Source organism: Bos mutus, chromosome 23 (genome assembly GCF_027580195.1).
Source record: "Bos mutus isolate GX-2022 chromosome 23, NWIPB_WYAK_1.1, whole genome shotgun sequence".
In the NCBI taxonomy this organism is placed as follows: Eukaryota; Metazoa; Chordata; class Mammalia; order Artiodactyla; family Bovidae; genus Bos; species Bos mutus.
In genome coordinates, this window is record NC_091639.1 from 22404060 (window position 1) to 22476148 (window position 72089).

A 72089-nucleotide genomic window follows, 5' to 3' on the forward strand; every position below is an offset into this window, starting at 1 on the left:
TGGACAGCTGGCAGCTGCTGTGCAAAGGCCTGTCCTGCTCCACAGGGAGAAAGTTCATGAGGTCCAAAGGCTGGGCACTGGCAGGGGCTGGAAGAATCTCATTGCCAGAGACTCTGGGGAGGTTGGCTACAGATGCCCAACGTTCTGTGAGGCCCAAACAGGACAGGGAGACCAATGGCAGGACTATTTTTAAAACACATATTTATTTATTTGGCTACCCTGGGTCTTAGAAGCAGAACACAGGATCTTCGATCTTTATTGTAGCACACAGGATCTTTAGTAACAGCATAAGGGATCTATAGTTCCCAGACCAGGGATCAAACCTGGGCCCTCTGCACTGGGAGTGCAGAGTCTTAGCCACTGGACCGCCAGGGAAGTTCCAGCACTTCTTTATTGTTGCTTTTGCAACTTCTTGTTATTAATACCAGAGTCCCCTTCAAATTTTGTTATTTATCTGGGAATTTGGTAGAAATGTGCTGCCCCCTGTATCCAAACAGATTAATCAGATACTGGCAGGAGGGTGAGGGCACTGTTTTTTTTAGTTGGAGGCTGTAGGGCTAACAGTTTATCCTCTGGGTTGTGGAATGTCTCTTCGGGCTCTACCTAAATGACTCCTAAGGAAGACACAGAACCCCGGGTTTTATCTTCACTCAAGGCCCACCCAGCCTTAACCAGAGGCTCTAGGAGAGAGTCTGTTCCTTGTCTATTCCAGCTTCTATTGATTCTAGTGTTTCTTGAATAGTGACTGTGTCACTTGAAGCTCTGCCTCTGTCTTCACATTGCCTCTTCCTTTTCTCCATGTTTCTCTTATAAGGACATTTGGATTGGATTTAGGGTCTACCCTGGTAGTCCAGGATGGCCTCATCTCAAGATGTTTTTTCCAAATAAGTTAAACTTCACAGGTTCTGGGGATTCAAATGTAGGCATGTCTTTTTTTGGGGTGGTGGCCACCATTCAACCCACCACTGGGGAGGACAGCCCATAACAGGAAAGAGTGGGCCATTTCTCTAATCCAAGAAAATGCAGAGGAATCTGAGTAGTCAAGTCTTTATCTGGCTTTGGTGGCAGGATAATGCTGGCTTCACTGATTAGGCTGTCTGGTCTAGAAGTAGTAGAGATGTAAGTTTCATGCAAAAATGTTTTTTCATGACTACTCTGATCTTTTTTATCTTTTGTGCCCCTTTTTGGTTTTGGGATATATATTTGTCCTCACAAATCTGAATTCAATTAGGGAGGTTATATGTGACAAGACAGGATTAGCTGGTTATACGTGACACTGCACTTTGCCAACATGTATGCTTCAGATCAGATCAGATCAGTCACTCAGTCGTGTCTGACTCTTTGTGACCCCATGAATCGCAGCACACCAGGCCTCCCTGTCCATCACCAACTTCCGGAGTTCACTGAGACTCACGTCCATCCAGTCAGTGATGCCATCCAGCCATCTCATCCTCTGTCGTCCCCTTCTCCTCCTGCCCCAATCCCTCCCAGCATCAGAGTCTTTTCCAATGAGTCAACTCTTCGCATGAGGTGGCCAAAGTACTGGAGTTTCAGCTTTAGCATCATTCCTTCCAAAGAAATCCCAGGGCTGATCTCCTTCAGAATGGACTGGTTGGATCTCCTTGAAGTCCAAAGGACTCTCAAGAGTCTTCTCCAACACCACAATTCAAAAGCATCAATTCTTCGGTGCTCAGCCTTCTTCACAGTCCAACTCTCACATCCATATATGACCACAGGAAAAACCATAGCCTTGACTAGACAAACCTTTGTTGGCAAAGTAATGTCTCTGCTTTTAAATATGCTATCTAGGTTGGTCATAACTTTTCTTCCAAGGAGTAAGCGTCTTTTAATTTCATGGCTGCAGTCACCATCTGTAGTGATTTTGGAGCCCAGAAAAATAAAGTCTGACACTGTTTCCACTGTTTCCCCATCTATTCCCCATGAAGTGGTGGGACCGGATGCCATGATCTTCGTTTTCTGAATGTTGAGCTTTAAGCCAACTTTTTCACTCTCCACTTTCACTTTCATCAAGAGGCTTTTGAGTTCCTCTTCACTTTCTGCCATAAGGGTGGTGTCATCTGCATATCTGAGGTTATTGATATTTCTCCCGGAAATCTTGATTCCAGCTTGTGTTTCTTCCATCCAGCGTTTCTCACGATGTACTCTGCATAGAAGTTAAATAAACAAGGTGACAATATACAGCCTTGACGAACTCCTTTTCCTATTTGGAACCAGTCTGTTGTTCCATGTCCAGTTCTAACTGTTGCTTCCTGACCTGCATACAAATTTCTCAAGAGGCAGATCAGGTGGTCTGGTATTCCCATCTCTTTCAGAATTTTCCACAGTTTATTGTGATCCACACAGTCAAAGGCTTTGGCATAGTCAATAAAGCAGAAATAGATGTTTTTCTGGAACTCTCTTGCTTTTTCCATGATCCAGTGGATGTTGGCAATTTGATCTCTGGTTCCTCTGCTTTTTCTAAAACCAGCTTGAACAAATGGAAGTTCATGGTTCACATATTGCTGAAGCCTGGCTTGGAGAATTTTGAGCATTACTTTACTAGCGTATGAGATGAGTGCAATTGTGTGGTAGTTTGAGCATTGCCTTTGGCATTGCCTTTCTTTGGGATTGGAATGAAAACTGACCTTTTCCAGTCCTGTGGCCACTGCTGAGTTTTCCACATTTGCTGGCATATTGAGTGCAGCACTTTCACAGCATCATCTTTCAGGATTTGGAATAGCTCCACTAGAATTCCATCACCTCCACTAGCTTTGTTCGTAGTGATGCTTTCTAAGGCCCCCTTGACTTCACATTCCAGGATGTCTAGCTCTAGGTCAGTGATCACACCATCCTGATTATCTGGGTCATGAAGATCTTTTTTGTACAGTTCTTCTGTGTATTCTTGCCATCTCTTCTTAATATCTTCTGCTTCTGTTAGGTCCATACCATTTCTGTCCTTTATCGAGCTCATCTTTGCATGAAATGTTCCTTTGGTATCTCTGGGGTTCCTATATGAAGGCACTAAGACTTCAGGGGAAAATATCAAAGAATTCTGAGATATCAATGGGTATGGCTGTCCAGATTGGTGGGACTCCAGTGCTCCATGAGCTCTCCAAAATGCTGGGATTTTGAGGGGGGTGGAGCACTCGGGATTTTCAAAGGGGCAAAGGCAAATGAATGGTGAAAACCAAGAAGCACCTGCCTCTGGATGGATGAACCCCGCCTCGGGCTGCCCCCGGCACCTACCGCCGCAGTACAAAGGGTAAGATCTTCACTTTTAGGTCCAGGAAACCAGAGGCCTGCCTGGGAGCAAGAGGGTCCCACGTTGCCAGGCGACCATAGGGTTCACCTGAGGTAGCCCACAGGGACTTGGTAGACGTGAGGGCCGCCATCTTGGCCAGTTGTTCTGCACTGCATTATTTTCATTCTTCTGACTGATTTGTAAAATAGGCCTATCAGTGTCTTTGAGCCCTGCCTCACAAGACTGTTGAGGATCACAACACGGTACAAACAACACTTATTTTAAAAGCATTCGTAGCCCCTGGTGAATCCCCTGGTGTCTCTGGGTTTTCCTTGCCCCAGCTGACCTGGGCGCGAGGGGCAAGTCTGCGGACACAGGGGTCCCTGAGGAACCCTTACACCTTGTGGTCTGCCCGGTGGAGGCCTTTCTGGACGGTCCGAGAGGCGAGACTGAGGGGCTGGGGTCCCGGAGGCGCTGGCAGGGATGGGGTTGCCCGGAAGGGCCTGGCAATGGTCGCAGAGGCTCCAGCAGAGCCCAGTTACTGAGGTCTTGTCCGCGATTGCCGAGTGGCAGGCGGCCCAAGTGAGCGCGGGGTGGGCCAGGTGCTGTGCCGGTGGGTGCACTGCAGAGGAGAAAGAACCAGCATTCTGTAGGGTATTTTGCTTTCCAGAGTGATTTTCATTTATTTACCTGCCCTTGTTGAATCCTTTCTGCAGTCCTCTGGGATGTACGGGTTATTATTATTCCCCTTGTATGGGAATGATGGTGGTGCTGGTGGAGAGCTTCATGGCTGGGTTAAGGCCAACTGATGCCCTAAGAACAGCTTTACAGTGGTGCCCCCTTGGCTTTTCCATGGTTTAACATGGCATCTTAAGAATACTGAGCCTTTCTATCCTATTAATATAGTGTATTTCACCATTTACCTAGATTTCTTTCATGTTTTTTGTAATTTATTAGCTTATGCCATAAAGATCTTACACATATTTTGTAAGATTTGTATTTATTTCATGTTTTACGGTATTGTTGTAAATGTACTTTTAAAAAATTGTCAATCTTCACTAGTCCATTTATTTGTATATGTTAACAATTTTTAAAATAGTGACTTTGTAAAACTCATTTATTCTGCTTCATTTTTGTAGAATCTTTGGCATTTTCTTCCCCCCGCCCCAGACTTTATTGAGCTATAATTGATATATAAATTTAAAGTGGTTTCCCGGGCAGCACAGTGGTAAAGAATCTGCCTGCCAATGCAAGAGACACAGGTTAGATCCCTGGGTTGGGAAGATCCCTTGGAGTAGGAAAAGGCAACCCACTCCAGTATCATTGCCTGGAAAATTCTATAGACAGAGGAGCCTGGTGGGCTACAGTCCATGGGGTCACAAAGATTTGCACACAATTGAGGGACTGAGCACAAGTTTAAAGTGTGCAGTGTGCTGATTTGAAACAAATATATTACAGTATGATTACTGTCATTGTGTTAGCTAGCACCACCACTGCATCACATAATTACCGTTTATTTTTTCTGGTGAGATTTAAGATCTACTCTCTTAGCAGTTTTCAATTATACAGTACAGTACTGTTACCTGTGATCACAATGCAGTGCATTAGGCTCCCAGAATTTGTTCATCTTCTAACTGGAAGTTTGTACCCTTTGACCAACATCTTCCTGATTCCCCCACTCTCCTGGCCCCTAGTAACCTCAATTCTATACTCTATTTCTGTGAGTTGTGTTTTTTAGATTCCACATAAGTGATATAATATAGTATTTGCCATTCTATGTCTGATTTATTTCACTTAACATAGTGCCCTCAAGGTCTATCCAAGTTGTCACAAATGGCAGGATTTCCTTCTTTCTCATGGCTGAATAATATCCCATTAGATATATTATACTGCATATTCGGGCTTCGCTGGTGACTCAGTGATAAACAAACTCACCTGTAATGCAAGGGATGCAGGTTTGATTCCTGGATGGGAAAGATTCCCTGGAGAAGGGAGAGGCAACCCACTGCAGTATTCTTGCCTGGGAAAATCCCATGGACAGAGGAGCCTGGTGGGCTATAGTCCATGGGGGTCACAATAGTGTCAGACATGACTTAGCTACTAAACAACAACAAAATTTTATATTTTATTAATATATGGAGGGCTTCTCAGATGGCTCAGTGGTAAAGAATCTGCCTGCCCATGCAGGAGACACAGAGTGGGTTTGATCCCTGGGTTGGGAAGATCCTGTAAAGGAGGAAATGACAACCCACTCCAGTATTCTTGCCTAGGAAATTCCATGGACAGAGGAGCCTGGCGGGTTACAGTCCATGGGTCACCAAGAGTCGGATATGACTGAGCAACTGAGCACACATGCCCATTAATATATATATCACACCTCCTCTATCCATTCATTCATAGATGGACGCTTAGGTTGTTTCCATCTCTTGCCTGTCGTGAATAATACTGCAAAAACATGGGAATGCAGATAGCTCTTCAATATCCTCTTTTTATTTCCCTTGAATATGTACCCAGAAGTTGGAGTGCTGGATCTATTGGTAGTTCTATTTTTGCTTGTTTGAGAAATCTAATAAACCAAACTCATAGACACAGAGAACAGATTGGTGGTTGTCAGAGGTGGGAGTAGGGTGGGCAAAATGCATGAAGGTAGTCAAAAGGTGCAAACTTCTGGTTATAAGATATGTAAGTTCTTGGGATGTATTATACAGCATGGCAACAACAACAAAAAAAGTATATTCTGCTGCTGTTGCATGTCTATTAGGTCCGTTTAGACTAAAGTATGGTTGAAGTCCAATGTTTCTGATTTTCTGTCTGGATGATCTGTTCATTGCTTGGAATATTGAAGTCCCTTGCTACTATTTTATTGTTGTCTATTTCTCCCTTCAGACCTGTTAGTATTTGCTTAACACATTTAGGTGCTCTGATGTTGGGTGCATATATATTTGTGATTGCTGTATTCTCTTGATGAATTGGGCTTCCCTGATAGCTCATTTTGTAAAGAATCTACCTGCAATGCAGGAGACCCTGGTTTGATTCCTGCATTGGGAAGATCCTCTGGAGAAGGGATAGGCTACTCACTCCAGTATTCTTGGGCTTCCCTTGTGGCTCAGCTGGTAAAGAATCTGCCTGCAATAGGGGAGACCCAGGTTTGATCCCTGGGTTGGGAAGATCCCCTGGAGAAGGGAAAAGCTACCCACTCCAGAATTCTGGCCTGGAGAATTCCTTGGACTGTATAATCCATGGGGTTGCAAAGAGTTGGACACGACTGAGCAACTTTCACTCACTTGATGAATTGACCCCTTTATTATTATATAATAACCTTTTTATCTATTACTGTTTTCAGCTTAAAGTCTATTTTCTCAGATACAAGTAAAGCTACCTTCACTCTCTTGTTTTCTACCTGCATGGACTATTTTTTCTCCACCCCTTTACTTTAAGCCTATGAGTGAACTTATAGCTGAAAGTGAGTATCTTGCAGGCAGCTTATAGTTGAATTTTTAAAATCCATCCAGTATGTTCTGACTGAAGAATTCTATATGTTTACCTTTAAGATAATTATTGATATGTAAGGACTTACTGATACTATCTTATTGATTGCTTTCTGGCTGTTTTGCAGTTCCTTTTTTTCTCGCTGCCTCCCTTTGTGAATTGGTTATTTTCTGTGGTGCTATGCTCTGATTTTCTTCTCTTTATCTTTTGTGAATCTACAAATCATTTTGTAAAAGTTTGTGCTTTATGGTTACCTCAAGGCTTACATAAAACCTCTTGTAGATGTTATCAGTCTATTTTATACTGAGAACAACTTAATTTCACTGACATGCAAAAACTCTACCCTTTTACTTCTCACCCATTTACACTTTTAATGTCAAATTTTACCTCTTTTGATATTGTGTATTTATTAAGAAATTATAGTAACTGTGTAGCTATTTTTAATGTTCTTGTCATTTAACGTTTCTACTATAGTTAAGAGGCCAACACACTCTCATATTACAGTATGAGAGTTTTCTGAATTTGACTATTTATTCACTCTTTACCTGTATGGTCTATGTATTTGTATGTTTTCATATTACTAACTAGCATCTTTTCATTTCAGCTTGAAGAACTTCTAGCATTTCTCGTAAGGAAGGTCTATCGGTGATAAACTCCCTCATTTTTGTCTGGTGAAGTCTTTCTTTTGTAAATGGTGTTTTGTAAACATTTTGTGTGTTTATATTATTTATTTATTGGGCTGCACTGGGTCTTTGTTGCTGTGTGTGGGCTTTCTCTAGTTGCAGCCACTTCTGTTGAAGCGTGCAGGCTTCTCATTGCAGTGGTTTCTCTTGCTGTGGCACTCGGGCTCAGCAGTTGTGGCACACGGGCTTAGTTGCTCCACAGCATGAGGGATCTTCCTGGACCAGGGATTGAACCCATGTTCCCTGCATTGGCAGGTGGATTCTTCACCACTGGACCACCAGAGAAATCCCATCTGGTAAAGTCTTTTTTTTTTTTTTACCTTTTTGTTGTAAATTATGTTTTTACTTATTTTTTTAATTTATATTTTTTATTGACAGATAATTGCTTTACAGAATTTTTGTTGTTTTCTGTCAAACTATCTGGTAAAGTTTTTGTTGTTGTTTAGTTGCTAAGTCATGTCCAACTCTTTGCGGCCCCATGGACTGTAGCCTGCCAGGCTCTTCTGTCCGTGGGATTTTCTGGGCAAGAATATTGGAATGGAGTACCATTTTCTTCTCCAGAGGATCTTTCTGACCCAGGTATCAAACCCACATCTCCTGCATTGCAGACAGATTCTTTACTGCTACACTACCAGGGAAGCCCAAAGTCTTTGTTTCTCCTTAGTAAAGGACAACTTTGTCAGACAGAGAATTCTCAATACGTAATTGACATCTAATTCTTGACTATATCATCCAACTCTTTCCTGGCTACCGGGGTCCAGCCCTGGTTGGATCCAGGGATTCCCTCAGGAGGATGGCATTGGCGATTAGAATAGCAAAGGCTGAGAGATATTAGAGGCTCATTATAACTGGTTTACGCGGAAAATCAATATAACCTGTGACACCAGGTTAGCTCTGACTATGGAGGCTGCAGGCGCCCTCTCGAATAGGGGAAGGTGCCCCACCTTGGGTGCCTTCTCAAGTGGGTCTTAGAAGCCCAGGCAAATAAGTAGTCCCAGAGGACCCCCACGCTCCAATTAAATGTCCTGAAGGAAGAACAGAAAAGAAAAGGAGGAAAAGGAAACAAGAAAGAACAACACGACATGGGGAGATCAAGCTTTGAGCAAGGCCCGTAGCTTTATTTTCAAAGGGAGCTTATATACCTTAAGTTGTGCATAGAGGATAATAGGGGTGTGAAATCATGCAAAGTCAGCAGTCTTTGATCCTTATCTAGACCAGGCTTTCTTTTCTGCAAACTTATCATCATATACAGATGGTTTAGGTGATTTACATCATCTTCTGGCCAGAAGGCCTGTTAACATTTTATGATTCTGATAAAGGTTTGTCAACCATAAGACTTATTTTCTCTAAGAGTAATTATTTTAAAGTTTGGCGCCATCCTCCAAAGGTGTTAGATAAAGTTGCATTCCTATAGGGCAGAGGTGCAGTGGGTTTACAACAAGGAAAGAATTTATTACCTTAAGGGTCTAAAGTTGTTAACACCAAGGCCACTACTTATTTTTTCTATATACCAACTATATTAATTAATACACTTCCAAGGATACAATACAGGGGATGTGGAAACTTGGCAGCAAGCATTGGCTCAACAATGAAATCTTCTACTAGTTCTAACAAATTCTAACTCTCCAAGAGGCTCTATACTATTTGAATATCTTAAGCTTCCCGGGCCTCTTCCTCCGGACTCCTACAGCTACGCATACAATGAGTCCGGGTAAACCTGTCAGGCAAGTTAGAGAGCCGTCTGAGGGGTTTGGATTGAAACACTTTTATTATGCCCAGGAGGCTAATTAGCTAGAACTCTAAGTTGATTTCCTTCAGAGAAAAGTGGTCGGGGATAGCACCCCCCCCCCCCCCCCCCGTTAATGTCAGAGGAGTTGGTGAAAGTCGTAAAATAGTAAAACAGATTCTGATTTGGGGGTAGATGCTCAGGCAGAACCAGGGGGGCCCCTCGAGCCCTGACTCACCTTTGCGTATCAGGCCTCTCCACAAGACCTTTGTCATGGGTGGGAACTCCCGTGCTGGCTCCCGGCACCTGGCCTATAGGATTTCTGCTAAGAAATCCATTGCTAGCCTAATAGGAGCAGCTTTGTAGTTTACAGTCTTCTTTTTTCTTGCTGATTTTAGGATTCTGTCCTTGTCTTATATTTTTGGCAGTTTTATTATAATGTGTCTTGGAGAAGATCATTTCAGACTGAAGTAATAGGGTGATCTAATAGCTTTGTGAACTTGAATGCATAAATTTTTTCTCCCAGGTTTAGGAAAGTTTTAGCCATTGTTTCTTCAAATAGTTTTTCTGTCTCTGTCTCCCTCTCTTCTCCTTCTGGAACTCCAATGATTCAGATTTTGTTTCTTTTGATGGTGCTCTGTTGTTGCACACACATTTGTGATTAGCATATTTTCTTGGAAAAATAACTCCTTTATCATTATGTAATAGCCCTATTTATCCCTTGTAACATAGCTTGTTCTGAAGTCTACTTTATCTAATATTAACATAGCTACTCCAGCTTTATTTTGATTAGAGTTTGCTAGATGGTACACTTTTTTCAATTCTTTTACTTCTAGAGATCTATATTATTATATTTAATATCTAACAATAATATAGATATTTAGAGATCTATATTACTACATTTAACATTCTATTTGGAGATAGAACATAGTTTTGTCTTTCTTATAAACCAATTTGACAAATCTTTTAGTAGGTGTGTCTAAACTATTCACATTTAATGTAACTATTAACATTATTGAACTTGGGTCCACTATTTTATTATTTCTATTTGTACCTTATTTTTTTTTTTTTCTTCTATTTCATTTTTATTGCCTTCTCTTATTTCTAATATTTTTAAATATTCCAAGTTAATTACCTGTTAGCTTTTGCCTATATCTCTTCATAGTATTTTTGGGTGTTGGTCTCTGGGTTACAATATACAGACCTTAGAGTTAAAAAGATAAGCAGAGTTGAAAGTTTGCAACTTCAAGTAAAATGTAGAAGCCTTACAACCATATAGATCACTTTCCCTGTAATTGTCTAATGTATTACATCTACATAATCTCTCTAACGATGTTATAATTTTTGCTTCCAACTGTCCTACATATCTTAAAGAACTTGTGAGGTGTAAAATAAGCTACTGTATTTATCCAAATGTTTACCATTTCTGTTGCCATTTCTTCTGTTCTCTTGTTATTCCTGAAGTTCCAAATGTCCCTGTGGAATTTCACATTAGCCTGAAGAACTTCCATTAGCAGTTCTTTTAGGGCAGGTTTACTGGTGATAACATTTTCTCAGTTTTCTTTCATCTGAAAATATTTATATTTTGCTTTCATTTCTGAAGGATATTTTACTGCTGTAGAACCCTGGATTGACAGGACTTTTCACAGCACTTTCCAGATGTTTCTCCCACTGTCTGTTGACCTTTATGGCTTCTAACAAGAAATGTGCCAACATCTGAATCATCATCCTTCCCCTCATTGTGATGTTATTTTTTTCTGATTGCTTTCAAGATTTTTTTCTTCATCTTTGCTTTACAGCAGTTTGGTGATGGTGTATTTGGGGTGGTTTTTCTTTAAGTTATTCTCTTTGGCATTTGCTGAGCTTCTTGAATCTGTAAATCTGTGTCTTTTGCCATACATACTTGAGAAGTTTTCAGCTATTTTTTTTTTCTGTTTTTTCCTTTACCAATTTCTTTTCCTTCTCTGGTACACTAATGACATGAATATTAGACCTTTTGATATTTCATAAGTTACTGAGTTTCTGCTTTTTAGAAAAAATTCTACTATTAAGATTCAGTAATTTTTATTGCACCTTCTTCAAGTTCATTGACTTTTTTTTCTGTCATCTGCATGCTGCTGTTAATTTCATGCAGTGAAATTTTTATTTCAGATATTCTATTATTTAATTCAGTGACCAGATATGGGAGGTGGTAATGAGGTGTGATTTTTCACACCTAGGTTTTAGCTTGGGTAATGGGGTAGTTGTTGGTAGCTCTTACCAAGGAATAAGAACAATGAGGAAAATAATGCAATTGGAGATGTGAATTTAAGCTGAAAGCTGCTGCTGCTGCTGCTAAGTCGCTTCAGTCGTGTCCGACTCTGTGCGACCCCATAGATGGCAGCCCACCAGGCTCCCCCATCCCTGGGATTCTCCAGGCAAGAACACTGGAGTGGGTTGCCATTTCCTTCTCCAGTGCATGAAAGTGAAAAGTGAAAGTGAAGTCGCTCAGTTGTGTCTGACTCTTCTCGACCCCGTGGACTGCAGGCTACCAGGCTCCCCCATCCATGGGATTTTCCAGGCAAGAGTACTGGAGTGGGGTGCCATCGCCTTCTCCAAGTGATAAAGTTAATGTGGTTTAAATCAGTGATTTTCAAATTATCAATTGCAATAGCTTATATCATGGCATCAATTTTGTGGGTTATAACCAGCATTTTAAAAATGGACTGCAGTTTTAAAAGTCAGTAAATGATATTGAACAAAACTTGTGTTTTAGTATGTGTGTGCATATGCATGTGCATGTGTTAATTTATTAGACGTGAATACGTTTCTAACTGTGATGTTTCCAAAAATGTTTGAAAACCATTAGTTTAAATCCATTAGTTTAAACATAATGATGTTTACAAGGCAGCATATGAATAAAAGACCTATGATTGAACCTAATGATTTCTAATAATCTAACTCTCATGTTCTCAGATGAGTTTTAAAATATAGACCTAAAGTTTTTATAATTATAATTTTTTTGGCCACACCGTGTAGGATGTGGGACCTTAGTTCCCCAATCAGGGAACAAACCCATGCCCTCTGCAGTTGGAGTGAAAATTCTTAACCACTGGACCTAAGCCCTAAATTTTTGTAATTCCTATTCTTTACTATTGAATCATTTACAGCAAATATTTTCACTAAAGCTGATCTACTTAGAGTGAGGGAAATTCCTTAGACTTTATTGGGTATTTACTTTCCCAATATTATAATCTTCTAGAATACTCACCACTTAATTACACGTATTAGTACCCTTTAAAATGTTTACAGAAAAGCTGACTACCTGAAACTAACACCAGGTTAGCTTTGCAGGCTGGAATCTGTTCTGAATAGTGGTCTGAAAGGAACTTTGGATTTGGAGGGAAATGGTTGGGAACAGTTTGAACATAAAAACTATTTTCTCATGAGTTCCATTTTAATGTTGAATAAATTCACAATTTCTGTTTTTACTTCGTGTCCTCTTAGAAAGTCATTCTTCATTTTGAGAAGGAATGCTCTGCAGGGTTTCAGCATTGCTGTCATGGCCACTGCCTCTCCTCTGAGGAAACTGGAGGACAAGGTGATGTGCTCTATCTGTCTTGACTACTTGAAAGACCCTGTTACCATCGACTGTAGTCACATCTTCTGCTATCACTGCATCATTAAGGTCTGTGAATCTGCTCAGCAGCCATTATATTGTTCTCTCTGCAAGACAGCCTTTAAGAAAGAGAATATCCGCCATGTGTGGCAGATGGCCAGCATAGTGAAGAATATCTGGAGGATGAAAGTAGATGAGGAGAGACAACCCAGAGAGGACCGACCACTCGCACAGAGAGCAGAGCAGCTGTGCGGGCAGCATTTGGAGAAGCTGCATTACTACTGCAAGGATGACCAGCAGATACTGTGTGTCGTGTGTCAGGAGTCCCGGGAGCACAGGCACCACGCTGCTGTTCTGCTGGAGAAGGCTGCGCAGCCTTATCAGGTAAGAAGCTTGCTGGACCCCAGCTCTGTTCTTGGAGCCAGAAAAGTTCTATTGTACCTTCAGGATAAGGTCCAAAATTTTTTTAATAAACACTTTATTGAGGTATAATTGACACATAAAAAGCTGTCCATATATTTACTGTATGCAATTTAAGTTTGGGGATAAGTATGTCACTAACATCAAGGCAAGAGACATATTTATCACCTCCCAAAGTTTCCTCCCACCCGATTTATTATTATTATTGTCTTACTGTGTGTGTGAGAGAGAGAACACTTAGCAAGATCTATCCTGTTAGCAAATTTTAACTGTACAACACAGCATTGTTATCTGTAAGCACTGTGGTATAGAGTAGATCTTCAGAACTTACTTATCTTGCATAACTGAAACTTTTACCCTTTGACCCTCACCTCCCCTTTACACTTCCCTCCAGCTGCTGGCCACCACCATCCTACTCTGCTTCTGTCCGAGTTTTAGATTCCTCATACAAGTGAGATGATTTGGTGTTTGTCTTTTGTGCCTGGCTTATTTCACTTTACATAATATCCTCCAGGTTCATCTGTGTTGTTGCAAATGGCAGGATTTTCTTCTTTTTTTAAGGCTGAGTAAGATGCCATTGTATGTATATACCACACTGTCTTTATCCATTCATCCATTGGACATTAGGTTGTTTCCATAGCTTGGCTGTTGAGGATAATGCTGCAATAAACATGGGAGTGGAGATGTCTCTTCGAGATCCTGATCTCAATTTCTTTAGATAAATACCTAGAAACAGGATTGCTGGGTCATATGGTAGTTCTATTTTTAGTTTTTTGAGAAGCATCTATCGTGTTTTCCATGACTGTGCCAGTTTCCATTCTCGTTAGTAGTGTACCAGGGTTTCCTTTTCTTCACATCTTCACCAATACTTGTTATCTTTCATTTTTTAAAATAATAGCCATTCTAATAATTGTTAAGGGGAAGGTTCAAATTCTGTAGCATGGTAAGTTCTTGGCAACATGTATTCTTCTAATTTGAATAATAAACTGGTTTGTTTTCATATCTTTTATAATAGCAAGTCTGTCCCACTGCCTTGATGTTTTAGTTTCTGAAGCATCTGATCAAGCCTCAACCAGCAGTATGGAATACCAGCGCTCTTGATAGCCGTCTTGATACTTAGCTTCAAAGTGTGTGCTTCATCTGTATTATAAAAATATTTTTGAGAATATTGCATCTTGTATGAATTTCCTTTCTGAATTTAATCTCAGGGAAAATATTATTTTTTTCTGATGTACCAGTAGTTTTCCTCCTGTCTGCTAAAGGATTACATGAATCACTATTTCCCTTTTGTCCTTGGTTAACAGGACTCTTAAAATCAATTTAATCATTCACTCAGTGATTTGGAGTTAGTATATATATTTTCCTTCATTATTTTGTGTTGATTTTCTTTTTTATTTCTATGTTATCAATTAATTTTAATATAAATTATCTATATTTTTGGTGGAAAGAAACAGTGTAAATATAAAAACTACACTATAAGTCTTAGTAGTTGTGATAATAAATTTTATTTTATCTCACTTATTTTTCTCCCAGTTTTATTGAGATGTAATTGACATACAGTACAGTATAAGTTTAACATGCATTTTATCTCACTTCTGAGAAGCTACTCTAAGCTAACATAGCACTCACTTTGTTTCTTCTTCATTAACTAGGATGAAAACTATTCCAACCTAGTTATCTTATAGTACTACATAAGATCAAAGACTATCTGATTTCACTCTAAAATCATTTTGCAGGTGTCTTTTCTTATTGAGGGCATTTTCATCTTCATCTTGAGATTATTCATGTCCCCCCCACCCCCGCATAGGGTAAAATTCTAAACCATCTGAAGATTCTGAAGGGAGACAGGGACAGGATTCAGAATTTTCAGTCTACAGGAGAAGATGAGATTCAGGCCCTGCTGGTACGAGAAGTTTTGAGTGAATGTTCTTTGTACCTGTGTTGGGTGGGAGAGAGAGAGAGAGAAGTGTGTGTGTGTGTGTGTGTGTGTGTATATATGTTGAGGGGAGGGGGGATAATGAGGGATGAGGAGAAAGTGGGTGTGATAGAAGGGATTCTAGTTCTGAACTTATCCTCAGACAAACATTCTGGTGTTTTCCAGCCTCTCAGGAGAAATCCTCTTTGTCTTTCTGCCTTTACTGTAGGCAAAATTCCAGAACCACAAACAAGACATAGCATCAGTGTTTGAGCAGGGCCATCAGTTCCTGAGAGAAAGGGAGCAGTACCTGTTGGAGTGGCTGGAGGGAACGGAGCAACAGCTCACAGAAGGGAGGAACAGCCATGTTGCCAAGGGCCCTGAGGAGGTCATCCGGCTGGAGACCCTGATTTCTGAGTTAGAGAAGAAGGCTCAGCAGCCAGCAGTGAACTTTTGCAGGTGAGGGACCAGTTAAATTGGACCTCTTGCTCCAGGCTGCAGTCTGGCCCCTCCATTAACATAAGATTTGGACCAGGAGTCAGGAGAGACAAGGTTTTGTTCTCATTTGTTGAGTTCTTGACAGGTTAATTAGCAAACCAATAGGTTGTAAGTCCCAAATCACAGTGGGTGGGAGACTGCAAAATGCACAGATGTTACACTGAGATAGTAAGATCTGTCAGTCAATTCAGTTCAGTCTCTTAGTCGTGTCCGACTCTTTGCAACCCCATGGACTGCAGCACACCAGGCTTCCCTGTCCATCACCAACTCCTGGAGCTTGTTCAAACTCATATCCATTGAGTTGGTCATGCCATCCAATCATCTCCTCTTCTGTCATCCCCTTCTCCTCCTGCCCTCATTCTTTCCCAGCTTCAGGGTTTTTTCCAATGAGTTGGTTCTTTGCATCAGGTGCCCAGAGTATTAGAGCTTCAGCTTCAGCATCAGTCCTTCCAATGAATATTCAGGACTGATTTCCTTTAGGATTAACTGGTTTAATCTCCTTGCAGTCCAAGGGACTCTCAAGAGTCTTCTCTAACATCACAGTTCAAAGCATCAATTCTTCGATGCTCTGCTTTCTTTATGGTCCAACTCTCACATCCATACATGCACATTTATAATTATAAGAAATAATTGAGTGTTAAATCTTATGATCAGACTGGAAGCCACAGGAATTCTGGAAAAGGCTAGTCAGGGAAGGCTTCATGGATGAAGCAGCTCTTAATGGTAGCCTTGAGGAAAATGTAAAGATTTGTGTTAGCAGAAAAGAGGAGTTGAACATTCCATTTGTGGAGGTGCATTGGTTAAAATGAAACACATGAATGTGATGATAAACTTAATGAGTGTGATAATAAAAAGGTGGATGTAGGTGCAGCGTGCATGTCAGTCCTGTCCGACTCTTTGCAACCCCATGGACTGTAGCCCACAGGCTCCTCTGTCCATGGGATTTTCCAGGCAGAATACTGGAGTGGGTTAGCCATTTCCTCCTCCGGGGGATCTTCTTGACCCAGGGGTTGAACCTGAGTCTCCTGTGGCTCTTGAACTGACAGGAGGATTCTTTACCACTGAGCCACTTGGGAAGCCCACGGGTGCTGAGGAAGAGCATTTGGAAGATAGGAAGGATACATAGAGTGAAAGGGGCTACCTTTCTGGAGAAGTCAGCTTAAGTGAGGAAGAAGTTAAAGGGAAGATGGGCTAGGTAAGATGGAGCCAGCTGAGTAGAGGCCTTCGAAGGCATTCTGAGATTTCAGTCTTAATCTGATAGACAGTAAGAATCTTAACAGATTAAGGGAGTTTTCCTGGAGACGATATTCTAGACTCAAATGGAGGAAAGGAAGGGGAAACATGTGTCCCCATAAACCACAGTGGAGAATAGCACAGGTCGAAGCCCACCAGAAAATTCTCTGTACAGTCCTATCCTGTACCCATTCCCAGCGAGCTCATCGTAAGGAACGGAGGCAGCTCCTGGGAACCTTATTTCCATGACAGTCTGTCTTCTCTCCCTTTCTAGGACCCAAGTGACATAACAAGCAGGTAAGTGCTGCTTGCTTAATATTTTTAACCACTTAGGTGTTCCTTTTTTTTTTCTTTCTGTCACCATAACTTATTGAAATTTGGCAAGGGCTGAAAGGGGTTATTTGGAAGAAGAGAGGTTCTTCTAGAAAGTTTAATATGAAAAGTATTCCATAGAACATCCTAGAAAAATTATTGTCTTGGAACTTAGGATGGTAAGAGGATAGGGAGAGTTGAAATGGGAGGAGATTGTGGCAGAGTATTTGAAAAAGTTTAAAATACACATTTGTTTCTAAGACCCAGTGTCCTTTTGTTCTTTTTATTCCTATTTGGTTCCCAGCTGCCTCTCCTGGCTGTACTCCCTCACATTTTGTAGAGCACATTTCTTCATCAGATTGCCCTCCATGCTTGTTAGTGATGGTTTCCTGCTCTCTGCTGGATCATAAGAAGAAGACACTTATATGAGTCACAGGGATAATGGTTTCTTTGGCAGTGGTTCTCAGCCAGTGTGTTAGGCATTAAACACTGACAGTTTTCAAAAACCATACCCATAATGATATGCAGAAGCTTTGAACAGAGATAAAAGCCAAGTATTTTGAGAATACACAGTTCATCCCAGAGACACCAGGACTGTTGGCATAATCTGAGCATTTACCATGGACCAGTTACCAGGTGGGGAAAGGAGACAGGATGCCAGATTCTGGCTGGGGAGACCAGACAGAGACTGTCGGAGATGAGTGATTATATAAGAAATGAGGGTGATACAGAATGTGTAAGACTTCTTGCCCTAGAGTATTTTGTCTGATATCAGTAGTTATTCTAGTTTTCTTTTGATTAGTGTTTTCATACTATTAAACTTTTTATTCTTTAACTCTCAACCTATCTGGGCTGTTATTTTTATGTATCTCTTATAAGCAACATAAAATTTTGTTTTCTTTTAAAATAAATTCATCTGACACATTTTAATTGGAATATTTAGTATTTATAGCTCCTGGAAAACCACCACTTTCATTTATAATTTAAAAAGTATTTGCAGTGTTTGACAAATAATATCCTTACATTTTATTGTTTATATCTGAATATGTTTTGTTTATATCTATTTTTGCCTTCTCTACTTGCCTTTCTCTTTTTTCTATTTTTAATATTTTATATTTTTGTGTATATATATTTATAGAGCCTTGTTTTTGTCATATGCTATAATTTCTAGTCCATAGTATTTTTTATTGTTTTCTAGATATTTTAAAATTTTAAATTTCATTTGCTATTTAATATAAGATTTGTTTTAAAAAGAGGACATCTGTCAATGGTGCTGTTTTTTTTTCTAACAGCTTTATGTTTCATGTTTTTTTTACATTTTGTGATCAGACATTTTGTGATCAGCCATTTCTACTATTTTGGACTTTATCGAGGCTTTCTGTATTGTGTGTTTTAAATTTTTGGACAGTTCTATGCACTTGAAAATAAGGCACATTCTTTGTGTTCTTGGAATAGGATTGATATATCTCCATGAGGTTTTCCTTAGTAATTTTGTTATTTAAGTATTTTGTTTTGATACTTAAGAGGGCCCGGATAGCTCAGTCGGTAGGTCAAACATCAGACTTTTAATCTGTTTAAGTCCCTGTTCAGGCATAGCTCTAGGTTTTGGGGCTTCCCCGGTAGCTTGGTGGTAAAAAAAAAAAAAAAAAAATCTCCTGCAGGTTGATCCCTGGGTTGGGAAGATGCCCTGGAAAAGGGAATGGCAACCCACTCCAGTATTCTTGCCTGGAGAATCCCATGGACAGAGGAGCCTGGCAGGTTGCAGTCCATGGGGTCTCAATAGTCAGACACGACTTAGCAACTAAACCACCATAAATGACATGTTGGTGGATAGAGAATCCTTGGATCATGGCCCTTTCTTCAGATCTCTATATTCTTCTCTCTGACTCTGATGTTGAAACCAGCCACTTGGAAAAGCAGCTTTTACTATCTGCCTCTTTGGTCCATTATTGGTATTTGTTCTCATGCATATACTCTGACGGTGGGAAACCATGCCTTTCTCTCAGGAGTAATTACTGTGACTTCATTATCTCTAGATACCCCCGGAAGAAGTTCTGGATTGAAAAGCCTATCAGTCCTGCAATCAGAAAACGGATGGAAGAATTTTCAGATAAACTTCTTTGTTTAGAGAAAGGACTCAGAGGATTCCATGGTAAAGGAAGAAATTCTGAGCCTAGAAAACCTTCTTTCTTTCTCTGTAATGTTTCTTTAAGTTTTGATCATGGCTGCACCTTCTCAGAGTTCCTGCATGTCATTCACACCAGACAGGGACACTGGGGAGGAAATCTAAGTCCAAACCATGGAGGCTTCCAACGTGATAGTCTAAGACTGTTCCATAATGTAGAATCATAGTTAATAGTTCTCAGAGTTGGTAGAAATATATTTCATATCTAACAGTGAGATAAAAGAAGATTGGGAGGCTATGGAAAACAGTATGGCATTTCCACAAAATTTAAACACATAATTACCATATGATCTAGCATTCCCACTTCCCAAAGAATTAAAAGCAGGCCCTCAAAGAGATATTTGCACTCTCATGTTCATAGCAACATTATTCACAATGGACAGGAAGCAGAAGCAACCCAAATGTTCATCACTGGATGAATGGAGAAATGGAATGTGGCATATGCAGACAATTGAATACTATCCAGCCTAAAAAAGGAAGGAAACTGTGACACATACTCTAACATGGATGAACCTCGAGGACAAAATGCTAAGTGAAATGAGCCAGTCACAAAGAGACAAGTACTGTGTGATTCCATGTATATGAGGTCTCTAAAGTAGTCAAATCCATAGGAACAGAAAGTGGATTAGTGGTTGCCAGGTTAGAGAGGAGGGGGAAATGAGGAGCTGTTGTTTAACTAGTATAGAGTTTAAATTTTAAAAAATGCAAAAGTTCTGGAAACTGGTTGCACAACAATTTAGATATACTTAATGTTAGGTACTTAGAAAAAAAGGGTAAAAAAGTAACTGTTATGGTTTTAAAGACAAGAAGGTCCAAGGACCAGAGTGAAAACTTCAAGAATAAACAGAAAAACAGCACTCTAAAGACATGTCTTTGAGAGGTGGAGAGAAAAAGTGTATAAAAGGAGGACCAAGAAGTTTAGGACTCAGTTTAAAAATGTTTGCCCAAAGGTGCTCTTTCTCTCTCACACCAGCTGGGTTCTAAACTGAGTTGTAACACTGATTTTCCTATGCTGTAACACTTTGTTTAGACTGGACAGCTGTGAACAAATCTTTGTTTCAACATTAACATTAATGAACTATACACTTAAAAATGGTAAAGACAGTAAATGTTATGTGTTTTAACCACAATTGAAAATAAAATTAAAGAATAGTGAGAGAATGACTCTAAAGAGGTGTCTTTGAGAGTGGAGAGAAATAATGTGGTTTAGGACTAGAAGTTTAGGACTCAGTTTAAAAACAGGTAGTATGCCCAAAGGTGCTCTTTAATGAAGCACCAGGTGGGTTCAGCATGTGTTGCCATGGATATTCACATGAACCTGTTTAGACTGGACAGCTGTGGGTGTCTCCTGAATTAATTCCTCTGTTTCACTTGAACTTTCATGATCCGCTGTTAACTGTTGAAGTTATATGAGATACCATAAGAGAATTTGACAGAGAAGCTGTGGTGCCAGAGCTGCTTCCTGTCAAGAATTCCCTGGTGGTCCAGTGGGTAGGACTCAGTGCTTTCACTGCTGTCGGCCTGGGTTCAATCCCTGGTCTTCCTGCAAGCCAAGTGGTGTGGCTAAAGAAAAAAAAAAAAAAAAAAAAAAACAAGAAAGAATTGCTCACTGTCCTTTTGTTCTTTTACTCTAGGAAAATTGATGAGGGATCTGGAATATAAGACAAGTGAGTATCTGGAGAGGATAGTGGCTGAAGTTTGCAAATTACCATTTTCCTGTGAAGCTCTTATTACTTATGGGTCAGCCTGTTTGTTTTAAAGAGGAAGGTCTTCATGTGACTAATGTATCCAAATTCTTTATCCTGAGTTCAGAACCATAAACCTTTCTCCAGATTTGCTCAGCTGTAGTGATCCCAGTTCTTATCTTTTTTTCCTCTCCAGTCTCATCGCACTGCCTGAGGCCTTGAATTTTCTGTGTTTACACTTTCTAGATATGGTTGCTAACAGTCTGAACACAAGGTCAAAAGCAGTCTTTGTCCTGGTCCCCTGAGGAGTCTCCCACCATTGTCATGAAGGCCCCAGAACCTATGGGACAAATCTCATTTGTATCTTTTGTGAGGCCACACCTTTGTCTCCTTGTCCCCACAGTGAGGATCATCCTGAATTCCCAGAGAGCCAATGGCTACCTCTCAGTGTCTCCAAATGGGAAAGTATGATGTTCACTGGCTTGTGGCTGAACAAATGCCAGCATGGTCAGCGATTTGATCTGGAGCCTGGGGTGCTGGGCAGTAAGGGCTTCACGTGGGGCAAAGTGTACTGGGAAGTGAAAGTGGACAGGATCTGGTGGGAAGCAGAGGAGGAAGAAGACACAAGGAGATACAGGGCTGGAAGCAGAGGCATGTTTGGCAGTAGAGATCTTGGTGGATTTACAGGCATCACTGATGGGTATCATTCTCCTGGATATAGAGAGGAGAATGAGGAGTTGGAGGAGGAATGGTCTCAGGAAAATGGAATATGGCCAAAATTCTGCCTGGTGGGGGTGGCAAGAGAGTCAGTGGTGAGAAGGGGATTTCTCAACTTCACCCCTGAGGAGGGGTTCTGGACTCTGCAGCTGTCCTCAGCTGGGGTGTCTATATGCACCAGCCCGGGGCCCTTCCAGATCCTGTCCTACTGCCCCAGAAGATTGGAGTTGCTCTGGATCATGATGGTGGGAAGGTAATCTTTACCAATGCCAGAACTCAAGAGTTCATCTATGAATTCTCATCTGCCTTCACTGGGAGAATTTTCCCTTTCCTGTGGCTTAACTGCATGAGATCCAGACTTACGCTGAGACCCTGAGAGAAGACCTCCTGGCACAGCCCCAGGTTTTTTCATTTACCCTTTGTTCCTTTTCATCAGTCCCAGCTCTGCCTCAGCTGGATGGTCCTGCTGGGTTTCTGAATGCACTCAGATGACTGGAGCTTTATGGCAGTCATGAGTCTCTTGTCCTCGCTGCTTTGTCTCTAAAATGGGGACGGTAATAGTTGATCTTTTTTCTCTAAGGGGAATGGTTGGAATGTCTTTAATGTACTTATTAAAATGTGTGTTAACTAATTTATCTCTTCTGTTGCCTTTGATTTGGTTCTTCACCCACCACTGAGACAAATGTATGAGAATGAGTGACTGTATTACAGAATCTCAGCTCCTGCTACAAATAGTAATTGATGACAACATCCATATTGGTTTCTGAAGCACCTTTTCTGTCCCATAATTTCTCCTGCCATCCTTCTAAGCAGTTGTTGTTCTGTTGTTCAGTCGTGTCCAACAGTTTTGCAACTCCATGGACTGCAGCACGCCATGCCTCCCTGTCCTTCACCATGTCCCGGAGTTTGCTCAAACTCATATCCATTGAGTCAATGATGCCATCCAACCATCTTATCCTCTGTCACCCCTTTCTCCTTCTGCCCTCAATCTTTCACAGCATCAGGGTCTTTTCCAAATCTTCTAAGCAGCTGAGGAAACAGTAAATATTTGGCAGTTCATATCTGTTTAACCTTTGATACACTATGAGATTTGAGATATCTGGCATAAGAATTCCTTTATTTATCTGCCATGTTCTGATAATTTTTGCAATGGGAGGGCGAGAGGGGAAGCCATGTAAGGTTCAGGTGTATATGAGTTTTTGGAAATCACTTGGTTCTGAAGTCATGTCTAATGTCAGCTGTGTTTTGAGATGGTAGAAATAGATATGTAGCTTAATGTTAAATTAGTAATCTTACATATAAGTAGCAGAAAACAAATTGGCTAATTTTAGAAAAAGGAATATTAACTTTTAAAAAAGGGAAATTAATTAAACATCACAAGCATGTGGAGTGCAAAGAGGGAGGGATATGTGTGCCTGCCTGCATGCAAATTCTGGAGGCACGTCCATGTGACCCCCAGAGAGGTGGGAGCTGCAGTGAGAGAGGGAGGAGGTGGAGGAGTCAGCAGGGCTTGAGAGGATTGTTGAATTGTCAGGATATAAACAGAATACATCATGCATGAGTCCAAGCTATTGGAGAGTGGATATAATCTGGTGGGGAACAGAAGAGGAAGAAGTAAGAACACTTACTTATGGAGCCAGAGGTGTGTTTGGCAGTAGCTATCTTGGTGGATTCATAGACTCAACTGATGGGTAAAGTTTTCCTGGATACAGAGGTGAGAATGAAGAGTTGAGGAAGGAATGGGTTCAGGAAATTAGTGGATAGAACAGGCCCTAGTTCTTCATGTAATTAACCCCTAAATCAAAATCTGCCATAAGCACACCAGAATAGGATGCCTGCCTGTGCCCAGCAACAAAAAAGGCAAAGTGTGTTTTCAGCTTCTGTAATAAGACATGGTCTCATCAAGACTCGCATGTAATCCAGCATTCTCAAGACATGGGAGCAGATGCTAGGTGCCAAAGAACTTCCCATACTTAAACTCCTGGGTTCAAAATGTGGGGAAATTTGCTCTGATAGCTCAGTTGTTTAAAAATGTTTCACTAGACAGCAAAAGAGACACAGATGTAAAGAACAGACTTTTGGACTCTGTGGGAGAAGGCGAGGGTGGGATAATTTGAGAGAATAGCATTGAAACATGTATATTATCATATGTGAAATAGATCACCTGTCCAGGTTTGATGCATGAGGCAGGGTGCTCAGGGCTGGTGCACTGGGATGACCCTGAGAGATGGGATGGGGAGGGAGGTGGGAGGGAGGGTCTGGATGGGGAACACATGTACACCCATGGCTGATTCATGTCAATGTATGGGAAAACCACCACAATATTGTAAAATAATGAGCCTCCAATTAAAAGAAAAAAAAAAAAAAAATTTTTTCTGATTGTAAACTGAATATAAATTCACTATAAAAATGAAGAGTTTTTTTAATCCCAAAGTCTTTTTGTCAACAAAACATTTTCTCTATTAACATTTTGGTATATTTCTAACCTTTTCTGGTGTAAAAATTTGCATATTTCTTATTTTACAAAACTGAAATTGCATTATATGTAATCTCATAGTGTATACTTTTAACATCATATCTGACCATCTGCCCACATCATTAAATATTTCTGAAGATTAAAAAATGTTTTGCTGAAGGACTTCTCTGGTGGTTCAGTGGATAAGAATCCCCTTGTATTCAGGTTCAACCCAGGGACATAGATTCAACCCTGGTTGGGGAAGATTCCAAGTACCTCAGAGCAACTGATCCCATGTGCTATAACTACTGAAGCCCCTGGGCCCAGAGCCCTGTGCTCTGCAACAGGAGAAGCCATGGCAGTGAGAAGCCTGTGCGCTGCAGCTAGAAAGGAGCCACCCCCACCCCCCTGCCTCTGCTCTCTGCAAGTAGAGAAAGCCCATGAGCTGCAGCAATGAAGACCCAGTGCAATCAAAGATAAAAATTAGTAATTAAAAAACAATGTCAAAATCTTTCTCACTGAGGAGAGACAGCTTTCCCAGACTACAGCCCAGACAGAAGCAAGCCTCTGATATGCAAACTAACCAACCCAGACATCCACTGCACCCACCCTCCCTACCCCCCACCACCCTCCCCCATCTGGCCTTTGTAGCCTAAGAGGCAATATTCCTCTGCCTTAATAATCCCAGGGCCAGGTACCAGACAACCAAAGACCATTACTATAACCCAAAGCCTGCTGATACTTGTTCATACCAGCCAATCCTAAACTGTTTTCCCTGCCCTACACCTTGACTTTCCCAAGGAGACCTGTTAAAGGTCTAGCCTTTATTTTGCTTTCATCTTTGCCAAGCTGACAGATTTTAATTTTTATTTCCATTTTCCCTTTCACATTCCCATTTTTCCCATTTATCAATAATGAATTTATTTGGTATTTACATTTCTTCTTTTCCAAATTGTTTTCTGCTGCTGCTAAGTCACTTCAGTCGTGTCCAACTCTGTGCGACCCCATAGACAGCAGCCCACCAGGCTTCTCTATCCATGGGATTTTCCAGGCAAGAGTACTGGAGTGGGTGCCATTGCCTTCTCTGCCAAATTGTTTTCTATAGTCTTTATTTTCCAATCTCGATGTAGGAATTTTAAAATATTGAATTTAAGGAAGAAAAATCAGCCTCTTGACCCCAGGGAACAGGTGTGACACTCACAGCTAGACCTTATAGTTACTTGAAGCTGACCCAGTGCTCACAGCTAGGCCATGTTGTTCTCTTTGGAATAAATCATTTATAAAATAGAAACATCAAATAAGGATACACTGAAATCATAATAAAGTGAAACAAAACAAGATAAAACTATACATAATTTCATTTAAGCACAGAGAAACAGGGCACTGTGCAATTCAGAAAGTACTGAACATCTCCCTATCCTGGGTAACAGGACTGATGGTTGCAAATGCTCCTTTATCCTTGCTCTAGTCTGCCCTCCTTATGGATGTGATTGATTGGGACACCCAATCATGTAACTGACCATGCTTCCTGGCAACACTCAGTTTGGAGTAAACCCCTCTTTTCTCCAACCAAAGCCCAAATCCCACAATAACACATTCTTTCTTATACCCTCACTCTAAGACGCCCTGTGGTTCCCCACAGTATACATTCTCCCTTGCTGTATCAAGTAGTGAGAGAGTCATTTCCTAGGCAGGTTGATAGGGAGTCTAGGGGTCCCCAAGTAGAGAGGGGTCTGGAATTCTCAAGGAGGAAGAAAAGACAAACTTTTTTTCTTTCTCTACATTCCTTAGGATTATATAACAATAATGTATCCTGCCTAAGAACAGTCTCTGGATTAAACCTTCTGTTATCTTAAAATGTAAATTATGGGAGTAGACCTAGGTCTTTACAAGGATGTATCCTTCCTGAGGACAGTGTTATCTTAAAATGTAAATTATGGGAGTAGGTCTGATGAGGTTTTTACAACCCCCAGACATTCTTTGGATTATATAACTTCATTGGTAACACTAGCAAGCGGGTACTCTCTCTGCCCCCTTCTGATGCCTATGTCAGAAGCTTTCTCTATCTCCTTTATACTTTAATAAATCTTTATTACACAAAAGCTCTGAGTGATCAAGCCCCGTCTCTGACCCCGGATTGAATTTTTCTCCTCCGGGGGCCAAGAATCCCGGTGTCTTCGCGTGATTCAACAACAACCTTTCAGTAGTAAACACAATGTGTTCAACTAGGTGTGTTCCTGGTGGTCTTTAGCTGGAAAATATCGACACATGCTAATATTTTGTCTATCAGATTTTTTCAGTTCAGTCACTCAGTCATGTCCAACTCTTTGTGACCCCACGAATCGCAGCACAGCAGGCTTCCCTGTCCATCACCAACTCCCGGAGTCCACCCAAACTCATGTCCATCGAGTCGGTGATGCCATCCAGCCATCTCATCCTCTGCCGTCCCCTTTTTCTCTTGCCCCCAATCCCTCCCAACATCAGAGTCTTTTCCAATGAGTCAGCTCTTCACATGAGGTGGCCAAAGTACTGGAGTTTCAGCTTCAACATCAGTCCTTCCAATGAACACCCAGGACTGATCTCCTTTAGGATGGACTGGTTGGATCTCCTTGCAGTCCAAGGGACTCTCAAGAGTCTTCTCCAACACCACAGTTCAAAAGCATCAATTCTTCAGCACTCAGCTTTCTTCACAGTCCAACTCTCACATCCATACATGACCACTGGAAAAACCATAGCCTCGACTAGACAGATCTTTGTTGGCAAAGTAATGTCACTGCTTTTCAATATGCTATCTAGGTTGGTCATAACTTTCCTTCCAAGGAATAAGCATCTTTTAATTTCATGGCTGCAGTCACCATCTGCAGTGATTTTGGAGCCCCCAAAAATAAAGTCTGACACTGTTTCCACTGTTTCCCCATCTATTTGCCATGAAGTGATGGGACCAGATGCCATGATCTTAGTTTTCTGAATGTTGAGCTTTAATCCAACTTTTCACTCTCCTCTTTCACTTTTCATCAAGAGGCTTTTTAGTTCCTCTTTGTTTTCTGCCATAAGGTGGTGTCATCTGCATATCTGAGGTTATTGATATTTCTCCCAGCAACCTTGATTGCAGCTTGTGCTTCCTCCAGCCCAGTGTTTCTCATGATGTACTCTGCACAGAAGTTAAATAAGCAGGGTGACAATATACAGCCTTGACGTACACCTTTTCCTATTTGGAACTAGTCTGTTGTTCTAATCCAGTTCTAAGTGTCACTTCTTGACTTACATATAGGTTTCTCAAGAGGCAGGTCAGGTGGTCTGGTATTCCCATCTCTTTTTCCTTTAACCTGATCCAGGATCCTATCAAAGACACATTTTAAGTCTGGGAATCATGTCTCCTTCAGGCTCCTCTGGCTGTGACAGTCACACAAGACTTCTCTTGTTTTTGATGACTTTGATGTTTTGTGGAGTACTGCTCAGAAACATAGTAGAACATCTTTCTATTTGACTGGGGCAAAGGGTTTTGGTGAAGAGGACCACAGAGATGAGTGACATTCTCCAGTTCACCGAGGGTATACACTGTCCACTCGAATATCACTAGTAAGTTCACCTCATCACCTAGTTAAGGTAGCATGTCCCAGGTTTCTCCTTGTAAACTTCTATTTTTACTTCCCTACTTTCCACACTATAGTCTTTAGAAGGAAGTTACCATGCACACGCCACACTTAAGGGGTGCTCTTCTATCAACAAGTGTTGTAAGTGTTTGTGCAAAAATAAGTTTTCAAATGAGTTGAACAAGTACTAGATTGATGGATAGACTGGATGGAGAGTCTCTGTGTAGCTTCGTAAGAAACTGCTGACTCGTTTCCAGCAGCTGCACTGCTTCCTATTCCTGCCCCAGTGAGCAAGGGTTTCTGCTGCACCATGTCCTGGTCAGCACTTGGCATCACCTGTTCTTAGATTCTAGATATTCTATTAGGCGTAATGATACATTACTGTCATTTTTAATTTACATTTCTTAAAAACATAAGATGTTTAGCATCTTTTCATATGCATTTCCATTGTTATGTCTTTCTGAAGAGGTATTTATCTGTTCAGACTTTATTTTTAAAAGGTTACTAGTTATTGTTTGTTGAAATTAAGAGTTCTGTGTGTATTTTAAAACAAGTCCTTTATCAGATATGTGAATTTGCAATAAGTTCTCCCAGGCTGTGTCTGAGCTCTTTTACTGATATAACAATATTCATTAATGAACAGATCGACTTTTCTGGGAAGAAAAAATAAGAAATTTCTAACTGCAATCATTTCTGAGTAGAGGAGGTGGGTGAATGGGGAATGAAGGGAAGAACATGAATTATTTATTTTTGTATATTCCTAAGTATCTTTTCAATTCTCTTGCATGTTGGTAAATACGGAGAAGGCAGTGGCACCCCACTCCAGTACTCTTGCCTGGCAAATCCCATGAATGGAGCGGCCTGGTAGGCTGCAGTCCATGAGGTTGAGAAGAGTCGGACACGACCGAGCGACTTCACTTTCACTTTTCACTTTCCTGCATTGGAGAAGGAAATGGCAACCCACTCCAGTGTTCTTGCCTGGAGAATCCCAGGGATGGGGTAGCCTGGTGGGCTGCCGTCTACGGGGTCGCACAGAGTCGGACATGACTGAAGAGCGACTTAGCAGCAGCAGCTGGTAAATAATGCTTTCAAAAATTACAGGGGATTAAAAATCCCTTCAGAGAAGGCAATGGGAACCCACTCCAGCACTCTTGCCTGGAAAATCCCATGGACAGAGGAGCCTGGTAGGCTGCAGTCCATGGGGTCACGAAGAGTCGGACATGACTGAGCGACTTCACTTTCACTTTTCACTTTCATGCATTGGAGAAGGAAATGGCAACCCACTCCAGTGTTCTTGCCTGGAGAATCCCAGGGACGGGGGAGCCTGGTGGGCTGCCGTCTATAGGGTCGCACAGAATTGGCATGACTGAAGTGATTTAGCAGCAGCAGCAGCAGCAAAAATCCCTTACATTTGTAAACATTTGACAGATCACCTTCAACTCACACATTAGTATGTACATTCTGATCCTCTGGCTGGGCTGGTGCTCACCACACGGCTGTGTTATTCTCTTGTTGGACATAAGTCATCTCACAGAAGACCAACATCAGACAAGGACATCTGAGTGTGTGACACAGAGAGACAAAACAAGAGCATGACATCATTCTAAGCACAGACCAAAGAAGTGGCACTGTGCCCCTCACAATGTACCAAACCTCTCCCTGTGCTAATACTAGTCACCTCTGCTTTTTTCCAATCACATCTGTATCCTTGTTCTAGTCTGCCCTCCCTACAGGGAAGACTCACTGAGATGCCCAGTCATAGAAATGCCCCCACTTCCTAACAACACCCAATTAAAGTGAGCCAGTCTTGCATCTGAAAGTTAAAGTCACTCAGTCAAGTCCGACTCTTTGACACCCCATGGACTACATGGTCCATGGAATTCTCCAGGCCAGAATACTAGAGTGGGTAGCCTTTCCCTTCTCCAGGGGATCTTCCCAACCCAGGGATCAAACCCATGTCTCCCATATTGCAGGTGGATTCTTTACCAGCTGAGCCACAAGGGAAGCCCAAGAATACCAGAATGGGTAGCCTATCCCTTCTCCAGTGGATTTTCCCAACCCAAGAATTGAACCGGGTTCTCCCACATTGCAGGTGGATTCTTTACCAACTGAGATATCAGAGAAGCACAGTCTTGCACAGATGCCCTCAAACTTACCCAGCCAAAGTCCATATCCTGTATGTTAGCAGTCCTCAGCATTTTTGGCCCAGGAATTGATTTCATGGAAGACAATTTTTCCACAGACCAGGGGAGGGGGAAGTAGTTTCAGGATGATTCAAGCACATTGCATTTATTGTACACTTTATTTCTAATCTAATGTTGGCACTGATCTGACAGGAGATACCGGGCCAAGCCCAGAGCTTGGGGACCCCCTGCCGTATATGTTCTAACACATCACAAGAGACGCCATGGTCCCTGATGCTCTGTGATTCCCTTGCTGCATCCAGAATAAATCCAACTTGATGGCCCACAGCTTTGTTCCTGGTGGTCTTTGACTGAAGAACATTGAGACATGTTACCTCTTTGCCAAAAATTTTGTGTCTTTCCATCGGAATAGGGGCATATGTTTGTATCTTGTGAGTGTCTGCTTGACATAGGCAAGATTTATGTGTTTTGATGGCTTTTCATCTTTGGGTCATAAAATGCTTCATTCCACAAGAGTAAAAACTTCATGTATATTTTTGTCTCGGAGAGAGGGGTCCAAGGGTGAAGGGAAACAGAACTGATTGAATTCAAAGAGAAAATATAGCAGGAGTAGTAAGTAAAAAGTAATACGGTGGTGGATTCTAATGTTACATCTTCTGCTTCATAACTTTACAAGTATGTACAAGCTCTACCAAGTATTAATATCTGTTGTGTTCAGTTGATAACTTCTGTGTGTCCTTATGTTTACCAGGTTAAGGAAAACACCAAGAGACCAAGGACTATACCCATTTCTCATTATTGGACAACTAGCAGTGATGGGCAGTTTTGAACACTTACAACCTTAAGGTGATAAACCATGGTTTGGCTAATGTCTGAACACTCTATCTGTTAAAATACACATTAAAGAAACCTTCAGAGCATGCTGTATGTTAAAGCTACGTCTAAAACCTGCACAGACAAATCCATGACTTCAGTATTAAGATCATTTTAGTATGCATCAACCTATGAGTCACACAGGATCTTTTAGGGGAAAGAAATGGGAGAGTAATTAACAACATTCTAGATATGCATTGACCAATATGGTAGCTAGTAGCGACATATTGCTATTCAAATTAAAATAAATAAAAGTCCTCAGCACAACAGTCACTTTTAGGTGTTAAATAGCCTCATGTAGCTACTGGCTACCTGAGTGGACAGCACAGCCATAGAACAATTCTTTCACCACAGAATGTTCTCTTGGAATGGACTGCTCTTTGTGATTAGTGGGCCTCAAGTCAGGTGCATTAGACCACATGAGATGCTGCTGCTGCTGCTGCTAAGTCGATTCAATCGTGTCTGACTCTGTGCCATTCCATTGATGGCAGCCCACCAGGCTCCCCCGTCCCTGGGATTCTCCAGGCAAGAACACTGGAGTGGGTTGCCATTTCCTTCTCCAATGCATGAAAGTGAAAAGTGAAAGTGAAGTCGCTCAGTCGTGTCCAACTCTTTGCGACCGCATGGACTTCAGCCTACCAGGCTCCTCTGCCCATGGGATTTTCCAGGCAAGAGTACTGGAGCGGGGTGCCATTGAGGTACTCTGCATATAAGTTAAATAATCAGGGTGACAACATACAGCCTTGACGTACTCCTTTCCCGATTTGGAACCAGTCTGTTTTTCCATGTCCAGTTCTAACTGTTGCTTCTTTACCTGCATACAGATTTCTCAGGAGGCAGGTCAGATGGTCTGGTATTCCCATCTCTTGAAGAATTTTTCACAGTTTGTTGTGATCCATACAGACAGGCTTTGGCATAGTCAATAAAGCAGAAGTAGATGTTTTCTCTTTTGCTTTTTTGATGATCCAGGTGATGTTGGCACTTTGATCTCTGGCTCCTCTGGCTTTTCTAAATCCAGCTTGAACGTCTGAAAGTTCACTGTTCACGTACTGTTGAAGCCTGGTTTGGAGAATTTTGAGCATTACTTTGTTAGCATGTGAGATGAGTGCAATTAGTTGGTAGTTTAAACATTCTACCTAGCAGGAGGGGAGGGATCGGGGCAAAGTCCCAGGTCCCTGGTGGGCGAGCCGCTCAGGATCTCAGGGTCAAGGGCTGTGTCTGGGGCTGGGACGCTCCGTGTTGGGGATTCCCCTTCTCCCCGAGTTTCACTTTCTCTCTCACAACCTGTGTCGCGTCCTCTTGCCTAGACACTCATGATGCGGCCCCAGTTCTCACTGCCACTGGGTGTTCAGTTTCTAGAAAAACCAATCAGCGTCTCCGCGGATCCCAGTTATAAGGTCTCCACCGACCCGTCAGGACTCTGTTTCTTCCCAGACTCAGAGGATGCGAGTTATGGGGCCGCGAACCCTCCTCCTGCTGCTCTCGGGGGTCCTGGTCCTGACCGAGACCCGGGCTGGTGAGTGCGGGGTGGAGAGGGAACGGCCTCTGCGGGGAGGGGCGAGAGGACCGCCCGGGAGTCTGGGGGCAGGACCCCAGGTAACGAGCGACCCCGACGCCCCTGCCCAAAGCCGCCCCCTCACCCTGGTCCCGGCCTGTCCCTCCCTTGCATCCCGACCCCTCTTTTCTTCCCCCTCCGGAGTTCGGGCCGGTCTTCGACCGCTTCCATCTCGCTGGCCCTACGCCCCCTCCGCCCTCCCGGCCCCCTCACCTCGGACCCGGGACCCGCGCCGGGAGGAGGTCCGACCGGGTCTCACCCCTCCCCTTCCCCAGGCTCCCACTCGATGAGGTATTTCAGCACCGCCGTGTCCCGGCCCGGCTTCGGGGAGCCCCGGTACCTGGAAGTCGGCTACGTGGACGACACGCAGTTCGTGCGGTTCGACAGCGACGCCCCGAATCCGAGGATGGAGCCGCGGACGCGGTGGGTGAAGCAGGAGGGGCCGGAGTATTGGGATGAGGAAACGCAAAGGGCCAAGGGCAACGCACAGGTTTTCCGAGTGGCCCTGAACAACCTGCGCGGCTACTACAACCAGAGCGAGGCCGGTGAGCGACGCGGGCCCGGGTCCAGGTAACGACCCCCATCCCCAGGGACCGGCGGGGTCGCCAGAGTCTGCGGGTCCGAGGGTCACCCCAACATTGCGGAACACACCCGACCCCTACCCGGGAGGAGCCGGCGGGGCTTGACCCGGTTTCATTTTCAGTTTGGGTTTAATCACCGCGGGTGGTCGGGGCGGGTCAGGGTCTCACACCCTCCAGCTGATGTACGGCTGCTACGTGGGGCCGGACGGGCGTCTCCGCCGCGGGTTCACTCAGTTCGGCTACGACGGCAGAGATTACCTCGCCCTGAACGAGGACCTGCGCTCCTGGACCGCGGTGGAGACGGCGGCTCAGATCTCAAACGCAAGATGGAGGCGGCAGGTGAGGAGGAGAGATTCAGGAACTACCTGGAGGGCACGTGCGTGGAGTGGCTCCGCAGATACCTGGAGAATGGGAAGGACACGCTGCTGCGCGCAGGTACGAGGGGCGCAGGGCCGCCCTGATCTCCCCTTGGGCTGGAGCTGGCTTCCCACGAAGAGAGAAAAATGGGGTCCCTGTGGGAACAGCGCCCCAGGCTCTTGTCAGGAGAGGAAGGAAATCCGCTCGGGTTTTCATATTCTGTACAAGACAGCCACCAGTGGCCCCTCTTCTCTGAAGGACAATAAAGGAACACAGGGTCTTAAGGAATGACGCAGGAAACCATCCCTGAAAGAGCTGGTCAGCGGTGCCCTTTGACCCCGGCCACCATCTTGTGATCCATGACTTTGTCTCTCAAGGCCTGTTCTCACCCTGAGAGCATCTTAGGAGGCCTGACTCCAGCTTTTCTGAGTCATTCAGCCTCCACCAGAATCAGGACCTTTAGTCTGTATTCTCCCCCTCACATTTTTAGAGCGCCTAGCCTAGTCTCTCATTCTAGAAATTTCCAAGGACTAATATAGATCTCTAAGATAAGGCTGTTATCTAGCTCTTGTGCTGTTTTTTTCGAAACCATGGTCCTGAATGTTCTGTAGCTCAGAGGGTAAAAAAGTTCTTACTACATCTGGGGATCTGATGTGCAGCCTGGTGACTATAGTTAATAATAATCCTGTATTATATACTTTAAAATTGATCTTAATCATTCTCATCACCCCTGTCAAACAGACGCACACATAAGGTAAGTTGATGAATACATTAATTACCTTCACAGTGTACATATGTATCAAAGCAACATGTAGTACACTCTAAATATCTACAATTTTTGTTAAGTATACCTCAGTAAAGCTGGGGAAAAAAATCACTGTTCTGTCCTTTCTCAGGATGGTCACATGATGCTGCTTCAGTGACCCATGGAGGTAACACAAACTGTGAATTTTCTGATTCTTCCTTAGACCCTCCAAAGGCACATGTGACCCATCACCCCATCTCTGACCGTGAGGTCACCCTGAGGTGCTGGGCCCTGGGCTTCTACCCTGAGGAGATCTCACTGACCTGGCAGCGCAATGGGGAGGACCAGACGCAGGACATGGAGCTTGTGGAGACCAGGCCTTCAGGGGACGGAAACTTCCAGAAGTGGGCGGCCCTGGTTGTGCCTTCTGGAGAGGAGCAGAAATACACATGCCGAGTGCAGCACGAGGGGCTTCAGGAGCCCCTCACCCTGAGATGGGGTAAGGAGGGGATCAGAATGGAGCTTCCTCTCAGATAAAGCAGGAGCCCTTCAGGATTCAGTTCAGCAAGGTCAGGGCTCAAGCTGAGGTCAGGGCCCCTTCCCTTTCTTCCACAGAACCTCCTCAGCCCTCCTTCCTCACCATGGGCATCATTGTTGGCCTGGTTCTCCTCGTGGTCACTGGAGCTGTGGTGGCTGGAGTTGTGATCTGGATGAAGAAGCGCTCAGGTAGGGAAGGGAGGGAGGGATCTGAGTTTTCTTGTCTCACTGGGGGTTTCAAGCCCAGGTAGAAGTTTACCTGCCTGGTTACTGGAAAGTACCCTCCACACACATGTGGAGTCTGGATCTGATGCTAACATTTTCCTTTTCTAAAGCACATGCGAAAATGAAAGTGAAATTTTCACCTTCCTAATTCCAGTTGGGAACCAGGTTTCCAGCACTTGAAGGTCAGAAGGGAGGTCCTTGCTGAGGACAGACCTCCACGAGGGCAGTTGGTCCAGTCCTTACAGGTCTCCCTTCTCTGTGTTCCTGATCCTAGCATGAGCTTTGGCCACAGTTCCAGAAAGTTCTCTGGGGTCCAGGACTAGGGGTTCCTCTAACATCACATGACTCAGTCTTCTCTCTGGCCTCTCACATTGTATTTTCTTCTAACAGGTAAAAAACGGAGGGACTTATATCCAGGCTTCAAGTAAGTGTGGAGGGGGTGATTCCTGAGTCCCTTGTGTGGGTGCAGACAGGAGGCCATGGGGGCTCACCCTCCTCAAAGTTCCTTCTCTAGTTTCTCTCCTGTGGGTTCTGACCACGTCCTGATCTTATTCTCCCCCAGGCAGTGACAGTGCCCAGGGCTCTGATGTGTCTCTCACGGTTCCTAAAGGTGAGACCCTGGGGTGTCTAGATTGGAAGGGGATGGGGCAAAGGGACATATTGGGTGGCAGGAATCTTTGAGTGGGACATGTGAGCATGTGGGGGGCTGTGGAGAATCTCGGCCCTGGCATGATTGACCTCAACTGGTTCCTGATTCTTTTCTCTCACAGTGTGAGACACCTGCCTTGGGGGACTGAGTGATGCTTCATCCCGCTATGTGACATCAGATCCCCGGACCCCTCTTTCTGCAGCTGCATCTGAATGTGTCTGTGCCCCTATTCACATAACGTAGGAGTTAGGGAGACTGGCCCACCCATGCCCACTGCTGCCCCTCCCCACCCTGACCTGTGTTCTCTTCCCTCATCCACTGTCCTGTTCCAGCAGAGACGAGGCTGGACCATGTCTATCCCTGTCTTTGCTTTATATGCACTGAATAATGATATCTTCTTTCCTTATTGAAAATAAAATCTGTATATATGAATTTGTTTTTTCTAATTGATGCCATGAAGGGGGATTGGATAATAAAGGTGAGGATTCCTAAAGTTTGAAACAGGAATTAAATTGAAACACTGAGAACCTTCCAGATCCATCCACATTTGCTGTGCTGAGTCAGCTGCAAGAGGGACAGGCAGAAGCTGTGAGGAGCTGAGTGTGGACAGGGCCTGTGCCCAGTCAGTGATCAGTACATGGTGGGCATGCACTGGACTGCCCATGTCTGCCTATGGTCACTCCTGGACTGGGTCCTCTTCTCCATTCCTTTGTTCTTGTCCCTTCAGTAAATCCTTGTCCCACCAAGGACCTGTGATCATGGACTCAGAAGTCACCTGGGCCTGGTTGTATCTCCAGGACCATGGGCAGGGTGCGTTTCTTAAACAGTTACCCTAGGATCAGGCCTTGGTCCAATATTTAGCTCCTGTCTTTTTTTGAATGTTTTTATATTTTGCTTATTTAGTTATTGTGTATTTTTGTCGTTGGTGTAGTGACTGTTCCGTTTCATGTGTAGAGCCTGGTCTCATTCTTCTCCGGGTGACCCCATCTCTGACAGGAGCAGGGGTCACTTTCCCTGTCATTGTCCCCACAAGCCCAAGGGGTCTGTGCACACAGGATTCTCAGTGTCAAGAGAGAATTTTCAGAGTCATCCAGCTCTTGCTCTCCTAGAGATTTTTCTGGATTCTTCTTTCCAACTTTTCTTCATCTTTTTAAAGGAACCACATGATGGAACTTGCAAAGAGGAGGGACCCAATAGTTTCATATCTTGACTTAATTCTTGCTGGGCTTCTCTCTTCTCTGCAGTCTGCCCTTACATGTTCTAAGGTTACTGTTGGCTCCTGTCTCAACTCATGGATTTAGAAAGCAAAGTCTAATAAAATCACAGCAGGTTGAATATAAGAGCTGGAAGCAAAGGATCTTCCTTTCTGAAGAGATAAAGAGCCTTGTGTGTGGTGTGCAGGCTGATTGGTGTGGGAGGGAAGGGAGACCAGCCTTTGTGAGTAAAATACAGGTGGCATTGAGGTCAGTGCAAATGGAGGTTGTGCTGTAACTGCCATGAGACAGCATGTGGCCTGAGGTCACATCAATAAAGACACTATCTCTGGAATAGGGAAGCACTTCACTGACCATTCAGTGAACTGATATTTGTTGTGTGACAGAGACATGACACACTCTTTTTACATCTAGGAGATCTCAGTGAACTAACAACAGACAAACCCTGTCAGCCATGTGTGGTGTGTTCTAGGGGGAAGGGCTTAGCATGACTATGAGCCTAGTAAATGAGGGAAGTGTTTCCCTTACAGGTTGGTAAGTGCTCTGAGGAAGGTGATCCAGGGTACAAGTGTGTGGGGACAGGGAAGGTGGCTGTGTTACTAGGGTGGACAGGGGCCTCACTGAAAATGTAACCTTTAAGCAAAGCTGTGAAGAACATGAAGGAATGTCCACAAGGAGGTCTAGGGGAGGTTCTCTCCAGGAAGAGGAGCCTCCAGGGCAAATGCACGAGGGCAGGAGAGTGTCTGTGTTCAAGGGAGAACCAGGAGGCAGCTGGGGCTGAAGGAAAAGGAATTGTGATGAGATCCCATGTCCGGCCAGATCCTGTGGGCCTCCAGGATGTTAGAGGGGGTTGATTTTATCTCAGTAAGCTTAGAGTCATAGGATGATTTGAACAGAAGAGGACCTGGTGTGACTGCTCTCTGGAAGCGTCAGCCAGGCTGCTGTGCAGAGTCAGGAGGTGAAGGGCAAGGGAGGCGCAGAGGAGCCTGAGGGAAACAGCACAGGGTCCAAGGCGCAGAGGAGCCTGAGGGAAACAGCACAGGGTCCAGGCTGGGGAGGCTGCTGCTTGTCTGGGGTGTGAGCAGGGAAGAGGGTGGTGAGTGAGAGGATTCTTGATCTATTCTGAAAATGCATTTACAGCACATCCTAGTGGATTAAATCTGAGTTATGAGAAAGAGTGAAGGAGGACTGCAAAATTTGAGATTTGCAAGTAAGCATGTGGGGCGCCTACTGTGGAAATGAGGGGACTCTGGAAGGAGCATATTTGGAGAGGTATCGCCATCAGCATTTGGTTTAGGGAAGTGCAACTGAGTTGGGTTTACTAGTCTAGGGTTTAGGTGAGATGATCTTACAGGAGAAATAGATGGAAGTGTTGACACCATATAAATGATGTTTAGAACTTTGAGAACAGATGAGGGGAGAATTGGCTATAGAAGCAGAGGGATGAGGGCTGAATCCTGAATCCCCTGCGCTATGGGAACTGATCAGACCACACACGTGAGCAGACGGCACCATTCTGATGTCTAGATGGCACATGGAAAGGGGTCCTGAAGGACATGAAGGAATGTCCTTCACCTGCACTCCTCTTAGAGACAGAAGGTCTGGAATAGACTTATAACATGGTTGGTGCTGATCTTCAGATCACACATTTCATAGCAGGAACACAGATCTGGATTCCCACCTGACTGTGCACCAGCCTCCCTGTTTGGCTTGTTCATAATAGACTCCCGGACTCTGTGCCCTACACTGTAGATGGTGGATCTGGGAAGAGTCCTGAGTATTTTGTAACAAGCTCTACAAGCAGTCCTGAATAGACTGGGATCCACTGACGTTAAAGATCAGAGAATGATTAAGGTAGGGAGGGGTCTTAAACACACATTTAAATGTTTTTTTTCCTGAGGGGAAAAAGACAAAACATTTGGTGCGAGTTACATGTTGTTTCTGCCGTGTGCTATCGCCAGGCTGAAAATTTAGGAAGTGATTATCGGCTCACCATAAAGAGAGTCTGAGTTGCTAAGAGAGTAGATCTAAATTTACACCACACACACAGAAGAGGTAATTATGTGACATGATTCAGTTGTCAGATAAAGCTATGGTGGTGATTATTTTGCAGGACAGAAGTGTATCAAATCAACAATTGTACACCATAAACTGACTCAATATTGTATATCAATCATAATAAAGCAGAAGGAAAAGTCTCTGAATCCTTGCTCTCTGAGATTTCCCTACATGAAATTCTTAAGTAGTTCTGTATGGAGGAAAAAAAATTTCAAATTGTTCTAAATTGAACAGAGAGAGGCACACTTGTGGTTTTGGGTTTATTTCAGGGAAAACCACTGAATTGCCCTGAGGCCACAGCCAGGAACAGAATCCTCAACGCCTCCTTGGTTGGGTCCCACCCAGGAACCCCTTCCCCTGCAGGTGAGCACAGACACCACTGTCACAGCACTGATAGCCCTGATGCTGGACAATGGACCCTGTGGTAGACCACTCTCTGCTGCTCCTGACACCTGGACAGCACACTGCCACCCCTGCCCATGTGCCACATGCACCTAACACATTCAGTGCAGTTCCAGTCTCTCTGTGGCACCATGTCCTAAGGAAGAGTCCAGCATGTGGTAACCTGCCTGGTGGAGCCTCAGCCTCTTTCTACCTGCAGAATATTTAGGAAGCAAGGTTTTCTGTCTAATGGAGGAAGCTGTCTGCCTTCCACCAAGATCATCAAGTGTGAAATTCCCTTCACTTGGGAAGAGAGTACAGATTTTGGGGTTGGAGAAGGAGAGCGAGGGAGGGGAAAAGAATGACAAATTTCAATCTTTTTGAGCAGTGATCTGGATCAGAACTTGGTCTGCTACTTTGTAACCAGTCAGGTTGGATGAATGAATCAATGATGTCTTTCGACTTCTTCTGTGATGTTGCATTATGAGGGCCAGTTTCTGTCTACTCTAGTTTATACTCTCAGATAAGCAGAGTGCACTTCTGAATGATGAAATGATTACTCAAAATGTCCTCCAGCTGCTGTTGTCTCTTTCCAGGCTTAAAAAGAAGATCTATAAATCTTCATGGGATCCATACATATATAACTGACATTTTATTGCATGTTAACTTTTGTAAGTTAGGCAATGCCAAAGAACGTTCAAACTACCGCACAATAGCACTCATCTCACATGCTAGCAAAATAACGCTCAATATTCTCCAAGCTAAGTTTCAATAGTATGCGAACCTAGAACTTCCAGATGTACAAGCTGGGTTTAGAAAAGGCAGAGGAACCAGAGATGAAAGTGCCAACATCCGTTGGATCATAGGAAAAGCAAGAGAGTTCCAGAAAAACATCTACTTTGGCTTTATTGACTACACCAAAGCCTTTGACTGTGTGGATCACATCGAACTGTGAAAAATTCTTCAGGAGATCAGAATAACAGAACACCTTACCTGCCTTCTGAGAAATTGTATGCAGGTCAAGAGGCAACAGTTAGAACGGGACATGGAACAACAGACTGGTTCCAAATTGGGAAAGGAGAACATCAAGGCTATAAATTGTCATCCTGCTCATTTAACTTATATACACAGTGAAAAGTGAAAGTGAAAATGGTTCAGTCGTGTCTGACTATTTGCGACCCCATGGACTGTCCATGGAATTCTCTAGGTCACAATACTGGAGTGGGTAGCCTTTGCCTTCTCCAGGGGATCTTCCCAACCCAGGAATCAATCCCAGTTCTCCTGCATTGCAGGCAGATTCTTTACCAGCTGAGCCACAAGGGAAGCCCAAGAATACTGGAATGGCAGCCTATCCCTTCTCCAGCAGATCTTCCTGACTCAGGAATTGAACTGGGGTCTCCTGCATTGCAGGTGGGTTCTTTACCAACTGTGCTATCAGGGAAGCCCTATATGCAGAGTACATCATGCAAAATGCTGGGCTGGATGAAGCACAAGCTGGAATCAAGACTGCTGGAAGAAATATCAATAAACACAAATATGTACCACCCTTATGGCAGAAAGGGAAGAGGAACTGAGGAACTTCTTGATGAGAGTGAAAGAGGAGAGTGAAAAAGTTAGATAAAACTCAACATTCACAAAACTAAGATCCCATCCAGTCCCATCATTTCATGGAAAATAATGAGGAAACAATGGAAACAGTGACAGACTTTATTTTGGGGGGCTCCCAAATCACTGCAGATGGTGACTGCAGCCATGAAATTGAAAGATGCTTGCTGCTTGGAAGAAAGCTATGACCAACCTAGACAGTATATTCAAAAGCAGAGACATACTTTGCCAACAAAGTTATGTCTAATCAAAGCTATGGTTTCTCCAGTAGTCATATAGGGATGTGAGAGTTGCACCATAAAAAAGGCTGGGCACCAGAGAAGTGATGCTCTTGACCTGTGGTTTTGGAGAAGACTCTTGAGAGTCCCTGGGAGTGCAAGGAGATCCAACCAGTCAATCCTAAAGGAAATCAGTCCTGAATATTCATTGGAAGGACTGATGCTGAAGTTGAAACTCAATACTCTGGCCACCTGATGTAAAGAACTGACTCATTGGAGAAGACCCTGATGCTGGGCAATATCGAAGGCAGGAGGAGAAGGGGATGACAGAGGATGAGATGGTTGGATGGCATCACTGACTCAATGGACACGAGTTTGAGCAAGCTCCCTGAGTTGATGATGGACAGGGAAGCCTGGCGTGCTGCAGTCCATGGGGTTGCAAAGAGTCAGATACGACTGAGCAACTGAACTGAACTTTTGTATTTCTTTGTATATATGCCTTTTGCTGGGGTAAGTATCTATACAATTGATCAATTTACATGTGACCCATACAAAAGTCTTTTAAAAGCACTAGTTTCAACACCAAGCTATAATCTCTAGTCCACGAGGACTAATAATTCAACAGTCTTAGCAGATCCAATGACATGATAAAAATGCTCATCTTTTTCTTGGCAACTTCCAGTCTGGGTCAAGATAAGGTAGTTTACTTGCTATGCTCACTTTCAATGTCTGTATGTTTCTTACTGTGAGCCGATAACAAGCATGTCACAAACCAACACTGGCTCACAGAAGAGATAAAGTATCATTGGTTTGGTGGACTTGCATTCTGACAACTACGCTGGTGCCAGAAAAATAGCAGGATTGAAAAAGTAGGCCTTGGAGATTCCATTTTTAGTAACATGGTTGGCCTGGTTTTAAGGCTTACTTGTCCAGTGAAAGCATATAAAAATAACAGGTAAAGTATAAAAAGCTTCCATAAGTAGAGTACCAAGAGAATAAATGTTTAGGCCAAAATATAAATGTGGGCAGTATTTCAGAGGGAGAAGTTGTTTTTACCCTTAGGGTATTAGCCAAATCTGGAAAAATCTTACCTATTGTTTGCTCAAGCTTATGAGCTGTGATAGGAAACGTAACCCAGAGCTTGTTCATGTAGGGAGCATAGGTGACATCCCCTCCTTGAAAATCCAGAAACCAAGATTCATGTCCTCGGAGAGGATGTGGAGAGTTTGGAAGCATGGAACCTGCTAGTGGGAATAAAAATGATGTTGGAAAACAGTCTGCAAGTTCCTCCAAGTTTGAACCTAGTGTTGCTCTAGGACTCAAATTCCATTGCTAGGTATTTACCTTGGAACAGTGAAAATGGTAGTCCACACTACCATGTTTGTAGCTGACATTCACAGCAGTATTAATCATGATAGCCAAACAGCAGAAAAACTCAAATCTCCATCCCTTCATGAATGAATTAGTAAAAGCGCTACAAACATGCATTGGAAAATTATTTGGAAATGAAAAGAAGGAAGTACAGATGTCTAGTACATGGATGCCTAGCGTGGGTGAACTTTGAATACATTATGCTCTGCAAAAGAAAACAAGAATAAAAGATCATATTAATTGTTGGATTTTATTTATAGGGTTTATAAGCAAATCCATTTAGACAGAAAGTAGCTTAGTGTTTGTCTAGAGATGAGGGAAATGTTGCAGAGAAGGCACTGGCACCCCACTCCAGTATTCTTGCCTGGAAAATCCCAGGGACGGAGGAGGCTGGTAGGCTGCAGTCCATGGGGTCACTAGGAGTCGGACACGACTGAGCAACTTCACTTTCACTTTTCACTTTCATGTGTTGGAGAAGGAAATGGCACCCCACTCCAGTGTTCTTGCCTGGAGAATCCCAGGGACGGGGGAGCCTGGTGGGCTGCCATCTGTAAGGGGTCAGAGTTGGAAACTGTGACTTAGCAGCAGCAGAGGGAAATGTTGAAGGGAAATAGGGGCTGACTGCCCAGGAATAAATTGGTACCTCAATGCTTGCATGCATGCTCAGTTGCTCATTCATGTCCAACTCTGGGATCCCTTGGACTGTAGCCTGTCAGGCTCCTCTGTCCATGGAATTTTCCAGGCTCGCATACTGGAGTGAGTTGCCATATCCTTCTTTAGGGGACCTTCCCAACCCAGGGCTCGAACACATGTCTCCTGATTCTCCTGCATTGCAGGCAGATTCTTGACCACTGAACCACCTGGGAAGTTGGTACCTGGATAACAATGTTCTAAAAATGCTTCTGGGTGATGAAAACCTTTCAAAGTTGAATGTGGCAATGGTTACATCTCTCTATGAATATGCTATAATTGATTCCTTTCAATTGGTGAATTATATTTCAATATTGTTGGGAAGATTTGCTGGAGGAAAGAATGGCTACGCACTCCAATATTCTGGCCTGGAGAATTCCATGGGCTGTATACTCCATAGGGTCACAAAAAGTCAGACACAACTAAGGGACTTTCACTTAAAGTTGTTCTAACAAATGCTATGTTGTTGCTGCTCAGTCGCCTAGTCATGTCTGACTCTTTGTGACCCCTTGGATTGCAGCATGCCATGCCTCCTTGTCCCTCACCATCTCCTGGAGCTTGCCCAAGTTCAAATCCACTGCATCAGTGATGCCATTCAGTCATTTCATCCTCTGAAGCCCTCTTCTCCTTCTGCCCTCAATCTTTCCCAACATCAGGGACTTATCCAATGAGTTGGTTGTTCACAGAAGGTGACCAAAATACTGGAGCTTCAGCTTCAGCATCAATCCTTCCAATGAGTATTCAGAGTTGACTTCCTTTAAGATTGACTGATTTCTTTGCTGTCCAAGGGACGCTCAGGAGTCTTCTGCGGCACCACAGTTCAAAGCATCAATCCTCTGGCACTCTTCCTTCTTTATGGTCCAGCTCTCACAACCATACCTGACCACTGAGAAGACAATAGCCTTGACTTTACAGACCTTTGTTGGCAGAGTGATGTCTCTGCTTTTCAACACACTGTCTTGGATTGTCATAGCTTTCTGGCCAACAAATAATCGTATTCTGATCTTATGGATGTAGTCACTATCTGGTGTGATTTTTGAGCCCAAGAAGAGGAAATCTTTCTGTGGAAAGCTCTTAAAGAGATGGGAGTACCAGACCATCTTATCTGTCCCCTGAGAAACCTATCTGTGGGTCAAGAAGCAACAATTAGAATGCTATGTAGAACAACAGAGTGGCTCAGGATTGAGAAAGCATGACAAGGTGACAATAGAGTTTTCCACAGTTTGTTACGATCCACACAAAGGCTTTAGTATAGTAGATGAAACAGAGGTAGGTGTTTCTGAAATTCCCTTGTTTTCTCTGATCCAGCGAATGTTGGCAATTTGATGTCTGGTTCCTCTACCTTTTCTAAACCCAGCTTGGACATCTGGAAGTTCTTGGTTCGCATTATTCTGAGGCCCAGCATTCAAGATTTTAAACATGATCTTACTAGCATGGGTTGCTGTTCAGTTGCTCAGTCGTGTCTGACTCTTTGCGACCCCACAGACAGCAACACGCTAGGCTTCCCTGTCCCTCACTATCTCCTGGAGCTAGCGCAAACTCATATCCATTGAGTCGGTGATCCATCCAACCGTCTCATCCTCTGTCATCCCTTTCTCCTCCTGCCTTCAATGTTGCCCAGCATCAGGGTCTTCTCTAATGAGTTGGCTCTTTGCATCAGGTGGCCAAAGTGTTGAAGCTTCAGCTTCAGCATCAGTCCTTCCAATGAATATTCAGGGTTGATTTCCTTTAGGATTGACTGATTTGATCTCCTTACAGCCCAAGAGACTCTCAAGAGTCTTCTCCAACACCACAGTTCGAAAGTATCAATTTGGCTTTGGCACTCAGCCTTCTTTATGGTCCAACTTTCACATCCCTACATGATTACTGGAAAAACCATAGCTTTGACGAGACAGACCTTTGTTGGCAATGTAATGTTTCTGCTTTTGAATATGCTGGCTAGGTTGGTCATAGCTTTACTTCCAAGAAGCAGATATCTTTTAATTTCATGGCTGCAGTCACCATCTGCAGTGATTTTGGAGCCCAAGAAAATAACGTCTGTCACTGTTTCCATTGTTTCCCCATCTATTTGCCATGAATTGGTGAGACCACATGCCATGATCTTAGTTTTTTGAATGTTGAGTTTTAAATCAGCTTTTTAACTCTTCTTTCACCTTCATCACGAGGCTTTTTAGTTCCTCTTTGCTTTCTGCCATAAGGGTGGTGTCATCTGCATATCTGAGGTTATTGATATTTCTCCCTGCAATCTTCATTCCAGCTTGTGCTTCATCCAGCTTGGAATTTCACATGATGTACTCTGCATATAAGTTACATAAGCAGGGTGACAATATACAGCCTTGATGTACTCCTTTCCTGATTTGGAATCAGTGTGTTGTTCCATGGCCAGTTCTAACTGTTGCTTTTTGGCCTGCATACAGGTTTTGAGGGAGGCAAGTAAAGTGTGGTCTGGTATTCCCATCTCTTTGAGAATTTTCCACAGTTTCTTGTGGTCCACACAGTCAAAGGCTTTAGCATTGTCAATGAAGCAGAAGTAGATGTTTATCTGAAATTCTCTTGCTTTTTCTATGATCCAATGGATGTTGGCACATTGCCCTCTCGTTCCTCTGCCTTTTCTAAATCCAGCCTGAACATCTGCATGGGAGATGAATACAACTGTCTGATGGTTTGAACATTCTTTAGTACTGCCCTTCTTGGGAATTGCGATGAGAAAATTGACCTCTTCCAGTCCTGTGGCCTTGCAGATTTGCTGACATATTGAGTGTAACACTTTGAGAGCATCATCCCTTAGTGTTATGAATAGCTCTACTGGAATTCCATTACATCCACTAGCTTTGTTGACAGCAGTGCTTCCTAAGGCCTGCTTGACTTCACACTCCAGAATGTCTGGCTCTGGGTGACTGACCACATCATCATGGATATCCAGTTCTTTTTTCTACAGTTTTTTTGTGTATTCTTTCCATCTCTTTTTAATCTCTTCTGCTTTTACTAGGTCTCAACCATTTCTCTCTTTTATTGTGCCCATCTTTGGGAAGAATGTTCCCTTGATATTTCCAATTTTTCTGAAGAGATCTCTAGTCTTTCCCCTTCTGTTGTTTTCCTCTATTTTAAGCATTGTTCATTGAAGAAGGCCTTCTTGTCTTCCCTTGCAGTTCTTTGGAACTCTGCATTTAGTTGGGTACATCTTTCCCTTTCTCCCTTGCTTTTCACTTCTTTCTTCAACTATTTGTAAAGAATCCTCAGATAACCATTTGCCTTCTTGCTTTTTTTTTTTTTTTTCCCCCTTGGGATGGTTTTGTTCACTGCTCCTGAACAGTATTCCAGACTGTTCTTAGTTCTGAACTATGTACCTCTGTCCACAGTTCTTCAGGCAAACTGTTTACTAGATCTAATCCCTTGAATCTATTTATCACCTCCACTACATATTTATAGGGGATTTGATTTAAGTCATATCTGACTGGCCTAGTGGTTTTCCCACTTTCTTTGGCTTAAGCCTGGATTTTGCTATAAGAAGCTGGTTATCTGAGCCATAATCAGCTCCAGGTCTTTGTTTTTACAGCTTCTCCATTTTCAACTACAAAGAATATAATCAATTTTATTTCAGTATTGACCATTTGGTGATGTCCATGTGTACAGTCATCTCTTGTGTTGTTGAAGGAAAAGTGTTTACTATGACCAGTGCATTCTCTTGGTAGGATTCAGTTAGCCTTTGCCCTGGTTCATTTTGTACTCCAAAGCCAAACCTGCCTGTTACTCCAGGTGACCCTTGACTTCCTACTTTTGCATTCCAATACCCAGTGATGAATACATTTTTTTTTCTTTTTTGGTGTTAGTTCTAGGATGTCTTCTAAGTCTTTATAGAACTGATCAACGTCAGCTTCTTCAGCATCAACAGTAGGGGCATAGACTTGGATTATTGTCATGTTGAATGGCTTGCCTTGGAATCGAACGGAGATCATTCTGTCATTTTTGAGGTTGCTCCCAAGTACTGCATTTCAGACTCTTTTGTTGATAATGAGAACTACTCCATTACTTCTATGGGATTCTTGCCCGTGTCCAATCTACCTTGATTCATAGACCTGACATTCCAGGTTCCTATGCAATACTGTTCTTTGCAGCATCAGATTTTATTTTCATCCCCTGACACATCCACAACTGAGCATACTTTCGCTTTGGCCCAGCCGCTTCATTCTTTCCGGGGCTCTTAGTAGGTCTCTGCTCTTCCCCTGTAGTATATTGGACACCTTCCAACCTGGGTGACTCATCTTTCATTGTCATACATTTTGTCTTTTATTTTTTTTTCTCATTAACCTATGTTTTATTTTGAGTAAATTCATTATTCATTATTTCACATTATAAAAAGTAACCACACTATTTTTTTTTGAAAATATTTTGTTTTTTTAATATATTGATTATGATAAAGATGATCTAATTTGTGAATGCATATGCATGTGTGGTTACCTTTTGTCTTTTAATACAGTTCATGACGTTCTCATGGCAGTACACTGGGGTGGCTTGCCGTTCCCTCCTCCAGTGGATCACGTTTGGTCAGAACTCTCCACAGTGACCCATCCATCTTGGGTGGCCCTACACAGCATGGCTCATAGTTTCACTTCAAGCCCCTGTGCCACAACAAGTGCTATGGCTCACATTAAACGAAGCACTGATGCCTGAATCACCTTGGCAATTGTACAGAAAGTCATGGAAAACCTCAGAGAAGTAGGCATGCTGGTATAAAAACAAAATTGGGGAAAAAAAAAAAAACTCAGGCAAATATTTCCAAAAGGAAAGTGTTTATCTGGCAAGAGGGAATGAACAAGTAAGCAGTATTAACCTCACTGTCCTGTGTAATCAGAGCTGATCTAGGAGATAACACTACAGCAGCAGCGGGGATAATAGGATCCCAGAAGGAAGGGGAAGAGGTGACAGCAAGGCAGAAACAAGGACCAAATTTTTTAATTAGCCAACAATGTCAGGATAGAAGCAGGATATTCTAACTGTAAGGGGTTTATGGAAATGGTTAATAGATGGTGATGTTTCTAGAGGCAAGGTAGATGGACAGGCAATAATAGTGTTGCTTGCTGCTGCTGCTGCTGCTGCTAAGTCACTTCAGTCATGTCCGACTCTGTACGACCCCATAGACGGAAGCCCACCAGGCTCTCTGTCCCTGGGATTCTCCAGGCAAGAACACTGGAGTGGGTTGCCATTTCCTTCTCCAATGCATGAAAGTGAAAAGTGAAAGTGAAGTCGTTCAGTCATGTCCGACTCTCAGCGACCCCATGGACTGCAGCCTAGCAGGCTCCTCCATCCATGGGATTTTCCAGGCAAGAGTACTAGAGTGGGGTGCCATCGCCTTCTCCGGAGTGTTGCTTAGTATTATATTAATAGATCAAAATAAATGAGTTGAAGGCTGAGGTCAGCTGCCTAATAGAAAGTTCCCATCCCTTATCTAGTTTCCAGACCTGAGCCAATTCTCACACCCAGAACTCACTTGCTGAAGAGAACCTAAGCACCCTGAGGACATACCCTGCAATACAGAGCAGTTGTGTTCAAACAGTAATTCCCCACATCATTCCTTGTGGGTGCCAATGGCCATTGTTCTTATTTCACTCACTGATGAGACAGAACATCTAGATCCTTCTAGGTCTATGGATACAAGTCAGATTTGACCCTGATACCTGCCTGCAATCATGAATCCCCAGTATAAGTGAGGCATATGGGGTACAGAAAATAATGTGCATCCTGTCTTAGGGCCAAATATATCTCACGGCTTCACTGTATCTACCCATTCTCTTGGTGGCAATATTTCCACCTAGAGTCATGGCTATAGACATATTTAGAGTTGGCAAGAACCCACATGTTGATTTTTGTGTGTGGAGTAAAAAAACTTTTAGTAAGAAAGGTTTAGTGGGAGACCCTGAAAAAGCCTTCAAAGTTCAGCCAAGACAGAGTTTTAAAAGCAATATTGTGTCCTGGGGATAATGAAAGAAGTTAATGTCATCCTCAAAGACTTAAAGGATGCAAGCGTGGTGATCACATCATATAGCAGTTAATTCTCCACTGTGGTTCTTGCAGAAACTGGCATGATAGTTACCCATGATAATGAGACAATGGTAACTCTCAAACTGGCTACTTTCTTTACATTTCCTACCTTTATGTTTCTACCTACAAAGTTCTCTCTTTTAATTCCAAATAACCTGGAAGATTGCACTAGTATTTTTGGAATATAATCTTGATCTGGATACCTCTGGAGTGAGACCCAAAACCTTGGACTTGAACTCTCTATTATTTTGGTCTCTGCATTCCTAGCCTTAGTTCTGTGAGAAGCCATGTGGTCAGATGATCCCAGTCATCCTGTGCTTGGCAGGTCTAAGGTGCTCCCAGGGTTCCCTCCTCTGGTAGCCATACCCCTGGATAATACTCACTTTTGGAACATCAGCTGGACTAGTGACTCTCTGGTAACATTTAGGAGATTAATAAACATACATTCTGGGATCAAGGGGCAGAAAGATATGAGGGACCCATGGTCAGCTGTCTCAGAACTGGTTGTCCAGGCCAGGCTGGGGAAGCAGAGATTCCAGAAAGAGGATGAGTGACCTGCATTCCTTTCCTAGCTGAGAAGTTCCTCCTCTAGGTCTCAGCCTCCGCAGACTCTGCCCTCAGACAGGAGACCAGGAGGAAGAGACCACCAGCAGAAATTCTCATCCTGTCTGGAATGTGAAGGAAACTGTCTGTAAAGAGGACAGGAAGCAAAGTGAAGAGACAAACGCCCCCAAACAGATACCTGGCAACCAAACCCTCCCCTGTCAGACCCCACGGCTGGGAAGATGAGGAGGGTAACATCTCCAGGCTCCCTGTGCTGCCCCCCCCGCCCCACCCCCAGGCCAGTTCTCCCTTCCTCCAGCTCACAGTAATGTCCCGGGAGCCAGGGGTGACACTGTAAATACATCTCTGCTCATCTCACAACACACCATCATGAACACACACTCCTGGGAATCCTGTTCTCCCGATATGTATTAATTCACTGTGTGCAGCCGAACCCAAGTAACACTGGTCTCACAGGAAGGAAGCTGGTGTGTGTCTCCCAGGACAGTGAGGCAGGGAGTTCCAGGGCTGCTAGGGCGGCTGCAGGGCTGCTTGGGCTTCCCTAGTGTCTCAGATGGTAGAGAGTCCGCCCGCCCCCCAATTCAGGTTTCGATCCCTGGGGTGGGCAGATCCCCTGGAGAAGGACATGGCAACCCACTCAAGTATTCTTTCCTGGAGAATCCCATGGACAGAGGACACTGGAGGGCTACACTCCATGGGCTTGTAAAGAGTCAGACACAACTGAGCGGCTAACACCTTAACGTTAGGGAGGCCCTGCAGCACGAGGTTGTCCAGGCATCCAGGTCCCCGGGACCTTTCCTCTCTGCTCTCCCTGGGACGTCACTCTTGTTGGCATGGACCGAGGAACCTAAGACCACGTTCATGGTTTGGGAGCAACCAGGGAAAGCAGGGAAGGAAGAAAAGTTTCTTCCCTTGAAGACCAAAATTCAAAAATTTACATCTGCTTCATCATATTAGCCAGAAATTAACCACGAAGACAAGTAGTCTCAGAAAGATTGGAAAATGAGTATATTTTAAATTTGGATGACTTTGTCTAGAAAAAAAGTCTATTATTGTGGAAGATGGAGGATTATTCCTATACTTAAATGTTTAAAATCAGCAGTGGAAAATCATTATTATCAATATCTTAAACTGAATTAGATTTATATTTTAAAAGTAGAATAGTCTCAGAATATATTGCTAATTGATAACAAAGTTGTAGATAGAATGTATGGAAAATACCATCTTACAAAATGGACTCTCTCTCTAGAAGACTGTCTAAACTGTAACACTTACCTTGTCCAGGGAGGGAATATGGAAACATTTTGGACGGGATAGAGGAGGAAATTTACTTTTCACTGTAACCCTTTATGTCATATGAACTTTTTAGACTGTATGCATGTATGAGTCAGTTGAAGAAAATCCCACACTGATTCGCGAATCATTTGTTATGTGGTTACTAGATGTCAGGCTCTTCACTGGGTCTCAGTGAGTGACACACCAAGGGATTCACAGCAGCGTAGAATGAGATGTAAATGCAACACAGTCTATAATTAGTTGTTGGGAAACAGCTTCCAGGAGGGAGGGAACTGATGGAGAACCTCCTGTGTGTCAGGAGTGTCGCCCCCTGCCGGGGACAGGAAGAAAACTGAGGTCTATGCTCTGCTGAGCCACAGTTACTCTGCTGAGCCACAGCTTATGATTATACAGTGGAAGTGAGAAATAGATTTAAGGGTCTAGATCTGATAGAGTGCCTGATGAACTATGCAATGAGGTTCGTGACATTGTACAGGAGACAGGGATCAAGACCATTCCCGTGGAAAAGAAATGCAAAAAAGCAAAATGGCTGTCTGGGGAGGCCTTACAAATAGCTGTGAAAAGAAGAGAAGCGAAAAGCAAAGGAGAAAAGGAAAGATATAAACATCTGAATGCAGAGTTCCAAAGAATAGCAAGAAGAGATAAGAAAGCCTTTTTCAGCGATCAGTGCAAAGAAATAGAGGAAAACAACAGAATGGGAAAGACTAGAGATCTCTTCAAGAAAATCAGAGATACCAAAGGAATATTTCATGCAAAGATGGGCTCGATAAAGGACAGAAATGGTATGGACCTAACAGAAGAAGAAGATATTAAGAAGAGATGGCAAGAATACACGGAAGAACTGTACAAAAAAGATCTTCACGACCCAGATAATCACAATGGTGTGATCACTGACCTAGAGCCAGACATCCTGGAATGTGAAGTCAAGTGGGCCTTAGAAAGCATCACTATGGACAAAGCTAGTGGAGATGACAGAATCCCAGTTGAGCTATTCCAAATCCTGAAAGATGATACTGTGAAAGTGCTGCACTCAATATGCCAGCAAATTTGGAAAACTCAGCAGTGGCCACAGGACTGGAAAAGGTCAGTTTTCATTCCAATCCCAAAGAAAGGCAATGCCAAAGAATGCTCAAACTACCACACAATTGCATTCATCTCACACGCTAGTAAAGTAATGCTCAAAATTCTCCAAGCCAGGCTTCAGCAATATGTGAACCGTGAACTTCCTGATGTTCAAGCTGGTTTTAGAAAAGGCAGAGGAACCAGAGATCAAATTGCCAACATCCACTGGATCATGGAAAAAGCAAGAGTTCCAGAAAAGCATCTATTTCTGCTTTATTGACTATGCCAAAGCCTTTGACTGTGTGGATCACAATAAACTGTGGGAAATTCTGAAAGAGATGGGAATACCAGACCGCCTGATCTGCCTCTTGAGAAATTTGTATGCAGGTCAGGAAGCAACAGTTAGAACTGGACATGGAACAACAGACTGGTTCCAAAAAGGAAAAGGAGTACGTCAAGGCTGTATATTGTCACCCTGCTTATTTAACTTCTATGCAGAGTACATCATGAGAAACGCTGGACTGGAAGAAACACAAGCTGGAATCAAGATTGCCGGGAGAAATATCAATAACCTCAGATATGCAGATGACACCACCCTTATGGCAGAAAGTGAAGAGGAACTCAAAAGCCTCTTGATGAAGGTGAAAGTGGAGAGTGAAAAAGTTGGCTTAAAGCTCAACATTCAGAAAACAAAGATCATGGCATCCGGTTCCATCACTTCATGGCAAATAGATGGGGAAACAGTGGAAACAGTGTCAGACTTTATTTTTCTGGGCTCCAAAATCACTGCAGATGGTGACTGCAGCCATGAAATTAAAAGACGCTTACTCCTTGGAAGGAAAGTTATGACCAACCTAGATAGCATATTCAAAAGCAGAGACATTACTTTGCCAACAAAGGTCCATCTAGTCAAGGCTATGGTTTTTCCAGTGGTCATGTATGGATGTGAGAGTTGGACTGTGAAGAAGGCTGAGCGCCGAAGAATTGATGCTTTTGAATTGTGGTGTTGGAGAAGACTCTTGAGAGTCCCTTGTACTGCAAGGAGATCCAACCAGTCCATTCTGAAGGAGATCAGCCCTGGGATTTCTTTGGAAGGAATGATGCTAAAGCTGAAACTCCAGTACTTTGGCCACCTCATGTGAAGAGCTGACTCATTGCAAAAGACTCTGATGCTGGGAGGGATTGGGGGCAGGAGGAGAAGGGGACGACAGAGGAGGAGATGGCTGGACGGCATCACTGACTCGATGGACGTGAGTCTGAGTGAACTCCAGGAGTTGGTGATGGACAGGGAGGCCTGGCGTGCTGCGATTCATGGGGTCACAAAGAGTTGGACACGACTGAGCGACTGATCTGATCTGATCTGATCTGATGCTCTGCTGACCTAAACCTCTCACCCTGATGAGGGTCAGTGCCAGCCCATGACTTGCCTGGATGCCTGCTAATCTCTGTTGTCCTTGTGTGGGAAGTGAGCTGAGGGGTGGAGAGAGGACCTTGGCCCACATGGGCCAAAACTTACTATGACCTCCCCGCCTCAGGGCTGGTGTGTGGGGGTTGGGTGTGCTCTGGAGGGTCAGTGGTGACAAAGCAGGGACGGCTGAGGCAAGACCTTGCTGAGCGGCATCGACTCCAAAGATCAAGACGCCAGAACCGACGGTTTTTCTGTAACCAGCCTGATGCCAGGACGGTCCTGTAGGCAGCAGGTGATGGGATCCAGCGCAGGTAAGCAGGACCAGGACAAGGAGGTGAGACTCTGTGTAACCTTCCCCTCCAGGTAAGAGCCTCTTCAGAGACTCTCCTCACCTTTTTCTTCTTCTGTCAGTGGTGCTGGTGGGGGGAAAGGGTCAGTTTCTAATACTCTTATGTTTCACAGTTTTTAACTCTTGTGATTAGATGAGTTTGCTGCCAATTCACTATTTTGGACTTTATTGAGGCTTTGTGTTATATGTTGTGAAATTTTGGACAGTTCTAAACATTCAAAAAGAAGCTACATTCTCTCTTTGGAATAGAATTTTATATATGTCCATGAGGTTTTCCTTATCAATTACATTATTTAGGTATTTTGTATTGATGCTATTTTTTTTTACTTTTTGATATGTCATAAACTAGAAAAAAGTCACCCAAAGTTTCCTTTTAGCAATGAGTTTTTGCCCATAGTGTATTCTCACTATGAGAACACAAGAAAAATGGGCAAAAATTCATTGCTAAAAGGAAACTATAGAAACGTAATATATATATTAGGTCTTTCCAGGTGGCACTAGTGGTAAAGAACCCACCCGGCAACGTAGAAGACATAGAGACGCAGGGTCGATCCCTGGGTCAGGAAGAGTCCCTAGAGGAGGGCACGTGAACCCACTTCAGTATTCTTGCTTGGAGAATCCCACGGACAGAAGAGCCTGGCAGGCTACTGTCGACAGGGTGGCAAGGAGCAACACGACTGAAGCAACTTTGCATGCATGCATATTGCTTTTTATATTTTGATGTTTTTCTCCTGTATGATCCTTAAGGTGGGTTACATCTTAATTGATGATTATAATCTTTAGTACCATAAAATACCTTTGTTTCACTAATAATTTTTTTTGCTTTGAATCTAATCATGTTTGATAATAAGATCAAAATCTCAGACTTTTTTCATTTTAGATTTAGTTTATATATATGCCCAGCTATCCCAGGGATGGCGGAGCCTGGTGGGCTGCCGTCTATAGGGTCGCACAGAGTCAGACATGACTGAAGAGACTCAGCTGCAGCAGCAGCAGCAGCATACCTTTAATTTTAAATTTAATGCTTTTTAAAATGTATATTTAAAGCTTAATTTTAATTCGTCTAGTTCATATCCTCAGGTAATTTCTTTAGAGCCTGTAATATCAGTAGCATGTTTCAAAGACTTTCAAAGGCTTTCTTTCTTTTTGAATATTGTCTATAAATGACATATTGGTGGGGAGAGAATCCTTGGATCATGACGCTTTCTTCAGAACTCAACATTCTACTCTTCGACTCTGACCTTGAAAGCCACCACTTGGAAATCATCTTGTCCTCTCTGCATCTTTGGGCTACTGTTAGTGCTCGTGTGCATGTGCAGGCGGTGATGGTGGGAAATCACACCCTTCTCTCAGGAGTTCTCACTGTGATGTCATTACTCTAGATATCCTGGAAGAAGTTCCGGGTTGGAAAGCTGATCAGTCCTGCAATCAAAAATCGGGCAGAAGAAATTTCAGATATACTTCTTTCTTCAGAGAAAAGACTCAGAGAATTCAGTCGTAAAGGAGGGGGTTCTGAACCTAGAAACCTTTCTTTCTCTAAGATGTGTCCTTAGGTTGTCAGCGTGGCTGTGACTTCTCAGAGTTCCTTGCTCTTTGTGTGTCATTCACACCAGGCAGGGACGCTGGGGAGGGAATCTAAGTCCAAAGCACATGATAGTCTAAGAATGGAACCTAGACTAAAATAGAGTCACATTCAGAGGTCTCAAGATGGTAAAAGGATATTTCATATCTAACAGTGAGGTAAAAAGAACATTGGGAGAGAATCTCAAAACACTGAGAGTATGAGTGAGGCATTTCCTCAAAAAATTAAAAACATAATTACCATATGGTCCAGCATTCCCACTTCCTAAAGAATTAAAAGAGAATTTTAATCTCAAAGAGATCTTAGCACTCTCACGTTCATAGCAGCATTATTCACCCCAGATGGGATGCAGGAACAGCCCAAACACCCATCGATGGATGAATGGAGAAACGGAACGCGGCACATGCAGACACTGGACTACTATCCAACCTGAGAAAGGAAGGAAATTTGTGCCGCGTACTACATCATGGATGAACCTCGAGGACATTAGGGTAAGTGAAAGGAGCCAGTCACAAAGAGACAAGTAATATATGATTCCCTGTATATCAGGTCTCTCAAGCAGTCAAATCCATAGGAACAGAAAGTGGATTAGTGGTTACCATGGTTTAGAGGAGGGGGAATGAGGAGCTGCTGTTTAATGGGTATACAGTTTCAGTTTTTAAAGATGGAAAAATTCTGGAAATCAACTGCATATTTATTTAAATATACTTAACATTAATGACTGACTCATTGGAAAAGACCCTGATGCGGGGAAAGACTGAAGGCAGGAGGAGAAGGGGACAAGAGAGGATGAGATGGCTGAACAACATCACCGACTTGATGGCCATGAGTTTGAGCAAGCTCCGGGAGTTGGTGATGGACAGGGAGGCCTGGCGTGCTGCAGTCCATGGGGTTGCAAGGAGTGGGACACGACTGAGTGACTGAACTGAACTGAACATTAACGAACTATACATTTAAAAATAGTAAAGATGGTAGATGTCACAATAAGATTTTTTTACCAATTTAAAGAATACTGGGAGAATGTATCTCAAAGAGGTATCTGTAAGAGTGGAGAGAAACAGTGTGGGTTTGGACTAGAAGTTTCGGACTTAGTTTAACAAGTGGTGTGCCCAAAGTACTCTTTAATGAAGCACCAGGTAGGTTCAGCACTTGTTGGTATATATGCTTACAAGAAACAATTTAGCCTGCACAGCTCTGGGTGTCTCCTGAATTGCTTTCTCTAATTCACTTGAACTTTCATGGTGCCCTGTCATCATCTAAAGTTATATGAGCCCATGTAAGAGAACCTGACCTAGAAGCTGTGGTGTTAAAATTGCTTCTTGTTGGGAATCTCTGGTGGTCTAGTGGGTAGGACTCCATGCTTTCACTGCCGTCAGCCCAGGTTCAATCCCTGGTCTTCCCACAAGCCAAGCAGTGTGGCTAAAAAAAAAGAAAGAAAGAATTGCTCACTGTCCTTTTGTTCTTTTACTCTAGGAAAATTGATGAGGGATCTGGAATATAAGACAAGTGAGTATTTGCAGGGGATAGTGGCTGAAGTTAGCAGCTTTCCTGTGAAGGTTCATTACTCAAGGTCAGCAATTCTGTTTTAAAAAGGAAGGTCTTTGTGTAACTAATGTATCCAAATTCTTTATCCTGATTTCAAAACCATAAACCTTTCCCCAGATTTGCCCAGCTGTAGTGATCCCAGTTCTTATCTTTTTTTCCTCTTCAGTCTCATCGCACTGCCTGAGGCCTTGAATTTTCTGTGTTCTTTACACTCTCTAAATATGGTTGCTAATAGTCTGAACACAAGGTCAAAAGCAGTCTTTGTCCTGGTCCCCTGAGGAGCCTCCCACCATTGTCATGAAGGCCCAGAACCTAGGGGACAAATCTCATTTGTATCTTTTGTGAGGCCACACCTTTGTCTCCTTGTCCCCACAGTGAGGATCATCCTGAATTCCCCGACAGCCAATGGCTACCTCTCAGTGGCTCCAGATGGGAAGAGTATGATGTTCACTGGCTTGTGGATGAACAAATGCCAGCATGGTCAGAGATTTGATCCGGAGCCTGGGGTGCCGGGCAGTAAGGGCTTCACGTGGGGCAAAGTGTACTGGGAAGTGAAAGTGGACAGGATCTGGTGGGAAGCAGAGGAGGAAGAAGACGCAAGGAGATACAGGGCTGGAAGCAGAGGCGTGTTTGGCAGTAGAGATCTTGGATTTACAGACATCACTGATGGGTATCATTCTCCTGGATACAGAGAGGAGAATGAGGAGGTGGAGGAGGAATGGTCTCAGGAAAATGGAATATGGCCAAAATTCTGCCTGGTAGGGGTGGCAAGAGAGTCAGTGATAAGAAGGGGATTTCTCAACTTCACCCCCGAGGCGGGGTTCTGGACTCTGCAGCTGTCCTCAGCTGCTAAGATTGAGGCAGAGTAACTCTGGGCTCTTATTATATTTATGTTATATATTAATATATATTATTTATTAATATATAAATTATATTAATTATTATAATTAAATTTATTTAATTAAATAAATTAATAAATTTATTTACTAAATAAAGTAAATAAATTTATTTACTCTGCCTCTTATAATTATATATAATATATAATATATTAATATTTATATGAATGATATATTATTAATCAATACCACCATTTTAATATATGGTTTAAATATTAACAATTAATATATATTATATTAATAATTAATATATTTATTATATTAATGTATCATATTATAATAACATAATAATCTGGGCCCTTCCAGATCCTGTCCTACTGCCCCCAGAAGATTGGAGTTGCTCTGGATCATGATGCTGGGAAGGTAACCTTTACCAATGCCAGAACTCAAAAGTTCATTTATGAATTCTCATCTGCCTTCACTGGGAAAATTTTCCCTTTCCTGTGGCTTAACTGCATGAGATCTAGACTTACGCTGAGACCCTGAGAGAAGACCTCCTGGCACAGCCCCAGGTTTTGTCATTCACCCTTTATTCCTTTTCATCAGTCTCAGCTCTCTGCCTCAGCTGGATGGTCCTGCTGGGTTTCTGAATGCACTCAGATGACCGGAGCTTTATGGCAGTCATGAGTGTCTTGTCCTCGCAGCTTTGTCTCTAAAATGGGGATTGTAATAGTTGATCTTTCTCTAAGGGGAATGGTTGGAATGTCTTTAATGTGTTTATTAAAATGTGTCTTAACTAATTTATCTCTTCTGTTGCCTTTGATTTGGTTCTTCACCTGCCACTGAGATAAATGTATGAGAATGACTGTATTACAGAATCTCGGCTCCTGCTACAAATAGTAACTGATGACAACATCCACATTGATTTATAAAGCACCTTTTCTGTCCCATAATTTCTCTTGCCATCCTTCTAAGCAATTGTTGTTGTTCTGTTGCTCAGTCGTGTCTGACTCTTTGGAACTCCATGGACCGCAGCACGCCATGCCTCCCTGTGTTCACCATGTCCCAGAGTTTACTCAAACTCATATCCATTGAGTCAGTGATACCATCCAACCATCTCATCTGCTGTCATCCCTTTCTCCTTCTGCCCTCAATCTTTGCAGCATCACTGTCTTTTCCAAATCATCTAAGCAGCTGAGAAAATGGTAAATATTTGGCAGTTCATAACTGTTTAATCTTTGATACACTATGAGATTTGAGATATCTGGTGTAAGAATTCCTTTATCTGCATATTCTGATAATTTTTGCAGTGGGAAGGCGAGAGGGAAAGCCATGTAAGGTTCAGGTGTATACGAGTTTTTGGAAGTCACTTGGTTCTGAAGTCTATGTCAGCTGTGTTTTGAGGTGGTAGAAATAGATACTAAGCTTAATGTTAAATTAGGAGTCTTACATATAAGCAGCAGAAAACAAATTGGCTGATGTTAGAAAAAGGGAAAATAATTTTTTTAAAAAAGGATATTAATTAAACATCACTAGGGCATCTGGAGTGCAAAGAGGGAGGGATACGTGTGCCTGCCTGCATGCAAATTCTGGAGGCACGTCCATATGACCTCCAGAGAGGTGGGAGCTGCAATGAGAGAGGGAGGAGGTGGAGTCAGCAGGACTTGAGAGGATTGTTGAATTGTCAGGATATAAACAGAATACATCATGCATGAGTCCAAGCTATTGGAGAGTGGATATAATCTGATGAGGAACAGAAGAGGAAGAAGTAACAACGCTTACACACGGAGCCAGAGGTGTGTTTGGCAGTAGCAATCTTGGTGGATTCACAGACTCAACTGATGGGTAAAGCTTTCCTGGATACAGAGATGAGAATGAAGAGTTGAGGAAGGAATGGGTTCAGGAAATTAGTGGTCAGAACAGGCCCTAGTTCTTCATGTAATTAACCCCTAAATCAAAATCTGCCATAAGCACACCAGAGTATAGGATGCCTGCCTGTGCTCAGCAACAAAAAAGCAAAGTGTGTTTTCGGCTTCTGTAATAAGACATGGTCTCATCAAGACACATGCAGTTCAGCATTCTCTAGACATGGGAGCACAGGCTACTTGCCAAAGAACTTCCCATACTTAAACTCCTGGGTTCAAAATGTGGGGAAATTTGCTCTGATAGCTCAGTTGTTTAAAAATGTTTTGCTGAAGGAATTCTCTGGTGGTTCAATGGATAGGGTGCTCAGAATGACCCTTGAGAGATGGGATTCAGGTTCAACCCAGGGACATGGGTTCAAAACCCTGGTTGGGGAAGAAAAAAATTTTTTCTGAAAACTGAATACCTCAGAAATGCAACTGATCCCATGTGCTGCAAAACTTTTCTCTACATTTTGAAGCTAACCTTTCTGGGCCCAGAGCCTGTGCTCTGCAACATCAGAAAATATTTCTGAAGATTAAAAAAAAAAAAATTTTGCTGAAGGACTTCTCTGGTGGTTCAATAAGAATCCCCCTTGGGTTCAATGGACATAGATTCAACCCTGGTTGAGAAGGCTGTGCAGCTGCAGCCCAGAAAGGAGCCACCCCACCTGCCCTCTGCAACAAGAGAAGGCAAGTAGAGAAAGCCCATGAGCTGCAGCGAAGACCCAGTGCAATCAAAGATAAAAATTAATATTTAAAAAACAATGACAAAATCTTTCTCACTGAGGAGAGACAGCTTTCCCAGACTACAGCCCAGCCAGGTGCAAGCCTCTGATATGCAAACTAACCAATCCAGACCCCAACCCTGCCCACCCTCCCTACCCCTCTACCCCCCCCCCCCACCCTCCCACCCCTCCCTGGTCCCTGGTCTGGCCTTTGTACCCTAAGAGGCAATATTCCTCTGCCTTAATAATCCCAGGGCCAGGTACCAGACAACCAAAGACCATTACTATAACACAAAGCCTGGTGATATTTGTTCATACCAGCCAATCCTAATCTGTTTTCCCTGCCCTACACCTTGACTTTCCCAAGGAGACCTATTAAAGGTCTAGCCTTTATTTTCCTTTCATCTTTGCCAAACTGACAGATTTTAATTTTTCTTTCCATTTTCCCTTTTCCATTTTCCCATTTATTAATATTTCCATTTTTTCTTCTTTTCCAAATTGTTTTCTGCTGCTTAATAATGAATTTATTATAAATAAAAATTTACATTTCTTCCATTTTTCAAATTGTTTTGCTAATGCCTTTTAAATTGTTTTCAGTCTTTGAATCTCAATGTAGGAATTTTAAAATATTGAATTTAAGGAAGAAAAATCAGCCTCCTGACCCCAGGAACAGGTGTGACACTCACAGCTAGACCTCAGAGTTACTTGAAGCTGGCCTGGTGCTCAGCAGCTAGGCCATGTTGTTCTCTTTGGAATAAATCATTTTATAAAATAGAAACATCAAATAAGGATACACTGAAATCATAATAAAGTGAAACAAAACAAGATAAGACTATACATAATTTCATTTAAGAACAGAGAAACAGGGCACTGTGCAATTCAGAAAGTACTGAACATCTCCCTATCCTGGGTAACAGGACTGATGGTTGCAAATGCTCCTTTATCCTTGCTCTAGTCTGCCCTCCTTATGGATGTGATTGATTGGGACACCCAATCATGTAATTGACCATGCTTCCTGGCAATACTCAGTTTGGAGTAAACCCCTCTTTTCTCCAACCAAAGCCCAAATCCCACAATAACACATTCTTTCTTATCCCCTCACTCTAAGATGCCCTGTGGTTCCCCACTGTATATTCTCCCTTGCTGTATCAAGTAGTAAACACAATGAGTTCAACTAGGTGTGTTCCTGGTGGTCTTTAGGTGAAAAATATCGACACATGCTAATATTTTGTCTATCAGATTTTTTCAGTTCAGTGTCTTTAAATTTTGATTATGAATCTCGACACATCCCTGTCCATCACCAACTCCCGAGTTCACTCAGACTCACGTCCATGAGTTTGTGATGCCATCCAGCCATCTCTCCTCTGTTGTCCCCTTCTCCTCCTGCCCCCAATCCCTCCCAGCATCAGGGTCTTTTCCAATGAGTCAACTCTTTTGCATGAGGTGGCCAAAGTATTGAGTTTCAGCCATCAGTCCTTCCAATGAACACCCAGGACTGATCTCTTTTAGGATGGACTGGTTAGATCTCCTGTCCAAGGGAGTCTTCTCCAGGTTCAAGCATCACTGGCAGCAGCTTTCTTCACAGTCCAACTCTCTCCAATGCCACTGGAAAAACCATAGCCTTGACTAGACAGACCTTTGTTGGCAAAGTAATGTCTCTGCTGAATATGCTATCAGGTTGGTCATGACTCCTTCAAGACCCAGTTTAATTTCTGGCTGCAATCACCATCTGCAGTGATTTTGGAGCCCCCAAAATAATCTGACACTGTTTCCATGTTTCCCATCTAAGAAGTGACCAGATGCCATGATCTTAGTTTTCTGAATGTTGAGCTTTAAGCCAACTTTTCACTCTCCTGGTTCACTTTTCATCAAAAGGCTTTTTAGTTCCTCTTTTTATTTTCTGCCATAAGGGTGGTTTCTGCATATCTGAGGTTAAATTTCTCTTCTTGATTCCAGCTTGTGCTTCCTCCAGCCCAGCGTTTCTCATGATGTACTCAGATTTTTTAGGTGTCTTTAAATTTGATTACAGACATGTGTTTGCATGCTTGTGAGTTTGTGGTTGCCATAGAAAAGTTTTATTTCTTCTTTTTATTTTTTCTTAAATCTTTGGGTCATGCTTAGAAAATTCTTCCAACAATTGTGAAAATTTTATGTATATTTTCATTTAGGTAGAGATTATGAGAATGGGGTCAAGGGTAAAAGGAAACAAAAAACTGAAACTGGGGGCACACACTTTGGGGAGGAATAATAGGTAAAGAATTCAAAGGTGGTGGGAATTCTAAGGTTTTTATCTTCTGTTTTATGTTTTTATAATTTTGTAGGACCAACAGGGTATTTTATAATGGGGTATTCAATAAATACTTTCTCGTGGCTAAGTGAAGACATAAGTGCTTGCTTATGTTTACCAGGTTAACAGAAATGACATCAAGAGCCTCAATGTAATATAGATAAGAAATAGCTCCAAAGATGAGTGTTTTTGAAAACTAATGACCTTGAGGTGATAAATTATGTTTAGGTTAATGATGTTAAAGAAAGTGAAAGTGGGTCTGACTCTTTGCAACCCCATGGACTATAGCCCACCAGACTCCTCTGTCCATGGAATTTTCCAGGCAAGATTACTGGAGTGGGTGGATAGCCATTCCCTTCTCCTGGGGATCTAGGGATCAAACCCAGGTCTCCTGCACTGGAGACAGATTAAATTTTCTTGGGCCTGCCGTATTTTACAGTAATGTCTAAGACCCACCTAACCAAATGTATGAAGATAATTTCAATGTACTTCAATCTATGAGTCATACAGTATCTTGGGAGAATGAAAACTAAACCATTTAGATATGCTCTGTCAAATACAGTAGCTACTAGCCACATATGGCTATTTAAATTTAATTAAATAAAAATTCAACTGCTCAGTGAAGTTAGCCACATTTCAAGTGCTCAATACCAGCCACATAGAGCTAGCACCTACCACATGAAAAGTGCAGACCTAGAACTCTGAGTAGCACTATTATTGATGATATTAGTGGGCCTCAAGTAAGGTACATTAGACCCATTTAAAACCAAAGGGCCAATATTATTTCTCACACAGATTACATCAGATTTATTTCTGGGATATGGATAAATATTAAGCTGGTACCAACAAATCCAAAATGGGTCAGGAATAAATTTCTCTCTCATGCCTTCAGGCACAAACTATTCCCAGTTCCAAAGGGGAAACACCTGTCTCCCAACTCCCTTCCTAGGTAGAGACACTCTAGCATCAAATTTCTAGGGGTAAGTTCACTTTTAGAAGAACCAAGAGGCAGAGCCCTAATAAGTAAAGGTTGGGAAGCACAGAGTCCAGTTCAGGAAGAGGGAGTCTAGAAGTGAAGAGACAAAGAGGTGGGTGCTAACCTGTAGTCTCCCTGCTTTACTTAGAACAGTAGTTCTCAAACTGTGGTCTGTGGAACCCTTGAAGTCTCTGAGACCCTACTATGGGATCCATGAGGTCAAAACTATTTTCATGACATTACCAAAAATTTATTTACCTTTTTCTTTTAAATATGTATTTCTTATTTTGGCTGCACTGGGTCTTCACTGAGGCATAAGGGATTTCTCTAGTTGCAGAGCATGGGCTTTATTTAGGCTCAGCAGTTACAACTTGAAGGCTTAGTTGTCCTTTGACACATGGGCTCTCAGTTCCCCAGCAGGGATCAAACCCTTGTCCTCTGCATTGGAGGGCCATTTCATAACCACTGTTCCACCAGGGAAGCCCCTACCTTTTTCACTGTGTTGACATTTGCACTGAGGTAAAACAGCAGCAGAAATGAGCCTATTTCAACAAACAGCAATAGCAGTTATTAATTCTTCACCACCATTTAATTGCAGAATAAAAAAGCAAGTTTCACTGAAAAATATCCAGGTTGTAGTATTAAAAATTATTGTTTCTACAGTCATCATTCTTGAGTCCACATTTTAGACTCTCTGATAGGATGAAATGGGAAGTACACATAAAATACTTCTGCTCCATTTTAAAGTACTATGTCCCAAGGAAAATAATTTTTCTGAGCTGACTTAGCTTCTTTTTTTATGGAATACTATTTTCACTTTAAGAACGAATAACAGGAAAACTATGATTTTTTAGATTTAGTTATTTGGCATAATGAACATGAGTTTCTCCCTTCCAGGAAATCAACTTACAGTATTTATTGCCAATGATAAAATGCAAGCTCTCATTAGAAAATTAATCTTGACAGCTTCCCAGTACTGACAAACTTTTCTAGTGTAAGCTGTGGTGACATTAACAAATGTGATTGTTTGCTAATCTTAAACATCAACACTCTAAAATCTATACAACTTGGTAAAGCAATGCATTACTTTAAAAAAATCATGCATTGATACAATATTCATTCAATGTACAAAACAGACCTATGGACTCTTATGCAACAGATTTGGAAATATTCAGTTATAGTTTCAAGTTTCACATAGCAAAATATTATTTATGAAACCTAACACTTGTGTAGTTTTAGTGTTGTATCAAAGATGAGTAGCCATAATTATCTGAAAATGTTATTCAAAATACTTCCCTTACCTATATTTGTGTGAGGCTGGATTTTTTCATTTACTTTAAAAAAAAAATTAAATACAGAAGCAGATATCCAAATACTTCAGTCTTCTAATGAGGCATACAAGAAAAGAATGTAAACTTTTGAAAGAATGTAAAATCTAGAAGGCTCACTTCTCACTATACTATTTCATTTTGAAAATAGAGATTTTTCATAAAAATATTTATTTTAATGTAATGGGTTATTAATATTACAATTGAATCAATCGATTTCTGTTGTTTCCATTTCTAATATGGCCAATGTTCACAGATATAACACACATAAGTGATACTATCTTTGAGGTCCCAAGTCGTATAGTCATACACTGATTCTGAAACCGAAAGTTTGTAAACTTGTGACTTACAGGGTCCTCCAGGCAGTAGGAGAGGGGTCAGGGCAAAGTCCCAGGTCCCCAGGCAAGGCTCTCAGGGTCTTAGGCCAGAAGGTGATGTCTGGGCGGGGGAGTCAAACCTCGTGGGATTCCCCACCTCCCTGGGGTTTCACTTTCTCGCCGCTCAAACTGTGTCGGGTCTTTCTGCTTGGATACTCATGACGAGGTACCAGTTCTCACTCCCATTGCGTATCCGGTTTCTACAAGCCAATCAACGTCACCATCGTTCCTGGTTTTAGGGTCTTTTATCTCCCCTCTCAAACTGTGTCGGGCCTTTCTGCCTGGATACTCATGACGAGTCCCAGTTTTCACTCCCATTGCGTATTCGGTTTCTAGAAGCCAATCAGTGTCCATTCCTGGCTTCAGGGACCCTACCGACCAGCCCGGACTGATTTTCTCAGGCTCGGATGGTAGGGGCTTTAGAAGTCAAGCCCTCCGCTGCTGTTAGGGTCCCGGGGTCTGACCCAGATCTGGGAGAGGGAGATTCTGCAGGGGGAGGAGCAGGGGGCTGCTTACTGCGGCGCAGGACCTCCAAGCAAGGCAAATTCGCCTCACAGTGGCCCAGACTCCAAACTTACTTGGGCTAAGAAAAGCCTGCAGCGATTTGTTCTTTTTTTTTTTTTTTTTCGGGTTTTGGTCCAGAACCAGCTGAATCTGCGCAGCTGGAGGCCTGGCTCAGCTGTAGCCTGTGAGGCCCTGGGAAGCCTCCCCTCTGGGACCCATGACCCCAAACCTTGGTTCATCCTCAAGGCCAGAATTTAGATTTGGGTACAGGAGCTCAGAACTTTTTAATTTGAAGGTTTGGAGGTGGAGGGATCAGGCCTGAAGGATCCAGAATGCCAGTCTCTCTCTGTTAGGTCCATAAAGGGGATGAAGAGACAGGAGGCTGGGGTCCTGGGGCTCTTAGGCCTGAGAGGAGAAGAAGGCACCCTGAAGGCTTCATAGGGTGGAGAGGGTGATGCTTGGACAGGAGGGTCCAACCTTGGTGTCCTTGGTATGGTGTTGTAGGTCTGGGGAGGAGGAATGTCTTTTTCATGTCTCAGGAAAATGTTAGGGGGACCCACGGCCCAGACTCATGACTGATCTCCTTGTCACCCTTGTGGCCTCCAGGCTCCAGTTCACATCCTGTCCTTTGATCTCCAGGAAGCACCTTCATGGCCAGCAGCTAGACAGGTCTTTTCCCAGGCTCTTGGGCCAGTGTATTTGGCACAGTGGTCCCTGCCATCTCAGCTCATAAAGAGAGGATGTCTAAGTAGCCCCTGACTGTGAGCTGAGGATGGGCTCTGCCTTCCTTAAGTCTCCCTGTCCCTCCCACTCCCCCAGCATCATGTGTGTGGGGTGTAGAGTGGGGACTGGGGTGGGGGTATTTCTCTGGAAGAGAGGACTTCCTTTAATCACCTCTGTTCTCTCTTTTTCTCTTTTCCATTCTTCCACATGTATTTGAGTCATGTCATATCTGTAATTACAGAAAAATATCAAAAACATAAGTACAATTTCCCAGCAAAATATGGAGCTGACACTGTGTGATTATCATCCATGTGGAAAATAGAGCCTCTACCAGCACCCAGGCCAGAAGCCCCTGTGTCTCTCCCCTCACACACCCCACCTCCCTGCACACGTGTCCACGAAGGACCCTCCCTCACACCTCTCCTCTCTGGCTCCTCCCCTCCACTCCTGTGGCCTCCATCCCATAATGTCACTGTTTCCCCTTCTCCAGGAGCCTCCCCATATTTATAGGGGATCTCCTCTTCCTCCTTTTCCCCACTTCCTCCTCCTCCTCCTCACCCCCCAACTCTTACACCCCATCCTAGGGATAGAGGTTCCAGAGTTCATTCCCTGGAGGAAGAGTCTATAACCTTGTCAGTGGCCAGAAGAAGTGACAAGAACTTGGAGTTCAAGGTCTCATCCCTTGATAACTAGAACACTGTGTATGTTTGTGAGCTCCACCCTGGACCTGGAAACCAGGTTTTACAGCCTTGATATCTGATCCTCTCTGAGGCCAAAGTCTTTGGTTGTTTAGTGGAGAGAGAAACATCCATGTCAGCGTGTATTTTGGAAAACAACTCACACTTTGAACTTGACACTGGATGGACACCAGCTTGTGTGCACAGCACTGACCCACTGCTGGGAGCCTAGAAAGAGCCTGGGCAGATCTCTGGTAAGGAGGTCAAAGGGAGCTCAGGTGTCCAGTCATCAGCCCTGTGGCCACATGGGTGCACGACCACTCTTCCCTCTCCATTTCTGCACAGGAAGGCAGAGGATGCATTGTGGTCTGAGTCAGACAGAGAGGATTGCCCTAGTCCAATGAGTGGGTGAAGGTACTTTCTGAGCAGCTCTGGGGTCAGGCTCAGGGTTTAGGCAGGGATTGGAGGAGAGGAGAGCCCTGGAGCCCTCCCTGTATCTCAGGTTTCCATTTTTTCTCTCTCTGTCTCCTCTCTGCAGGTCATTGATGAAAGACCCTGGAAATCTCAAGGTCAGTAATTGATTCTTCACTCCCTGTTTGTTTCTGGTTGATATTAAAATGTATTTTAATTTTAGTATAGTTTGCAATTTACAAAAAAGTAGCAAAGTTAGTAGAGAGTTACTATATATCCCACACTCAGTGTCTCTATGGGAACATCTTATACCACCATCATACATTTGTCACAGCTAGTGACCAATATTGATACAGTGTTACTGAACTCCAGAATTTATTTGAACTTCATTCAGTTCAGTTCAGTTGCTCAGTCATGTCCAACTCTTAGCGACCTCATGAACTGCAGCACGCCAGGCCTCCCTGTCCATCACCAACTCCCAGAGTTCACCCAAACTCATGTCCATCAAGTCAAGGATGCCATCCAGCCATCTCATCCTTCTCCTCCTGCCCCCAATCCCTCCCAGAGTCAGGGTTTTTTCCAATGAGTCAACTCTTCGCATGAGGTAGCCAAAGTATTGGAGTTTCAGCTTCAACATCAGTCCTTCCAATGAACACCCAGGACTGATCTCTTTTAGGATGGACTGGTTGGATCTCCTTGCAGTCCAACAGACTCTCAAGAGTCTTCTCCAACACCACAGTTCAAAAGCATCAATTCTTCGGCACTCAGCTTTCTTCACAGTCCAACTCTCAGATCCATACATGACCACTGGAAAAACCATAGCCTTGACTAGACGAACCTTTGTTAGCAAAGTAATGTCTCTGCTTTTGAATATGTTATCTAGGTTGGTCATAACTTTCCTTCCAAGGAGTAAGTGTCTTTTAATTTCATGGCTGCAATCGTCATCTCCAGTGATTTTGGAGCCCAAAAAAAATAAAGTCTGACACTGTTTCCACTGTTTCCCCATCTATTTCCCATAAAGTGATGGAATCGGATGCCATGATCTTCGTTTTCTGAATGTTGAGCTTTAAGCCAACTTTTCACTGTCCTCCTTCACTTTCATCAAGAGGCTCTTTAGTTCTTCTTCACTTTCTGCCATAAGCGTGGTGTCATCTGCATATCTGAGGTTATTAATATTTCTCCTGGCAATCTTGATTCCACCTTATGCTTCTTCCAGCCCAGTGTTTCTCATGATGCACTCTGCATAGAAGTTAAATAAGTAGGGTGACAATATACAGCCTTGATGTACACCTTTTCCTATTTGGAACTAGTCTGTTGTTCCATATCCAATTCTAAGTGTTGCTTCCTGACCTGCATATAGGTTTCTCAAGAGGCAGGTCAGGTGGTCACCTATCAAAGACACATTTTAAGTCTGAATCATTCTCCTTCAGGCTCCTCTGGCTGTGACAGTCACACAGACTGCTCTTGTTCTTGATGACTTTGATGTTTTGTGGAGTACTGCTCAGAGACATAGTAGAACATCTGTTGATTTGACTGGGGCAAAGGGTTTTGGTGAAGAGGACCACAGAGATGAGTGACATTCTCCAGTTCACCGAGGGTATCTTCCACTGAATATCACTAATTTACCTCATCGCCTAGTTAAGGTAGCATGTCCCAGGTTTCTCTTTAAAAGGAATTTTTACTTCCCCACTTTCCACACTCTAGTCTTTAGAAGGAAGTCACCATTGCACACCCCACACTTAAGGGGTGCTCTTCTGTCAACAAGTGTTGCAAGGGTTTGTGCAAAAATAAGTTTTCAAATGAGTTGAACAAGTACTAGATTGATAAATAGACTGGATGGAGAGTCTCTGAGTAGCTTCATAAGAAACTGCTGACTCGTTTCCAGCAGCTTCGCTGCTTCCTATTCCTGCCCCAGTGAGCGAGGGTTTCTGCAACACCACGTCCTGGTCAGCACTTGGCATCACCTGTTCTTAGATTCTCGATATTCTATTAGGTGTGATGATACATTACTGTCATTTTTAAATTTACATGTTGTAGAAACATAAGATGTTTAGCATCTTTTAATATTTTTTTCTGAAGAGGTGTCTGTTCAGACTTTAGTTTTAAAAGGTTATGTTATTGTTTCGAGAAGTGTCTGTTCAGACTTTGCCTGGAAATCCCAGGTTAGAGGGCCTGTTTGTTGAGATCCATCGGTTCTCAGTATATTTTAAAACAAGTTCTTTTTCATCAGATTGGAATTTGGCAATAATTTCTTGCCTGGAGAATCCCAGGGATGTGGCCTGAGGGTCTTTTACTGATCAGAACAGTATTCATTAATGAACAGATGGTAAATAATGCTTTCAAAAATTACAAAATTAAAAACCCTTCAGAAAGGCAATTCAAACTCAGTACTTTGCCTGGAAAATCCCATGGACAGAGGACCTGGTAGGCTGAATCCATGGGGAATGAGGGGACATGACATGAATTATTTACTTTTGTTTATTCATGGATTGGAGAAGGATGGCAACCCATTCAGGATTCTCTTGTGTGGGCTGCCGTAAATAATGCTGGACAAAAATTAGAGAGCAACAAAAATCTCTTACATTTGTAAACATTAGACAGATCACCTTCAACTCATACATTAGGACATACATTCTGATCCTCTGGCTGGGCTGGTGCTCACCACATGGCTGTGTTATTCTCTTGTTGGACATAAGTCATCTCACAGAAGACCAACATCAGACAAGGACATCTGAGTGCATGACACAGAGACAAAACAAGACCAAGACATCATTCTAAGCACAGACCAAAGAAGTGGCACTGTGCCCCTCACCATGTACCAAACCTCTCTCTGTGCTAATACCAGTGACCACTGTTTCTTTCCAGTCACATCTGTACCCTTGTTCTAGTCTGCCCTCCCTACAGGGAAGACTCACTGAGATGCCCAGTCATAGAAATAACCCCACTTCCTAACAACACCCAATCAAAGTGAGCCAGTCTTGCATCTGAAAGTTAAAGTCACTCAGTCAAGTCCGACTCTTTGTGACCCCATGGACTACATGGTCCATGGAATTCTCCATGTAACATTAGAATCCACCACCTTATTACTTTTTACTTACTACTCCTGCTACACTTTCTCTCCGAATTCAATCAGTTTTGTTTCCCTTCACCCAACAATCTCTGGACAAAAATATACATGAAGAAGTGGAATGAAGCATTTTATGACCCAAAGATGAAAAGCCATCAAAACACATAAATCTTTCCTATGTCAAGCAGACACTCACAAGATACAAACATATGCCCCTATTCTGATGGAAAAACACATAAAAATGTTTGGCAAGCAGGTAACATGTCTCAATGTTCTTCAGTCAAAGACCACCAGGAGCAAAGCTGTGGGCCATCAAGTTGGATTTATTCTGGATGCAGCAAGGGAGTCACAGAGCATCAGGGACCATGGCGTCTCTTGTGAGGTGTTAGAACATATAGAGCAGGGGGTCCCCAAGCTCTGGGCTTGGGCCGGTATCTCCTGTGAGATCAGAGCCAACATTAGACTACAAATAAAGTGTACAGTAAATGTAATGTGCTTGAATCATCCTGAAACTACTCCCCCCTCCCCTGGTCTGTGGAAAAATTGTCTTCATGAAATCAATTCCTGTGCCAAAAATGCTGAGGACTGCTGACATACAGGATATGGACTTTGGCTGGGTGAGTTTGAGGGGCATCTGTGCAAGACTGTGCTTCCCTGATAGCTCAGTTGGTAAAGAATCCACCTGCAATGTGGGAGAACCCAGTTCAATTCTTGGGTTGGGAAAATCCACTGTAGAAGGGATAGGCTACCCATTCCAGTATTCTTGGGCTTCTCTTGTGGCTCAGCTGGTAAAGAATCCACCTGCAATATGGGAGACATGGGTTTGATCCCTGGGTTGGGAAGATCCCCTGGAGAAGGAAAAGGCTACCCACTCCAGTATTCTGGCCATGGTCCCTGATGGTCTGTGACTCCCTTGCTGCATCCAGAATAAATCCAACTTGATGGCCCACAGCTTTGCTCCTGGTGGTCTTTGACTGAAGAACATTGAGACATGTTACCTGCTTGCCAAACATTTTTATGTGTCTTTCCATCGGAATAGGGGCATATGTTTGTATCTTGTGAGTGTCTGCTTGACATAGGAAAGATTTATGTGTTTTGATGGCTTTTCATCTTTGGGTCATAAAATGCTTCATTCCACAAGAGTAAAAACTTCATGTATATTTTTGTCTAGGAGAGAGGGGTCCAAGGGTGAAGGGAAACAAAACTGATTGAATTTGGAGAGAAAGTATAGCAGGAGTAGTAAGTAAAAAGTAATAAGGTGGTGGATTCTAATGTTATATCTTCTGCTTCATAACTTTACAAGTATGTACAAGTTCTACAAAGTATTGACATCTGTTGTGTTCAGTTGATAACTTCTGTGTGTCCTTATGTTTACCAGGTTAAGGAATACAAAAAGAGACCAAGGATTATACCCATTTGTCATTATCAGACAACTAGCAGTGATGGGCAGTTTTGAACATTTAAGACCTTAAGGTA

At 43.0% G+C, this 72089-nt stretch overlaps 2 protein-coding genes and 1 long non-coding RNA gene across 3 annotated transcripts; 2 read left to right on the forward strand and 1 right to left on the reverse strand.

Annotated features, from left to right (window-relative positions):
* Positions 1-12680: 12680 nt before the first annotated feature.
* Positions 12681-22725, forward strand: LOC138984954 (tripartite motif-containing protein 26-like). Its single transcript, XM_070360958.1, is given in 10 exon segments — positions 12681-13121; positions 14965-15060; positions 15302-15531; positions 17002-17011; positions 17078-17100; positions 19152-19267; positions 20935-20967; positions 21389-21448; positions 21451-21918; positions 21921-22725. Coding segments are annotated over 10 exon segments (1635 nt in total). The 3' UTR covers positions 22079-22725.
* A 9402-nt stretch (positions 22726-32127) lies between these two features.
* Positions 32128-35848, forward strand: LOC106701543 (BOLA class I histocompatibility antigen, alpha chain BL3-6-like). Its single transcript, XM_070360906.1, is given in 8 exon segments — positions 32128-32283; positions 32598-32867; positions 33064-33216; positions 33219-33338; positions 34229-34504; positions 34621-35191; positions 35330-35377; positions 35538-35848. Coding segments are annotated over 6 exon segments (1065 nt in total). The 5' UTR covers positions 32128-32210; the 3' UTR covers positions 34794-35191; positions 35330-35377; positions 35538-35848.
* A 15769-nt stretch (positions 35849-51617) lies between these two features.
* Positions 51618-65775, reverse strand: LOC138984928 (uncharacterized). Its single transcript, XR_011462180.1, has 3 exons — positions 65205-65775; positions 56545-56672; positions 51618-55093 (listed from the first exon to the last, which is right to left on the reverse strand). It is a non-coding gene; the product is annotated as an uncharacterized lncRNA (long non-coding RNA).
* Between the last annotated feature and the right edge of the window lie 6314 nt (positions 65776-72089).